The sequence below is a fragment of the Tachypleus tridentatus genome, chromosome 9 (genome assembly GCF_004210375.1).
Source record: "Tachypleus tridentatus isolate NWPU-2018 chromosome 9, ASM421037v1, whole genome shotgun sequence".
In the NCBI taxonomy this organism is placed as follows: domain Eukaryota; kingdom Metazoa; phylum Arthropoda; class Merostomata; order Xiphosura; family Limulidae; genus Tachypleus; species Tachypleus tridentatus.
In genome coordinates this window covers 15904634-15976722 of record NC_134833.1, presented here as the reverse complement: position 1 = coordinate 15976722, position 72089 = coordinate 15904634, and positions in this window count along the sequence as shown.

The following is a 72089-nucleotide window of genomic DNA, read 5'->3' as shown; positions in this document are numbered from 1 at the left end:
TGTATCGATATTAAATTAAATAAGTCTTATTAACTTGGTTATTGTTAACTTCAAAGGACCTAATAGACTACCCGTTCTATGCTCGCCACGGGTATCGAAACCTAAAGTTTAGCGTTGTAAAGCCTGAAGATGGATAGTAATCTTGTTTATTCCACCGTTATTTCCTTTATGGGTGATTATTACTCACATATTTACTCTCATTACGTTGTTGTAAGTTACACGGGATGTTTGGAATTTTACACTCTCAAAAGCATGGACTGAGTTTTAGTTGTTGGAATGAACAAAGGTATAATGATACGACAACTTATATAGAACTATAATTATACGGCAATCTATATAGAAGTATAATGATACGACAACTTATATAGAACTACAGTGATACGACAACTTATATAGAAGTATGTAATATAGATACGACAATCTATATAGAACTATAATTATACGACAATCTATATAGAACTATAATTATACGACAATCTATATAGAACTATAATGATACGACAACTTATATAGAAGTATGTAATATAGATACGACAATCTATATAGAACTATAATGATACGACAATCTATATAGAACTATAATGATACGACAACTTATATAGAACTACAGTGATACGACAACTTATATAGAAGTATGTAATATAGATACGACAATCTATATAGAACTACAATTATACGACAATCTATATAGAAGTATAATGATACGACAATCTATATAGAACTATAATGATACGACAACTTATATAGAACTACAGTGATACGACAACTTATATAGAAGTATGTAATATAGATACGACAATCTATATAGAACTATAATGATACGACAACTTATATAGAACTATAATTATACGACAATCTATATAGAACTATAATGATACGACAACTTATATAGAACTATAATGATACGACAACTTATATAGAACTATAATGATACGACAACTTATACAACAGTTAAACTCTTATCTTTAGTCCTTCATAGTGTTTGTTACTGTTTTTTAGGTTTATACGGTAAGTAAACACAGTAAAATGTGTTTACAAGAGAATTCGATCCATTTTTCAACTACTGGTTCTTTCTTGAGTAGCTATTGTAAATTGCTGATAAAGAAACAAGCGTATTGATATTCAAATCAAAAGCAACCCAGTTTTACGTTAATTTTCGAGTTTTAGCCAGATCTACCTGAAGGAAGAAAATATAGACAAAAGTCAACAGTTTTTACAACAACTTAGTAAGAGATTTCTGACGTTACGAGGAAGAGATAAGATAAGATAGAGATGAGATAAGATAGAGATAAGATAAGATAGAGATGAGATAAGATAGAGATAAGATAAGATAGAGATGAGATAAGATAGAGATAAGATAAGAGAGAGACAAGATAAGATAGAGATGAGAATAAGATAAAGATAGAATAAAATAGAATAGAGATAAAGATAAAGATAAGAATAAAGAGAACAAGAAGACGATAAAATAAGATAGAAGAAGAAAGATAGAATAGAATAAAATAGAATAAAATAAAATATAGATATAAAATAAAATAAAGATAAAAGATAAAATAAAATAAAAATAAAATAAAAATAGAAATAAAATAAAATAAAATATAAAATAAAATAAAATAAAATAAAGATAAATAAAAGATAAAATAAAATAAAATAAAATAAAATGAAATAAAATAAAGATCTAAAATAAAATAAAATAAAATAAAATAAAATAAATAAAAAGAATAAAATAAAATAAAAGAATAAAATAAAATAAAATAAAATAAAATATAGAATAAAATAAAAGAAAATAAAATAAAGAAAATAGAATAAAATAAAATAAGAATAAAATAAAATAGAATAAAATAAAATAAAATAAAATAAAATAAATAAAATAAAGATAAAATAAAATAAAATAAAATAAAATAATAAAATAAAATAAAATAAAATAAAATAAAATAAGATAAAATAAAATAAAATAAAATAAAATAAAATAAGAATAAAGACAATGAATAAAATAAAATAAAATAAAATAAAATAAAATAAAATCGAATAAAATAAAGATAAAGATAAAATAAATATAAAATAAAATATAAGAATAAGATAAATAGTAAGATAAAATATAGAATAAGATAAAATAAAGATAAGATAGAATAAATAAGATAGAGATAAGATAAAATAAGATAGAATATAAGAGAAGACAAGATAAGATAGAAGATGAGATAAGATAGAGATAAGATAAGATAGAGATGAGATAAGATAGAGATGAGATAAGATAGAGATGAGATAAGATAGAGACAAGATAAGATAGAGATGAGATAAGATAGAGATGAGATAAGATAGAGATGAGATAAGATAGAGATGAGATAAGAGAGAGATGAGATAAGAGAGAGATGAGATAAGATAGAGATGAGATAAGATAGAGATGAGATAAGATAGAGATGAGATAAGAGAGAGACAAGATTTGTTATCTAAACACTTATTCTTACCAGTTTCACCGTCTCGGTGTTTTGAACATCTCCATTCTGAGGGTCGCGGGTTCAAACATGCTCGCCCTTTCAGCCGTGGGGGCATTATAATATGACGGTCAATCTGACTATTCGTTGGTAAAAAAGTAGCACAAGAGTTGGCGGTGGGTGGTGATGACTAGCTGCTTTCCCTATAGTTTTACATTGTTAAATTAGGAACGGCTATGGCAGATATTCCTCGTGTAGCTTTGCGCGAATTTTAAAACGCACCAAACCAATCAAAGTTTGCATTTAACAATTCTGAAAACACACACAAAACAAAAAACGGCTAAGTTACTTAGTCACGTGATCACTTGTAGGGCATAGCAGAAAAAAGGAAGTTGAATATAAAAGATTAACAGGTTTCTCCTGAGCAAAGGTGGATCATGGATTTTCATCGATAATGTAAAAGTGAGGGTTTGAAAGAAGGTCTTTACCCACTTTTTTTGCTCTCGTGATATTTGCTTGTTGGATTATTTGCTTGTTGGATTATTTCCTATTCACCTCTTTTGGCTTGCATAATTTTAACTTATACACAACTGAGAAACTACGTTTGAAATACACATTGATTGGTCTTATACGTCAATAACTCAAAGTGTTTGTCCATTTGAAATGAATTTTCATTCTCAGTAATCGCTGTACATGATGGAATCGTTAAACGATTAGATGTTGTATATTCAAACACAGAATCACGGTCATATTATAACATAATTAATTATCGGCAGGGAAAATATTACTCATTTAATTATAAACAACAAGAAATTACTAATTTTGTAAAAGCAATGGTCTTTTCCTTAGAAAGACGAAATGTTTTTTTATAAAACTGAGGATAAAATCTATTTCTGGATATTTGTTGTTGTTTTTTTAAACTACTATACTTGTTCATTACTTTTAGAATTCATTTCAGTATCGAAAATGGCGGATGGATAACAAGTAACTGGATTGTAATAAGGAGTGAATATACTACAATGTAAATACGGGCGGCTAAGAACGTGGAATTATCTGGATAGCCCCCGGAATGTTGAATCTTACTGCGCATATTTGGGATTTCCAAGGGCATTGCATGTTAACGGGCCATGGTGAATGCCGGTTAGAAACCCCAAGTTTGCCACAGCAGGTGCCCGCCAGGGGGAGGTGATGACAGCCTAACGATGACCTCCAACAGGTGATCAGTGTTAAAATACAGGTTCAACACTGCCTTCTTCAGATGCTTTGATAAATGATGCTTATGACTTTCGCAGTTTTTTTTTTCCTCACTGCACAAACAGCAACGACTCTTCTGAAAAAACAAAAAATATATCAAAATAATAATTTCGTGCACGTAAAAGCTTTGGTTTTTTTTTTTATTTTACAGCAAATATCTTGTTTTAAAAATGGTCCTTAATAATATTTTCGAGCACGTAAAAGCTTTGGTATTTTTTTTTATTTTACAGTGAATATTTTGTTTTTAAAATGTCCCTTAATAATTTAACGAACCCATAGATGTACTTAGGATTCTAAAACAGTTTTTGTGTTCATCTATCGTCGTTTTGTTACAACATTGCTTTCAATTTAAAAAAAAAAAATCACTGTTTCGACATTAAATATTTTCGTATGTTGAATCAAGCCTGACTAAGTGGTTATAATTTACGGACAGTGTAACTGGGGGTTCGGGGTTCGCGACTCGTTTTTGGCAAAAATGCGTTACGCGCTTTGGAGTTGTGTTAGCGTTATAACAGCTCGATCAGATCTCGGTATTCAAGTAGAGCAACCTTCGAGTTGGCGGTGTGTGCTTTTGACAACCTGTCTACTTCTTATGCTATCAGTTCAAAATTAGGCACTGCTAATGAAGATAGTCCTTTTGTAGTTTCACACTAACGTCTGAAACAACCGATCAAATGGTTTGTATCTAAAGCTTTTTATTTCCATGGAACATTTTTTTCTGTATATTAAAATTAATTTATTTTTCGTAATATAGTTCATACCCTCTGTTCAACAGTTCTAATTTAAAATGACGATGCTTTAATTTAATTGACCCGAAAGTTTAATTTATGTGCCACATGGGGGGGTTCAGGTTGGAAATATGAAATACTTTCTTTGGTGATAAGTGATTCACACTGCATCAAACACGTGGTTTACAGGAAGTAGTAAAAATAAAAATAAGATAGCAAACAGGTGTGGTAATCACACACGTATTCTTCCAACAGGAAACCGTCAGATACTAGGCTTAGTATATTACGTAACTTTAAATTTTAGAGAAATTATTAAAATTTTCAGTTCTGGAGATGAATGGGCTATTATTTCTTTTAGAATTTTGTCTGATTCTATTCCATTAATCTTTTTATTTGTTTTAACTACAAGGGTACATAACGGTCAATCTGGACTCTGATATCTGGTTTTTAGCGTTTATAAGCACTCGAGCTTACGGTTGACCTACCAGAGGGCTAAATCAGGGTATATGAAACATATTATGAAATATTATTAAATACACAGACGAATAATTATCGGTAAAAATTATGACACTAATTTAATTTCAGTTAAATTATCTACAGTAAAAATATAATAAGACCTGATAAGGAAAACTTTAAACTTGTTAAAGTTATTAACGTCTCCATATAACATCTTACCAAGGGGACCCGGCACGGCAAGGTGGTTAGGAAGCTTGATTCATAATTTGAGGGTTACGGGCTCGAATCTCACTCACACCAAACATGCTCGTCATTTCAACCGTGAAGGCGTTATAATGTTACAGTCAATCCCCACTATTCGTTGGTAAAAGAGTAGTGTTAAAGTTGGCGGTTGATGGTGATGACTAACTGTCTTCCCCCTGATCTCACACCGCTAAATTAGTGTTAACGCAAATAGTTCTCGTATAGCTTTACGCGAAATTCAAAGAAACGAACAAAGAAACGTACCGAGGGTGATGTAGTTTGTTCCATTTTCACAACAATGAAACAGTTAAAATAAAAATGGAGCCTGAGAAACAAGAACTGCTGCTTACTAATATGACTATTGTTGTTCATAATTATAAAACAAAGGGAAAATATGCAACAGCTGTCTGTTTCAGTGTGATGCCACTGGACAAAGTTTTCGATGACCACAGTCCAAGGGTAACAAAGGTAGAAATGACTTTTGTTTATCACGAAGTCCATTTCTAAATTATCTATGAAGAAATAAGTTGTAGTCTAGATGATAAATATTTAATTATTTGAAAATATTAAGTTATTAAAAATATTGTTATCCTTGGGGGCTGCTCCTCTGTAAAGTAATTAATTCGTTTTTAATTTTTCTTTGAAGCAAATAAAATATTTCTAGCCCTAAAAAGTAGAAATCATATTTAATCAGCTCTACTGGTTGCCAGGTTAATTTTTAGCTTGTCCCGCAGTGGGACAGCGGTATACCTGTGGATCTACAACGTTAGAAATTTGGGTTCGATACCCGTGGTGGGGAGATTACTTATAGTAGTCAATTGTGTAGCTTTGTGCTTAACTGCAAACATATATTATTTCTAGTTTCGCTCTAAGTACGTAACTCGTTGTGATCAGAAGTTAGCACACATATTGACCTTAGTTTTTCTTATTTGCATTAATTGTTTATATAGTGCATAAATACATCCAATTAAACGTACGTATTTACTTGTTTCTTTTGTTTGTTTGTTTTTATTTCGCGCAAAGCATACGAGGGCTATCTGCGCTAGCCGTCCCTAATTTAGCAATGTAAGACTAGAGAGAAGGCAGCTAATAATACCACCCACCTGTCAACTCTTGGGCTACTCTTTTAACAACGAAAAGTGGGATTTATCGTCACATATAGCGTCCTTACGGCTGAAAGGGTGAGCATGTTTGGTATGACGGGGATTCGAACCCGCAACCCGCAGATTACGAGTCGAGCGTGCTAACCACTTAGTCATGCCGGTTCATTGTTTGATGAACAAACGGTATTTAAATCAAAGCGAGTTTTACAACAAATTGGTATTTCGTTTCGGTTTTCAAGCCCCTCCACTGGCATAGTGGTGTGTCTGCGGACTTACAAACCCAGAATCCGGGTTTCGATACCCGTGCTGGGTAGAACACAGTTATCTCATTATATTGCTTTGTGCTTAACTTTAAACAAATAAACTCCATTATTATTGTAGATCTCCAGAAGCAATTAGGCTTAGTAGGTAACAACCGCATGCATCCATACAATGGACTTTGGACCTTTTTCAGTACGTACTTTTTCCACCACGAGCGACCTAAAGTCTTTCAAATAACATTTATTTGAAGTATATTGTTACGATGCCGTATTTTTGTAAAAACTTACTTGTTATTGGCTGCAAGTGTATCGCCTAGTCACTGACGTAATTAACGGCTTTTCGCATGCGCACTCTCTGCAACGTTTTTTTTTTTGGTATTCTATGTGAATAGTCTTAAGTTCCCGTTAAAAAACAAAGTTGTTTTTGAGAAGTTTGGTTTAGTTTAATCTCAGGTTTTTGTTATAAGCTTTTATTAACTTTCTCCTCACACTAAACATGTTCGCCCTTTCAGCCGTGTGGGCGTTATAATGTAGGGTTAATCCCACTATTCGTTGGTAAAGTTGTGGGTTGTATGACAGGGTTGTATATAAATCTAGGTCACGCTGATTTATGTTTGATCATTTCAAGTCAGTTATTTTTAAGTTAGGCCTGGCATGGCCAGGTAATTAAGGCACTCAACTCACAATTCCAGCTTTGCAGGTTCGAATCCCCGTCACACTAAACATGCTTGTCCCCTCAGCCGTGGGGGCGTTATAATGTGACAGTGAATCCCATTATTCGTTGGTAAAAGAGTAGCCAAAGCGTTGGCGGTAGGTGGTGATGATTAGCTGCCATCCCTTTAGTCTTACACTGCTAAATTAGGGACGGCTAGCACAGATAGCTCTCCTGTAGCTTTGAGCGAACTTCAAAAACAAACGAAACGAATTTACTATATTTTTGTTTACGACTCCCACGACTTAATAAGTTTAAAATTTAGTCTTAACTTCTGTATACCATGTGCTTTTACACATGGACAAATATCGACAAGCTTTCGTGCAATTAACATTGGAACAGAGAATGTTTGAAACTGTAGATTTATCGTGAATTTCAACCTTACATTTACAACCTGATGCTGAATTTTGACATACGACGTTTAAAGTTATTACTTTGAACTGTAGAGACAGTCCCTACGCGGATCTTTCAAGAAAGTTTGTTTTTTGTTTCTTTTTAAATTTCGCGCAAAGCTACTCGAGGGCTATCTGCGCTAGCCGTCCCTAATTTAGCAGTGTAAGACTAGAGGGTAGGAAGCTAGTCATCACCATCCACCGCCAACACTTGGGCTACTCTTTTACCAACGAATTTTGGGATTGACCGTGACATGATAACGCCCTCACGGCTGAAAGGGGCGAGTATGTTTGGTGCGACCGGGATTCGAACCTGCGACCCTCAGATGACGAGTCGAACGCCTTAACCCACCTGGCCATGTCGGGCCCTTTCAAGAAAGAGTGTTGTTGTTTTTGAATTAAGCACAAAGTTACACAATGGACTATCTGTGCTCTGCTCACCACGGGTATCGAAACCCGGATTTTAGCGTTGTAAGCCCGTAGACATACCGCTGATCCACTGGGGGGGCCAAGAAAGAGTGATTTGATTGTGTTGCACACTTATGTAAATGATCGTATGTAAGCAAATATTTGATATCTGTGTTTTTCTTACGTTATAATATATAACATATCTATAAAACTACAAAACTGCAGAACATTTATAATTTTGGTTTTTACGTGTTATACAGTACGATAGTACGGGATGGCAGTAATATACATATATATAAAACCACAAAGAGTAAAACTTTTAATACACAAAAATAAAACGTATACAAAATAAACAGGCAGTATAAAATGAGTTAATATTATATAGGTTAATAACACAATTTAATAAAAATTACCACATTAAAAACAGGAGGACAGAGGCTATTATTTAGACTTGGGTATTAGTCTGAGACACACAGACACTCTCTGATTAGAATATCGTAGTTTGAATATTCTGATGTTAGAATGTTGATGGTTTAGTTAATAAAGGGTGGTCATTACTTCAAAAGTGTTTGGGGGTTGGAAACACGTGTATTTTTAACTGTCGTTTGTTTTGTTACATGGGTTGCTTCATAGTCATTACATGTGAATTTTTAGAAGAACTCCTAATACAGAAGACTAGGTAAAACGTTAAAAGATATTGAGCTTTGTAAGAAGACCCAAAATCCGACTTGGGAGCATTCTGTTATTACATGCTGAATTTATTTCTAATGACAAAACTCTGTTGTTCTTGTTTTAAATAAAGGAACAGTGATAAGTAGTAGGCCAACAGTAGGCGGAGGGTAATGTTGACTAGCTGCTTTTATTATAGTTTACCATAAAAATTTTAACTAAACAAGCAAATAGTTGCATAGTGCCAGTAAGAGAGTCATTCTAGTTGATCCGTATTTTGATTCGCGAGTTCAATTTGTTTTGGAAAGCTACACGAAGGCCACTGCGCTAGCCATCTCTAATTCAGCAGCGTAAGACTAGAGGGAAGGCAGCTAGCCATCACTACCCACCGCCAACGCTTGGGGTACTCTTTTACCAAGGAATAGTGGGATTACCCGTCACGAGTGCCTCAACAACCTGGTCATGCTGGGGCACGTGAGTTTTATATAGTTCAGATGGCGCATGCAGGTTCGTTGCAGCATAATTTATAAGGAAAGGTAAGGAAGAAGTTTAGTATCGTATAGCAATACAATACACCTTAAGGCGACTGCGTGGTTTAATCTTTGTATCTTCTCTAATTAATTTTACCTTTAACATTCTATACGAAAGGTGGGCGGGCGAGTGTTGTGTCTCTAGTAGAAAACCTGAGTTTCGGATCTGATGAACCAAATTCTAATCCGTACTGTATTATCAGAAGCGATCCTTCTATCACTGAAAGTCACAGTGTTTTCTAGAGAGAATCATAGTGACCATATACTCTGCCCTGATCACAGGTGCTAATCTGATAAACATGCTATTGACAAGAATCCGACAGATTCCTGGTTTAGTTAGTATCTGTAAGTTCCATGCTCTCGGGCAGTTAATAAAAAAGGCTGTTGTCTGCTTTTTTCTAAATAACCACTCTGGATGTTCCCCCAAAGTGACTTATAATATAGTTGCTAAGGCGTTTAGATCACTGCAAAAACACGTGCGTAATTTCACTTTTTTTATGGGTGTGAACTGTTGATACAGTAGCTGATTTGGTACTAAAAATAGACCAATCTTGATCTGTGAGAAGGAGCATTATATTATTGGAATACCCAAAAATATGGCTGATGAAGCATACTTGTTTTATATGTATATACATTGATGTTCAACATAAACCAAATTTACAAAAAGGTCCAACACACATAATACACAATGTAACACATCCCAATGATGTTCAAGATACACCAACTTTACAAGAAACTCCAACACAAATTGAACATAATGCAACACATCTCACTGATGTTCAAGATACACCAACTTTACAAGAAACTTCAACACACATTGAACACAATGCAACACATCCCACTGATGTTCAAGATACACCAACTTTACAAGAAACTTCAACACACATTGAACATAATGCAACACATCCCACTGATGTTCTAGATACACCAACTTTACAAGAAACTTCAACACACATTGAACATAATGCAACACATCCCACTGATGTTCAATATACACCAACTTTACAAGAAACTTCAACACACATTGAACATAATGCAACACATCCCACTGATGTTCTAGATACACCAACTTTACAAGAAACTTCAACACACATTGAACATAATGCAACACATCCCAATGATGTTCAATATACCCCAACTTTACAAGAAACTTCAACACACATTGAACATAATGCAACACATCCCACTGATGTTCTAGATACACCAACTTTACAAGAAACTTCAACACACATTGAACATAATGCAACACATCCCAATGATGTTCAATATACCCCAACTTTACAAGAAACTTCAACACACATTGAACATAATGCAACACATCCCACTGATGTTCTAGATACACCAACTTTACAAGAAACTTCAACACACATTGAACATAATGCAACACATCCCACTGATGTTCAATATACCCCAACTTTACAAGAAACTTCAACACACATTGAACATAATGAAACACATCCCACTGATATTCAATATACAACAACTTTACAAGAAACTTCAACACACATTGAACATAATGCAACACATCCCACTGATGTTCAAGATACCCCAACTTCACAAGAAACTTCAACACACATTGAACATAATGCAACACATCCCACTGATGTTCAAGATACCCCAACTTTACAAGAAACTTCAAGACACATTGAACATAATGCAACACATCCCACTGATGTTCAAGATACCCCAACTTCACAAGAAACTTCAACACACATTGAACATAATGCAACACATCCCACTGATGTTCAAGATACCCCAACTTCACAAGAAACTTCAACACACATTGAACATAATGCAACACATCCCACTGATGTTCAAGATACCCCAACTTTACAAGAAACTTCAAGACACATTGAACATAATGCAACACATCCCACTGATGTTCAAGATACCCCAACTTCAAAAGAAACTTCAACACACATTGAACATAATGCAACACATCCCACTGATGTTCAAGATACCCCAACTTTACAAGAAACTTCAACACACATTGAACATAATGCAACACATCCCACTGATGTTCAAGATACCCCAACTTTACAAGAAACTCCAACACACATTGAACATAATGCAACACATCCCACTGATGTTCAAGATACCCTAACTTTAGAAGAAACTTCAACACACATTGAACATAATGCAACACATCCACTGATGTTCAAGATACCCCAACTTTACAAGAAACTCCAACACACATTGAACATAATGCAACACATCCCACTGATGTTCAATATACCACAACTTTAAAAGAAACTTCAACACACATTGAACATAATGCAACACATCCCACTGATGTTCAAGATACCCCAACTTTACAAGAAACATCAACACACATTGAACACAATGTAACACATCCCACTGATGTTCAAGATACACCAACTTTACAAGAAACTTCAACACACATTGAACATAATGCAAAACATCCCACTGATGTTCTAAATACCTCAACTTTACAAGAAACTTCAACACACATTGAACATAATGCAACACATCCCACTGATGTTCTAGATACACCAACTTTACAAGAAACTTCAACACACATTGAACATAATGCAACACATCCCACTGATGTTCAATATACCCCAACTTTACAAGAAACTTCAACACACATTGAACATAATGAAACACATCCCACTGATATTCAATATACAACAACTTTACAAGAAACTTCAACACACATTGAACATAATGCAACACATCCCACTGATGTTCAAGATACCCCAACTTCACAAGAAACTTCAACACACATTGAACATAATGCAACACATCCCACTGATGTTCAAGATACCCCAACTTTACAAGAAACTTCAAGACACATTGAACATAATGCAACACATCCCACTGATGTTCAAGATACCCCAACTTCACAAGAAACTTCAACACACATTGAACATAATGCAACACATCCCACTGATGTTCAAGATACCCCAACTTCACAAGAAACTTCAACACACATTGAACATAATGCAACACATCCCACTGATGTTCAAGATACCCCAACTTTACAAGAAACTTCAAGACACATTGAACATAATGCAACACATCCCACTGATGTTCAAGATACCCCAACTTCACAAGAAACTTCAACACACATTGAACATAATGCAACACATCCCACTGATGTTCAAGATACCCCAACTTTACAAGAAACTTCAACACACATTGAACATAATGCAACACATCCCACTGATGTTCAAGATACCCCAACTTTACAAGAAACTCCAACACACATTGAACATAATGCAACACATCCCACTGATGTTCAAGATACCCTAACTTTAGAAGAAACTTCAACACACATTGAACATAATGCAACACATCCCACTGATGTTCAAGATACCCCAACTTTACAAGAAACTCCAACACACATTGAACATAATGCAACACATCCCACTGATGTTCAATATACCACAACTTTAAAAGAAACTTCAACACACATTGAACATAATGCAACACATCCCACTGATGTTCAAGATACCCCAACTTTACAAGAAACATCAACACACATTGAACACAATGTAACACATCCCACTGATGTTCAAGATACACCAAATTTACAAGAAACTTCAACACACATTGAACATAATGCAAAACATCCCACTGATGTTCTAAATACCTCAACTTTACAAGAAACTTCAACACACATTGAACATAATGCAACACATCCCACTGATGTTCAAGATACCCCAACTTTACAAGAAAACTCAACACACATTGAACATAATGCAACACATCCCACTGATGTTCAATATACCCCAACTTTACAAGAAACTCTAACACACATTGAACATAATGCAACACATCTCACTGATGTTCAATATACCCCAACTTTAAAAGAAACTTCAACACACATTGAACATAATGCAACACATCCCACTGATGTTCAATATACCCCAACTTTAAAAGAAACTTCAACACACATTGAACATAATGCAACACATCCCACTGATGTTCAATATACCCTAACTTTAGAAGAAACTTCAACACACATTGAACATAATGCAACACATCTCACTGATGTTCAATATACCCCAACTTTAAAAGAAACTTCAACACACATTGAACATAATGCAACACATCCCACTGATGTTCAATATACCCTAACTTTAGAAGAAACTTCAACACACATTGAACATAATGCAACACATCTCACTGATGTTCAATATACCCCAACTTTACAAGAATCTTCAACACACTTTGAACATAATGCAACACATTTCACTGATGTTCAATATACCCCAACTTTACAAGAAACTCCAACACACATTGAACATAATGCAAAACATCCCACTGATGTTCTAAATACCTCAACTTTACAAGAAACTTCAACACACATTGAACATAATGCAACACATCCCACTGATGTTCAAGATACCCCAACTTTACAAGAAACTCCAACACACATTGAACATAATGCAACGCATCCCACTGATGTTCAATATACCCCAACTTTACAAGAAACTCCAACACACATTGAACATAATGCAACACATCCCACTGATGTTCAATATAACCCAACTTTACAAAAATCTCCAACACACATTGAACATAATGCAACACATCTCACTGATGTTCTAGATACACCAACTTTACAAGAAACTCCAACACACATTGAAAATACTGCAACGCATCCCACTGATGTTCAATATACACCAACTTTACAAGAAACTTCAACACACATTGAACATAATGCAACACATCCCACTGATGTTCTAGATACACCAACTTTACAAGGAACTCCAACACACATTGATCATAATGCAACACATCCCACTGATGTTCAATATACCCCAACTTTACAAGAAGCTCCAACACACATTGAACATAATGCAACACATCCCACTGATGTTCAATATACCCCAACTTTACAAGAAACACCAACACACATTGAACATAATGCAACACATCCCACTGATGTTCAATATACCCCAACTTTACAAGAAACACCAACACACATTGAACATAATGCAACACATCCCACTGATGTTCAATATACCCCAACTTTACAAGAAACTTCAACACACATTGAACATAATGCTTATTATAAATTTATTTTAAGCCGAATTTATTACTTAAATTTTTATTTTATTATTAAATATTTTTCTTTGATGAATTTATTAATTCTGTTATTGTTATTGGTTTCCTGAGCTTCGTGTGTTTGTTTTATAGTCAGCACATTTCACAAGTTTAAACTTGTAACTCCTTCCTGAATACTTGACTTCATACTATAGATTATATATCTGATATCTTTGGTTGTGCTGCCTCACAATTATATAGTTACATGGTTCTAATAACATGGGCTCTATCACGTTGTCTTTATATGCTGGATTGTATAAACATGCATGTTTACGTTTTTAAGAACGGAACATATCCCGATTTTTGCAATTTTCCTTGTAGATGCAATTTTCTTATAGCGATTTCTATCTTTGTCGATGTAACTTTCCTTAGAAATTCAGCTAAACTTTATCTTCCCAGTGATGGGTGTAAGAGATTTTGCTGTTACATACATTTATTTTATTACTTGCGTTTGTTTCATTACAGTATTGTTTATGCATGTGGCGTTATTTGTAAAATATTCTCGAGAGCAAGAATAAAAAGAATGTGTGGTTTACGAAAATACAAGCGTGTTTTCGAGCATTATGAGCCTTTCAACTTCGGAGAAATAACTGTGGACGTTATTATTTCTGCGAGGACATTAGATATCTTCCTCGGTGAAAAGTGAGCTCTTAAACCGCCTGAGACCAAACAAGAATAGATCTAGCTGGTATTTCCGTCAAGTTAGTTGTTTAGTTGTTTGTTTTTGATATCGCGCAAAGCTACACGAGGGCTATCTAGTCTTCTGTAATTTAGCAATGTAAGACTAGAGAGAAAGCAGCTAGTCATCACCACCCATTGACAATTCTTGGGCTACTCAAATAATTGGATGAAAGGGTAAGCATATTGAGTGTGACGTGGATTCGAGTACATGACCCTCAGATTGCGAGTGGAGCACTCTAACCAGCTGACCATGCCGGGCTCAAGTGAAGTGTATCTGTGTATTAAAATAAAAATACTTCCTACCACATAGACCTGGACCGTGAAAAGAAAGAAAACTGTGTCTATCAAACGTGTTAGCAACTGTAATAAGTTTGATACATATTGAAATTCATTTAACTTCCAAATTTAAATTTTCGGCTATTAAAATTGTATTACGTAGCATAATAAATCGGAGACTCGTCCAGGATAAACTATAATACTTAACAGGAGTTTTACTCCCACTGACGGCTTTATATGTGCGAAGTCTCCAACTATAATATCGAAGTCCTTATCAGGATATATCCTACAAGATATATCTAGTCATCTTATCATTGTAATAGGGATAACACTTATAATAATGCTGTGATTTCCATACAATATACAAACGTTTTAATAGTAAGACATGTGCCTTCAATTTATTCTTTGTGACAAACTTTTCGTCCAGAAGGTACAGTAAAAAAAGTCTAGTGGAGTCTGAATTTATCCTTTTCCTAAAGCATTTATATTTGCAAACCTATATTAACAAGCGTGAAAAGACTGGCACGCGAGGTTATTTCCTCTGGTTATACAGTTGGGTCTTCAACTCTGGAGCACGCACGTGTCAGAAGCCCGTGTGGTGAATAGTGGAATCTGTAGGAACCTCATGTCAAAATACTTCTGTTAATCTGTCTAAGTTTAAAACCATTCGCAAAAAACAACAACAAAAACAAATAAGAAACGAAATACCAGAAAGTTACCTACGTCTTTTGGGACGTTTCAAGAGGAGAGGCAGTTTCTTTTCAGAAGTTAGTATTTCAAATATTTTGACAAATTAACTGTACACTGTCATAAACAATGTAAACTGTCTCATTTTAAAGCCTAGAAAGAGGCTTTCAGTAGACTAGTCTAAGATCTGCGCTCAGCAATAAAGATAACGGAGCTCTAGAGTTGGCCTGGCATGGCCTAGCGCGTTAAGGCGTGCACTTCGTAATCTGAGGGTCGCGGGTTCGCATCCGAGTCGCGCTAAACATGCTCGCCCTTCCAGCCGTGGGGGCGTTATAATGTGACGGTCAATCCCACTATTCGTGCTACCCGGAGAACCCTAAACTTGAGTCTTCTTTTCTCGGGCATAATATAAGCGTCCAAAGATGTGTTGACGAATGGTTAATTGACGTTAAACAAAATATTAAAGTTTAAAATGCGTTTTATTATCAACAAATATCTGACGTTGTTTTAAAGTGTCAATTATCGTTTCTTAACCTCATATTCAGTGACTTTATTGCAAGATGTAAATAGTATTTTTGAAGGATTTAATAAGTGTGGTTGCAAAACTGTTACGATATAGGGGCTTCTTTGTAGATTAGTTAGTAAGGGCTTAGCCATTTTCCATATAAGATATCATGATTTTTATTATAGCTTGTTGCCTGTGAGAAAGAATATATTAAACATTTGAATGTCGCCTGCGCTATCTATAGTCAGAAACAGATACTAATAAGTAGGCTAGACCATAGTTGAGTAGGCCTAAGAAAATATATTAAATCGCTATCTATAGTCCAAAACAGATACTCACAAGTAGGCTATACTAGAGTTGAGTAGGCCTAAGAAAAATATATTAAATCGGTATCTATAGTCCGAAACAGATACTCATAAGTAGGCTAGACCACAGTTGAGAAGGCCTAAGAAAAATATATTAATTCGTTTCATCCCAGGCCCCTTCGTTCTCTTCTTATAGTATAATCTCTTTCTTAAATGTCACCTACGGTTAATTAAATTATCCTGATAAAACGCTACCAACTTGCCACAGTTATTCTAGTCATGTGTGAATAGATGTTTATCTTTTTGAGGTAATTTTTACTTATATTTATTTATTGGGTAAATGTCTTCTGCTGAAATTCACAGAGAGGCTTACGAGAACTTTATGGTACTGCTGTGCACGTGTGTTTGATTAAGTTTCTCGTTCTGTTGCCCGTTTTGGACCGCATTTTAGATTCGCCATGTTGGCAAAGCATATATTATTGATTATTTGTTTGTTTTTTGAATCTCCCACCAAGCTACTCGGGGGCGATCTGTGCTAGTCGTCTCTAATTTAGCAGGGTAAAACTAGAGGGAAGGCATTACCACCCACCACCAACTCTTGGGCTACTCTTTTACCAACGAATAGTGGGATTGACTGTCACTGTATAACGCTCCCACGGCTAAAAGGGCGAGCATGTTTGGTGCGACTGAGTCAGAAGTATGCACTCAAGTATTAAAGATACAACTCTATGTCTCTGGAACGCATCAGCGCCATCTTCGTTTGAAAAAACACAACACACACAAATGTTTTTACAGGTCTAACTAATTCCACTGTTCAAATACTGGAGGTAAGGTGTCTTTTTCTACAAAATCCATTCTCTACCATTTATGTAGAAGTCACTTTAAAATCCATCACGAGGACTGGCACTCAATCCATACAACACAAAATTTTCGATGAATTAACAGAAAATAATTTCGGGTATTCTTTTATCACTTTTTAATATTCAATACTCATACCATCTTTGTTTTTGTCTGATATAATGTCCAATAAAGGTGTTTGTAAATAACAAATCGTATAGTTGAATGAAAAAGTGAATTTAGGGGAGACTAATGTGTTATTCAAAATGAATCACAGAGTTACACAGAGTCCAGCCACTTGCGAAGATACTTAACGCTAGATATTTAACCTCTGTTGTTATGGACACACCTTCGCAGGTGTCTCCTCCCGCCATAGAGAAATCTGCATTAATTAAGGTGATAGTCCAGAGTTCGATATTATAAGACTTCTATTTTCTTTTTCCTTTACCAAAACTCCAATCAACAGTCAGATTTCTGTGGTCCAAAGTATACAGAAATCTTCACCTGACATGAGTTTCAACAAAGGCAGTCTTTACCCTTCATGTTCGAAGTTCTAATCTCATCAGATACTAGTGTTAATCTAGACTAGTACTACCACACTTCTTCTCAACAGCTGGTTGAAGATAATTATGGTTTAGGATGGTTTTTAAAAGTCAAGGTCACCTGTATGATGCCATAAATTAGGGTTGTCAATGACGGCCATATCCTGTTGAGGTGCACGCCCTATATAAATCACACACACACATATATGCGTGTATATAAATATATATATATATATCTGTTATTTCTTTGTTCTTTATTCTTCTTTATTATACAGATTGGTCATGTACTCTGTTGTTAATGTGTGTTGAATATCTAAGAACGGCGTGTTTCTGCTCTGTTATTAATTTATGTTAATGTCTAAGAACGGTGTGTTTCTGTTCTGTTGTTAATATGTGTTAATATGTAAGAACGGTGTGTTTCTGTTCTGTTGTTAATATGTGTTAATATCGAAAAACGGTGTGTTTCTTCTCTGTGGTTAATATGTAAGAACGGTGTGTTTCTATTCTGTTGTTAATATGTGTTAATATCTAAGAACGGTGTGTTTCTGTTGTGTTATTAATTTATGTTCATGTATAAGAACGGTGTATTTCTACTCTGTTGTTAATGTGTGTTAATATCTAAGAACGGTGTATTTCTACTCTGTTGTTAATGTGTGTTAATATCTAAGAACGGTGTGTTTCTGTTCTGTTATTAATGTGTGTTAATGTCTAAGAACGGTGTGTTTCTGTTCTGTTATTAATGTGTGTTAATGTCTAAGAACGGTGTGTTTCTGTTCTGTTATTAATGTGTGTTAATGTCTAAGAACGGTGTGTTTCTGCTCTGTTCTTAATTTATGTTAATATCTAAGAACGGTGTGTTTCTGTTCTGTTATTAATGTGTGTTAATATCTAAGAACGGTGTGTTTCTGCACTGTTGTTAATATGTGTTAATGTCTAAGAACGGTGTGTTTCTGCTCTGTTGTTAATGTGTGTTAATATCTAAGAACGGTGTGTTTCTGCTCTGTTGTTAATGTGTGTTAATATCTAAGAACGGTGTGTTTCTGCTCTGTTGTTAATGTGTGTTAATATCTAAGAACGGTGTGTTTCTGTTCTGTTATTAATGTGTGTTAATATCTAAGAACGGTGTGTTTCTGTTCTATTGTTAATGCGTGTTAATATCTAAGAACGGTGTGTTTCTGCTCTGTTGTTAATGTGTGTTAATATCTAAGAACGGTCTGTTTCTGCTCTGTTGTTAATGTGTGTTAATATGTTAGAAGGTGTGTTTCTGCTCTGTTGTTAATGTGTGTTAAGATGTAAGAAGGTGTGTTTCTGTTCTGTTGTTAATGTGTGTTAATATCTAAGAACGGTGTGTTTCTGCTCTGTTATTAATTTATGTTCATGTATAAGAACGGTGTATTTCTACTGTGTTGTTAATGTGTGTTAATATCTAAGAACGGTGTGTTTCTGCTCTGTTATTAATTTATGTTCATGTATAAGAACGGTGTATTTCTACTCTGTTGTTAATGTGTGTTAATATCTAAGAATGGTGTGTTTCTGCTCTGTTCTTAATTTATGTTAATATCTAAGAACGGTGTGTTTCTGTTCTGTTATTAATGTGTGTTAATATCTAAGAACGGTGTGTTTCTGCTCTGTTGTTAATGTGTGTTAATGTCTAAGAACGGTGTGTTTCTGCTGTTGTTAATGTGTGTTAATATCTAAGAACGGTGTGTTTCTGCTCTGTTGTTAATGTGTGTTAATATCTAAGAACGGTGTGTTTCTGCTCTGTTATTAATTTATGGTAATATCTAAGAACGGTGTGTTTCTGCTCTGTTGTTAATGTGTGTTGATATCTAAGAACGGTGTGTTTCTGTTCTGTTGTTAATTTATGTTAATATCTAAGAACGGTGTGTTTCTGCTCTGTTGTTAATGTGTGTTAATATCTAAGAACGGTGTGTTTCTGTTCTGTTGTTAATGTGTGTTAATATCTAAGAACGGTGTGTTTCTGCTCTGTTGTTAATGTGTGTTAATATGTAAGAACGGTGTGTTTCTGTTCTGTTGTTAATATGTGTTAATATCGAAAAACGGTGTGTTTCTTCTCTGTGGTTAATATGTAAGAACGGTGTATTTCTACTCTGTTGTTAATGTGTGTTAATATCTAAGAATGGTGTGTTTCTGCTCTGTTCTTAATTTATGTTAATATCTAAGAACGGTGTGTTTCTGTTTTGTTATTAATGTGTGTTAATATCTAAGAACGGTGTGTTTCTGCTCTGTTGTTAATGTGTGTTAATGTCTAAGAACGGTGTGTTTCTGCTCTGTTGTTAATGTGTGTTAATATCTAAGAACGGTGTGTTTCTGCTCTGTTGTTAATGTGTGTTAATATGTAAGAAGGTGTGTTTCTGTTCTGTTGTTAATGTATGTTAATATCTAAGAACGGTGTGTTTCTGCTCTGTTGTTAATGTGTGTTAATATCTAAGAACGGTGTGTTTCTGCTCTGTTGTTAATGTGTGTTAAGATGTAAGAAGGTGAGTTTCTGTTCTGTTGTTAATGTGTGTTAATATCTAAGAACGGTGTGTTTCTGCTCTATTGTTAATGTGTGTTAATATCTAAGAACGGTGTGTTTCTGCTCTGTTGTTAATGTGTGTTAATATGTAAGAAGGTGTGTTTCTGCTCTGTTGTTAATGTGTGTTAATATGTAAGAAGGTGTGTTTGTGTTCTGTTGTTAATGTGTGTTAATATCTAAGAACGGTGTGTTTCTGCTCTGTTGTTAATGTGTGTTAATATGTAAGAAGGTGTGTTTCTTCTCTGTTGTTAATGTGTGTAAATATCTAAGAACGGTGTGTTTCTGCTCTGTTGTTAATGTGTGTTAATATGTAAGAAGGTGTGTTTCTGCTCTGTTGTTAATGTGTGTTAATATGTAAGAAGGTGTGTTTCTGCTCTGTTGTTAATGTGTGTTAATATGTAAGAAGGTGTGTTTCTGCTCTGTTGTTTATGTGTGTTAATATGTAGGAAGGTGTGTTTCTGCTCTGTTGTTAATATGTGTTAATATCTAAGAACGGTGTGTTTATGCTCTGTTGTTAATGTTTGTTAATATCTAAGAACGGTGTGTTTCTGCTCTGTTGTTAATGTGTGTTAATATGTTAGAAGGTGTGTTTCTGTTCTGTTGTTAATGTGTGTTAATATCTAAGAACGGTGTATTTCTACTCTGTTGTTAATGTGTGTTAATATGTAAGAAGGCGTACTTTATTTACAAATTTCGTATTCTGAAGATACATTATTCTTCTGGTTCGCGAACATTCACACGATGCACAACTAGTGTGACATCTGTTATTACTTTAATGAATGAAACCATTGCTCTAAAACTTCAACCACGACATTATCGAGAGAAAATCTGTTACGTTTGTCCTGTATTATTTATCAAAGTCACTTAAAACAATAATATAGGACCATATTCGTTTTTTCAACTTTCCTGCAAAGCCATAATAATCCCTAATTTTGAACTAAAGAATAAAAATAAAACAAAATGCAGCTGCTAAACGGTAACCATTGTCAGATTTTGGTTTACTCTTGTCGGACGGAATAGCGCAATGTCACTGTCATTTCTATTAGCGCATCCACGGCCTCAAAGAGCGGACCACGTTTTATACACCATGAGCTGTTAGATTAATAGTCCGGTCATGCTAACTACTGAGATACGCCCCGTAGAGACCAGAGGAGATAACTAAAATAATATTCTAACCGTCAACGCTACCACCGCATTCTAATCTTTCAATGACGTGATTAAACCCCATAAGTGCACCGCTAGTGCTCGAATGGTTCATACTTTTCGTGTAAAGATACACAAGGGGCTATCTGCATATAGCAGTCCCTGGATTTTATCTGACAGTTTACTGTGCCCTGATTGAAGGCAGTTCTTGTCTGGTCGAATATCAGAATTGTTTCCCGTCACAGTTAACAATCGCACATTCAACCCCAGATGGCAAAGTGTGTTTTAGCAGCAACAGGCCGCGAACCACGAACCCACGAGTTCACAGTCGGGAGCATGCTAATCCTTTAGTTATTTCCGGTATAAAACTGCAAGTGAAATCATCTAAGGTTATTTTAAAGTTAATTGCAATTGTGCGGCAAGGTGTGCTTATAATTTTGCTGAGTTTGTATTCAGCACGCATGTGTAGTTTCATTAATTTGTTTTATTCGTCGAGTTTCATTCAAAGTTTTCACCCTAATACACATCGTCTACCGACGAGAATAATAATGACATATTTGTTTTTACCATTTTTCCTTCAAAACTACACATTGTCCGGTGGCTCCCAGTATGAAATGATAGACCAGAGGGAAGCCAACACCATTTCTTGTACTCTTATTTTATTAACGAAAAGTGGGTTTGAACGTCACGTCATAACGTCTAGATGATCGAGTATGTTCGATGGCGAGATTCAAACCTACAACTCGCAGACTTCTAGTAGAATGATCTAAACACTAGGCCTTCATCGTCACACACAGAATATTACAACACAGTCTGATTTACAATTTATGTAGCCGAAGAGGAATATAAAATGGTTTTATGTTTAATCCAGGAAGGCCTGAAGACAAATTCGAAGGAATAAATATGTTATTTGTATATTTAAACGAACAAAAGAGAAATGCAAAAACTCATAAACAAATAAAATAAGAACATATTGATTAAACTGATTAGAAACTGCACTTATGTAATTATCACTTTTCATAAACGAGGGCCATTAAATCATTTAAATGTGCTGTCATATTTAACGTTTAACGACCTCAGTGGTCAGATGCCGAAGATGAGCCATAGGTCAGTGTCCGAACTGCGAGTCCAAGGGTTCAAGGTTTGCAACGCATTCGCCACAAAAGTGCGCTAGGCATTTTGGGTGGACCCATGTGAGTAGCGATCATATCTTGCTACACAATCAAACAAGAACAGCTAAAGAGTTGGTAGCGAGTGCTGTTGACCAGCAACGTTCTCTTTAGCCTATCAGTTCTAACTTTCAGTCCTTTTATAGCTATGCGCGAAATCCTTAAACAAACAGGTTTTCGTAAGGACAGTATAAGAAGATACTCAGAGGAATACTTGTATTTTTCTATAAAAGTGGAATTTGACAGTGAAGAAGAGCTGCCAGGGTATGTTAGAGGCGGTTTTTGACCACTTCAGAAGTCCATAAAAGGTCCACTATCTTCCGAAATTTCTCTCTTAAGTTTTGAATATTTTCCTTTTAAAATTTTCGTTTAGGCTAAGAAAAATCATAGCTTTATTCGTGGAGAAAAATATATAAATAAACGTCCATATTTCTGTAGCGCTGGATACTCCACAGTGGACTAAGTTTCTATGGACTTCTATCTATTTCAGATCCGATGAAGAACTGTGTAAGAAGATCTAAACATCTTCTCGAAAACAGAAGTAGAGCACCTAAATATTGATTAAGTTAAAGGCTTAACAGTCTGGTAGATGTAAATGTATAACGCCGCAAAAACGTGTTAAATTTCGCGCGAAGCTACACGAGGGCTATCTGCGCTAGCCGTCCCTAATTTAGCAGTGTAAGACAAGAGGAAAGACAGCTAGCCATCATTACCCATCGCCAACTCTTGGGATACTCTTTTATCAACGAATAGTAGGATTGACGGTAACATTGTAACGCCCCCATGGCTGAAAGGGCAAGCATGTTTGGTATGAGGGGAATTCGAACCCCCGACCCTCGGATTACGAGTTGAGTGCCATGACCATGTGGCCATGCCGGGTCTACCATAAATACCTATTAATAATAATAATTAACAATGAAATGAAATTGATGAAAACAATTAGGAATAGGGCATGGCCTGGTCTGGTGGTTACCTGTTCGAACTGTGACTCTGAGCGTTCATTATTTGCAGTCCTTTGTCGAATGTCGCGAAAATGCTATTTGCATTTTGAAGCCGTTGTCAAATTGTCCAATCCCACTAATTTTTCGGACAAGAGTAGCCTGAGATTTTGGTTCGAATGCTGTTAATTATCTGATTCCTCTCTAGTCTGTCAGGGCATCACTGAGGAGACTTTTGCGTGACTTTGCGTGAAAGAAAGCCACGAGTAGACTAATAAACATGGATTCATTGAAAAGTTACAATAACGTGTTTAATAAAGACAAGGCAATGCATCCATAGTGTTATTAACCAGTTCAAATTATAAGTCAACGGACGTGCTGTTACTACCTAACATCGTTTGTATACTTAAATTTCTTCGTTTAAAATGACGTCACGTGTTCCTTAGTTACTTCCCATGTTTGCGTGAGTGAATTAATCTCTTTGATGGAGTATGTTTAACATAAATATACAGTCCCCCCTCCCCGCAGTGGCACGGCGGTATGTTTGCGGACTTACAACGCTATAAACTGGAATTCGATACCAGTGGTTGACTGAGCTCAAATAGCCTATTGTGTAGCTTCGTGGTTAACTTAAAATAAACATAAATTTACAATAAGAGGTGAAATACGAAGTTCAGAGTGTCTTTCATCTACAATAAACTCTAAACCAAGGAAGGAAGGCGCATTGAAGGGACCAAAGAGATTTTGAAATTTATCTGACAAAGAGGACTTTGGTTGGTTTTTTTTTGTGAATTTCGCGCAAGGGCTACCTGTGTCAACCGTCCACCAGTTTTAACAGTGACAGACTCGAGGAAGGGCAGGTAATTAACATAACTAATCGCTAACTCTTGGCCTACTCTTTTAATAACGAACAGTGGTACTGACCGTCACATTATGACGCCCACGTAGCTTGAAAAAGCGAGCATGTTCAGCGACAGGATTTGAGCTCGTGATTCCCAGATTGTGAATGGAAGGCCCTAACCACCATGCCAGGCCTTCGCAAAGAAGGAAAATATGCTTAAGGGTTTTGATATTTCAGAATTAAAAAAAAAGGTCCTAATAATCTAATAATGAATTATTTCATACAACTATAAATTAATTGCAAATTACACACGTAGAATGAAAACGCTAGTTTTAGCATAGTCTAATGCAGGGGTTCTTAACCAGGGGTGCCTGCACCCCTAGGGGGTGCGAAGATGATTCCCAAGGGGTGCGAGGATGCCCATGAATAATTAAAACAAATCTATATTTTTTACATAAGAGTATGCTTTATATTTTTAGCTTTTTTTATATTTAAGTTTCCACGGGGTGCGAGAAATGATTACTGATTTGAAAGGGGTGCAAACACTGAAAAAGGTTAAGAACCACTGGTCTAATGGATCCCATAATTACGAATTCAGGTATATTTCACACCGTAGTGGTACGCATGGTCGGCACATTAGAGTATATGTTTGTGTGTTTACCTGCTGTAATATCTATTACGGTGATCAATGTTTGAACGAAAAAAGATAAAAGAATATTACACAGTAATGTATTTAATTACAATACGTATGTAAATTCATGAATGTCATGTTTGTCGGTTGTATATGGTTTTTCATTGGAATCCTTCTATAGAAGTGTAAACTCTCAACCTTTGACAACTAATGTGTATTCTCAACTATTTTCTCTTAAAGTTATTCTAAACAGAATATCTCACGATGTATTATTACATTCTAAAACTTTCACAAGTAAGATTTCTTTTCAGAACAGGTACGACGTTTCGACCATTGTAGCGATCATTTTGAAGTACCAGTGATCGAAACGTCGCACCTGTTCTGAAAACAAATCTTACTTGTGAAAGTCTTAAATTGTAAGAAAATTTATTAACCAGTAAGTAGACTCAAAATGAAAATATTTCAGTATTGTCCGTTTTTGAGGCCCATAAAATTAGCACTGTTCCGACCTTAAAAGGCTCTCCTTTTGACTTCTTCGTATATAAAGTAGGACTTTTGTTTATACGTTTTAATTAAATAACTGTGTAAACGTTTCGGTTTCTGAGGTTCGTAGAATCAGATAAGAAATTAATTCAATTTCCAGGGTTCTTTGATTTTGACATGATTGAGTCTTTGGATGTGAAACGCGTAGTGGATCGCATTTAATACACTCCGCTATAAAATGTGAAGTGAAAATTAACATTTTGAATTAACATTCGATCACTTTTGTTATATTTCAAGTTGTTACTAATTCTGATTAAGTTCCAATATTCTAGGTGAAACAAATATGACTTTATAAACAGTCAGTGTTCTTTCTTCTAGACGTCTTTGCTCACAGTGGCTCAGCAATAAGTCAGCGGACTTACAACGCGAGATACGGGTTTTGATATTTCGTGGTCGGCACGTATTGCACAGCTTTGAGCTTAAGTATAAAAACGAATAATAAACTGGAGGTCTTTAATAATATAACAAGGAGATTATTGTATTCCTCGTCTAGTTAAAAGAAAAGTGTAATTTCAACTTACAAAATCCTTTTCTGTTGTTAACAAAGTGACAATTAACATCAAATGACAGTGCGCGCTGTTTACCGCAGGGAATCGAACCCAGGATTTCACAGAAAATCCGTGAACTTACTGCTTACTTAGTGGCAGAAAGTAAGCGACACATGAAAAGGAATAAATAGCTGTTAATGAGATATCTTTCATTAAGATAATTTCATTAAGACCCTAAAGTTTTATTAACATGTTATCGAAGACAGTGACAGTGCCTTACAATTATACTTAATTGTATAGTGTGTGTCTTCCTGAAATATTAATATTTAACAATTCTGCCACGAGTGTAAAATCACTTATTATAAGGAAGGTTATTAATTCAACACTTTTTGGGATGTTGCTCTGCTTATCAGTAAACTTTCAACTCGGGAAAAAGTGAGAAACCTTATAGTTTTTGCCGCGGCATAATAGCTCATAAAATGGCTGTGAGTTTTGTTGCGTTCTTTTTTTCAATTACAAACTTTTAGCTCCATATCTTTTCCGATTTGAGATCCCATAAAAGCCTCGATTTTTGAGGATTGTCTCTTGTTTTAGGGCGTACAGACATCTGGAGGTTAAATGACCGTTACTATCCAGGACGTAACAAGTTAGATAGGCTAGGCATCTTCATTGTTGTTCCCATTCGCTTTGGAGTAATATTACACGAAGAACCCATTGAAAATGTATTCTTTAGAGAAACAGAAATGCGAAATAAGAATCCGCTATGTCATTCTTGACTTTACTGAAGATGGAAACACGCAGTGCTTGGGACTTAGCAGGCCAGTAGACATGCCAACATGACTGAGGCCCACTGTACCACTAAGGCCCGGGCGCTACGCATCATATTCTTTTTTGAATTCATTACGGGCTGTTGTACCACTATCGACTTGGACAACATGCTCAGAGGTTCAGATGAAGTGATTGTTTTATTAAAGTCCAGGCATTTCGTATATAATTCTTCCGTAGGTTCAGAAGTCCGTTTACTTATTGTCTACTTATGATAATTCATCAATAACTGTCAACAAAATATATTTTCTATTCCTCTTTCAACACTTTCTAACTTACGAAACACTTAACTGTTTTCTATTAAGATTTTATTCTCTTTGCTTCTGGCTCAGATATTATGTTTGGACACTTTTTAACCATTCCCCAGACTCTCATAAAGAAGATTTTGATGACTTCTGATCCTGATGAGACGAATTATAGTTTCTCGATGTTTTCTCGTCCATCCGACAAAGATTAATTGAGACAACGTTAAAAATGCTCAAGATGTCCCACCACCAATCTCAATCTTCTGAGTAACAGAACGACGGTTGAAAGAGGAAATGGTTTCTCAATAATGACAGTGTACAAACATGGATTGTGAAAAGAGGGTAAATTTGAAGTTAACTCATAATAAGAGGAGAGAAACTTTAAACTCTATGAGGAGAAAGCGAAAACATTATCCCGAAAATAAATCAAAGGGAAGAATGGATCAACAATGAAAGTACTATTTCTTGGAGGTAGGTTACGGATTTGGGGTTGTGATGGAAGTTGGGTTTTAGAAAATAAAATACAGTTACGGTAGTTTGTTTGTTTCTTTCTTTCTTAAATTTCGTGTAAAGCCACACGACGGCTATCTGCACTGAGAGTCCCTAATTTAACAGTGTAAGATTAGAAGGAAGGTAGATGGTCGTCATCATTCACCGCAAACTCTTGGGCTACTCTTTCACCAATGAATAATGGGATTAACCGTCACATTATAATGTTTCCACGGCTGAGAGAGTGAGCATGTTTCGTGCGACGGGGATTCGAATTCGCGACCCTGAGATTATAAGTTGAGTGTCCCAACCACTTGGCCATGCCAGTTCTAGATTACAATAGAGAGCGAAATTCAAAACGATAAGATCTAAGTGCTTGTATAGGTCCACAAGGATCATACTAAGTTCACGAGGTGAGCTGAAACTGACAGTGACCAAAGGATCAGTTCGAAACAATTTATGGTGTCCTGGAAGAGATAAAGTTGTTGGGGTTAAGGTCTCGGAAAAAAATAGCACCTAAAAAAGAAAAATCGTTGATTAGAATCAGAAAATTAAATCAGCTTGATGAGTTTACAATCCTGAGACTGTCTGAATAACGTTCACAAGTCTAAAAACGTTGATTGGAGTACCACAAACAGAAAGGCTTGTGTGAACGGGTATTCTCATCTGTCTCAAAGTTTTCACGTTTTAAAATGAAACAACTGATTATTCAATGAGCGATATTCATGCCTGTAAACCATTTGTTTTTTACTAGGAAACCTCCTACGTTACAGCACAGAGAAAATAGACTGAAACAAAGATATTTTCATCAAGTCGTCATGCTCGAGGGTAGGTAGTTATTATGGCACTCTGCGGCGATAATCATGTGTCATTATCATGCGAGCCTGTCTTGGATTGTCGGCGGTTTATTCTTGTTAACCATCGTAATGTCTTTTATATGGCGACAATGTAGGAGTTTTCTTGAAATTGTATATCATATTCAGTTTATAAAATTACTCAAACAGCGTTCGCTGTGGCAAACCGCCAAAGTGAGCGTATTAATGATATAGAGATCTACGTAAGTTTTATGTGACTAAAATTTATGAAATAGGGTTTTAAACGGAAGAAGCTACAAACAAAATAACATACCTGAGGATAATGATAGAACAGTTAAGATGGCTGTTGGTGATATATGATCAGAAGAAAAGCTACGCATTGAGCCACCAGAGCATCGAACACCCGATTTTACTGTTGTAACTACGTAAACTTACTGTTGACCCAACTGGATGAGCATCTGGGGTCAGGTGAGAGCGTATACGTACACTTTTCTTTCGAATTGTTTAAAGAGACAGGAATACAGTGAGTCCAGCAAACGTTCATTTTCTCAAAGTAGAAAACTCTAGACCGACTGACGGTTTACGATATGACAATTACAAAGCAGATAACTCTAGACCGACTGACGGTTTACGATATGACAATTACAAAGCAGATAACTCTAGACAGACCTTTTAGTTTAAGATATGACAATTACAAAGCAGATAACTCTAGACTGACTGACAGTTTAAGATATGACAATTACAAAGCAGATAACTCTAGACTGACTGACAGTTTAACCCCCCCAGTAGCACAGCGGTATGTTTGTAGACTCACATCGCTAGAAACCAGGTTTCGACACCTGTGGTGGGTAAAACATAGATAGCCCATTGTGTAGCTTTGTACTTCATTAAAAATCTGATAAAGTTCTGATTTTTGAACTGACATCAACTGTACTTAAGGCTGAAACTAAATGATTTTCTGTTATCAACTAAAAAAAAAGAAATAACATCACTTACCTTTACATCACAACTCCAACATCTGCATATTCAAAATCGATTATAAAGCAATAAGCGATTAACTAAACTGGACTGCAAATCGATTAAAAAAACACAACTGGCATTTCCTGCCGCATTTTAAACTCAGAACTGTATTTAACAGATGAAGTAGATATGTAAGGTTATTGACCTCAAAGTATTGCCACAAAAAAAACCGTCAGCTATTGTTCCTCCCTGTAAGTCCAGCTTTGATACCAAGTTCTTTGGAGCTCCAGAAACCACACTCCTACTCACCTGTCTTGAAAGAACTTCTCAATTCTCCACACAGATTAATATACCAGAAGATACCATTTCGACTGGCGTCACGTCCTGGCCGCGCCCTTGTCGGTCTCTTACCCCTCCCTCCGTTTTCCCAGGTTTCACTCTCAGCGGTCAGTGGCACTCGTGGCTGTGAACTTACTGGTGGATGTAAGGTAGAAGAACAGGCCTTGAAGTTTACGGTTGCCATCTACCGGTTGATTTAACAAAGAATAGCAGGAGACATAAAAGGATATCACTGGTCGGTGACTTCACATGAAACTGGTCATGTGCTCCACCTGCATGTAAGTTGAACTGAAAAGTCACACTCTAAAAAAATTAAAATAAAAAGGGATTTTAAAAAATCTTCCTTTTTTATTCGTGGAACTAGCCGTTCATCATTTCTTCTGCTGAACATTTAAGTAAAGTCCTAAAATATAAAACTACGAAGTTCTTGGAGTTTTCTACTTAGTTTAAAGTTAGGTAAGAATCGAAATAATTAAGATAAATGAACTTAAGTTGCTGATGAACATATATTGACTTTTGTGAAACATAACGCGACTATTATTCCAAAGTATGAATTGTTCACAATGTGGTAAACTTTATATTGTAAGGATAGTAAAGTCACTAAAATCACTGTCGAGTTCCCAATAATCGTGTCTTAGTACAACATAGCAGAAGCAAAGAAATGTCTTTCTAAGTATGATGTGCTCAGACTTGCATTCGCCCTAAACACTACAAACTTACGTCGCTGAGATTTCTGTCCCGGATCGGTGCAGCACGGCTGTAGTTTACCGAAATCTCCGCAGGTTCTGAGCGAATCCCGAAAGCGCTGACGAACAACCCGAAGTCTCTAATTACGGGCGGCAGGTAGAGGGGTGGATATTGTCTCGGCTGACTCAAGCCCAGCCCTCCCCACGTATCGTGCCACTTTGCTTACTCGAATAGAATTACATTTCGGGTCAAGACAGGTAGCTCCGAAATGTCAGCTACTCCCCAAAACATGGCCGAAACTTTTGATTCTGCGTATAGAACAATCCGATCAAAAGTTAGTTAAAACAGCCTTATTTATTACCTTTATGACTCAGATCTGACGACCTTGGAACGTACGTACAGCGAAGCATTTATGCGTTGGTATGAATCTTTTCTAGAAGCAAGACTGCAAAACCAATACGAAGCACAGAACGCGTTAATACAACTCCTTCATCGTTCTGTAACAATACGCCCTTTCATATTGATTTCTGTACTACGCTGACGATATACCAATAATAAAAAGATAATTTATAGAAACTCGTTGCCTGATGTTTCTGAAAAGAGACAGGAAACTTGTGACATTTCACGCAATACCAAATTCGCTTCTGGTTTCGTGAGGTCCATGTAGAGAAACCGATCGATACAGCTGAATTTACACGTGGCTGTATATCTCTCCACACTTCTAAGTCTTCACTCAATAGGTCAGTCAGTAAAATCAACACACAGTGCCTTTTTTCTGATTAACGCCTAAACAAAAATATAAATTTACACCATCTGGTTATTTGACTTTTTCCTACCTTTTCGAAAGGCAGTGTTGACTACTCAAAGCTGTGCAAATACTGACAGACTTATTTATTTCTTGTTTATTTCTTTATTTAATTACATGGTTTACAGACCCTGGCCATATGTCTTACTAGGTATAACAATTTCAACAGTTTGATACTTCCCTTCCGAAAAATGCCCCCCGCTAGTACAGCGGTATGTCTCCGGATTTACAACGCTAAAATCAAGGGTTCGATTCCCCTCGGTGGGCTGAGCAGATAATCCTATGTGGCTTTGCTATAAGAAAAACACACAAACACACCCTTCTGAAATAAGCCTTCACTGAAAAACATTATCTCAGCCACCAGGGAACGTTTTTAACACTTTTAACGTATTACTAGATTACGTAATAAATAAATTCATACTTATTTTGTTTTATATACATGGAAAAAGGAAACTGAAAATGTGTTACGTATGCTGCAAAAAAAGAATATAACACATTGTTCGATCAAATATGATTTAATTTTGTTTTCTAGTATTATAATGAATTAATTGTATCTGATTTTTAACTCCTAGTTTCTCGTATGGATAATTTTCTCTTTAACTTGATATATCATGATTTATGTGATTTTATCTTTAAAATTCAAATTCAAACTTCACAATCCCATTTTTTTGAACTTGTAATTAATCTTTTTTTTTCAACGAATGAGTTTTCTAAACTTTAAAATAATCGAACAATATTTCTAATCATACAACACGAAGCAAACGAAACAAAACAAAATGTATTTGTAGTTTATACAAGTGTTATTTCTCTATTATTTGAAACACAGTTACCTTTACATTACTGATTGCATATATTTCTCTTAGCTCCTGCTACGATATATATAATCCAACAACAATACGTACTGGAACAGATGTAACCCAACAATAATACATGGTCATGGAACACACGTAATCCAACAACGGTGTTTGTTGAGACACATGTGTCGTACTTAAATTTCAGAAACTGTGTGCAAAAAAAATTTTTCAGAAATGTAGAAAAATCCATGACGTATCCTGTGTCTCTGATGCGTTCTTACATCAAAATACAAATGTCATATTAGAAAGACTAAGTTTCCATAGAAATCTTCTGTTTTTCAACTGATATAAAAAATATTTCACCTCTAGGAAACAATCATTTTTCGAAGGTAAGTCAGCGGACTTATAACGCTAAACATCGAGTTTCGATACTCGTAACGATCAGGGTATAAAAAACCCCATTGGGTAGCTGTGCACTTCACAACAAAACCCAAAACAAATATATTAACACACTACTTGATTTGTCTATTAATGTGTAAAATTTGGAGGCAAATGTTTTATGGGACAAGAAAGTTACTCTAAACTGTCACTAGCAGAATAAAAACTGTAACCTGTCACTAGCAGAATAAAAACTGTAACCTGTCACTAGCAGAATATAAACTGTAACCTGTCACTAGCAGAATATAAACTGTAACCTGTCACTAGCAGAATATAAACTGTAACCTGTCACTAGCAGAATAAAAACTGTAACCTGTCACTAGAAGAATATAAACTCTAAACTGTCACTAGCAGAATAAAAACTGTAACCTGTCACTAGCAGAATAAAAACTGTAACCTGTCACTAGAAGAATATAAACTGTAACCTGTCACTAGCAGAATATAAACTGTAACCTGTCACTAGCAGAATATAAACTGTAACCTGTCACTAGCAGAATATAAACTGTAACCTGTCACTAGCAGAATATAAACTCTAAACTGTCACTAGCAGAATATAAACTGTAACCTGTCACTAGCAGAATATAAACTGTAACCTGTCACTAGCAGAATATAAACTCTAAACTGTCACTAGCAGAATAAAAACTGTAACCTGTCACTAGCAGAATATAAACTGTAACCTGTCACTAGCAGAATATAAACTCTAAACTGTCACTAGCAGAATATAAACTGTAACCTGTCACTAGCAGAATATAAACTTTTAACTGTCACTAACAGAATAAAAACTGTAACTTGTCACTAGCAGAATATAAACTGTAACCTGTCACTAGCAGAATAAAAACTGTAACTTGTCACTAGCAGAATATAAACTGTAACCTGTCACTAGCAGAATATAAACTGTAACCTGTCACTAGCAGAATATAAACTCTAAACTGTCACTAGCAGAATATAAACTGTAACCTGTCACTAACAGAATAAAAACTGTAACCTGTCACTAGCAGAATAAAAACTGTAACCTGTCACTAGCAGAATATAAACTCTAAACTGTCACTAGCAGAATATAAACTGTAAACTGTCACTAGCAGAATATAAACTGTAACCTGTCACTAGCAGAATATAAACTGTAACCTGTCACTAGCAGAATAAAAACTGTAACCTGTCACTAGCAGAATATAAACTCTAAACTGTCACTAGCAGAATATAAACTGTAAACTGTCACTAGCAGAATATAAACTGTAAACTGTCACTAGCAGAATATAAACTGTAACCTGTCACTAGCAGAATATAAACTCTAAACTGTCACTAACAGAATAAAAACTGTAACCTGTCACTAGCAGAATATAAACTGTAACCTGTCACTAGCAGAATAAAAACTGTAACTTGTCACTAGCAGAATATAAACTGTAACCTGTCACTAGCAGAATATAAACTCTAAACTGTCACTAGCAGAATATAAACTGTAACCTGTCACTAGCAGAATATAAACTGTAAACTGTCACTAGCAGAATATAAACTGTAACCTGTCACCAGCAGAATAAAAACTGTAACTTGTCACTAGCAGAATAAAAACTGTAACCTGTCACTAGCAGAATATAAACTCTAAACTGTCACTAGCAGAATAAAAACTGTAACTTGTCACTAGCAGAATATAAACTGTAACCTGTCACTAGCAGAATAAAAACTGTAACTTGTCACTAGCAGAATAAAAACTGTAACCTGTCACTAGCAGAATATAAACTCTAAACTGTCACTAGCAGAATAAAAACTGTAACTTGTCACTAACAGAATAAAAACTGTAGCCTGTCACTAGCAGAATATAAACTGTAACCTGTCACTAGCAGAATATAAACTGTAACCTGTCACTAGCAGAATATAAACTCTAAACTGTCACTAGCAGAATATAAACTGTAACCTGTCACTAGCAGAATATAAACTGTAACCTGTCACTAGCAGAATATAAACTCTAAACTGTCACTACCAGAATATAAACTGTAAACTGTCACTAGCAGAATAAAAACTGTAACCTGTCACTAGCAGAATAAAAACTGTAAACTGTCACTAACAGAATAAAAACTGTAACCTGTCACTAGCAGAATATAAACTGTAACCTGTCACTAGCAGAATATAAACTGTAACCTGTCACTAGCAGAATACAAACTGTAAACTGTCACTAGCAGAATATAAACTGTAAACTGTCACTAGCAGAATAAAAACTGTAACCTGTCACTAGCAGAATATAAACTCTAAACTGTCACTAGCAGAATAAAAACTGTAACCTGTCACTAGCAGAATAAAAACTGTAACCTGTCACTAGCAGAATAAAAACTGTAACCTGTCACTAGCAGAATAAAAACTGTAACCTGTCACTAGCAGAATAAAAACTGTAACCTGTCACTAGCAGAATATAAACTCTAAACTGTCACTAGCAGAATATAAACTGTAACCTGTCACTAGCAGAATATAAACTGTAAACTGTCACTAGCAGAATAAAAACTGTAACCTGTCACTAGCAGAATATAAACTCTAAACTGTCACTAGCAGAATAAAAACTGTAACCTGTCACTAGCAGAATAAAACTGTAACCTGTCACTAGCAGAATAAAAAACTGTAACCTGTCACTAGCAGAATAAAAACTGTAACCTGTCACTAGCAGAATAAAAACTGTAACTTGTCACTAGCAGAATAAAAACTGTAACCTGTCACTAGCAGAATAAAAACTGTAACCTGTCACTAGCAGAATATAAACTGTAACCTGTCACTAGCAGAATATAAACTGTAAACTGTCACTAGCAGAATATAAACTCTAAACTGTCACTAGCAGAATATAAACTGTAACCTGTCACTAGCAGAATAAAAACTGTAACTTGTCACTAGCAGAATATAAACTGTAACCTGTCACTAGCAGAATAAAAACTGTAACTTGTCACTAGCAGAATATAAACTGTAACCTGTCACTAGCAGAATATAAACTGTAACCTGTCACTAGCAGAATATAAACTCTAAACTGTCACTAGCAGAATATAAACTGTAACCTGTCACTAGCAGAATATAAACTGTAACCTGTCACTAGCAGAATATAAACTGTAACCTGTCACTAGCAGAATATAAACTGTAACCTGTCACTAGCAGAATATAAACTCTAAACTGTCACTAGCAGAATATAAACTGTAACCTGTCACTAGCAGAATAAAAACTGTAACTTGTCACTAGCAGAATAAAAACTGTAACCTGTCACTAGCAGAATAAAAACTGTAACCTGTCACTAGCAGAATATAAACTGTAACCTGTCACTAGCAGAATATAAACTCTAAACTGTCACTAGCAGAATATAAACTGTAACCTGTCACTAGCAGAATATAAACTGTAACCTGTCACTAGCAGAATATAAACTCTAAACTGTCACTAGCAGAATATAAACTCTAAACTGTCACTAGCAGAATATAAACTGTAACCTGTCACTAGCAGAATATAAACTCTAAACTGTCACTAGCAGAATATAAACTGTAACCTGTCACTAGCAGAATATAAACTGTAACCTGTCACTAGCAGAATATAAACTGTAAACTGTCACTAGCAGAATATAAACTGTAAACTGTCACTAGCAGAATATAAACTGTAACCTGTCACTAGCAGAATATAAACTCTAAACTGTCACTAGCAGAATATAAACTGTAACCTGTCACTAGCAGAATATAAACTGTAACCTGTCACTAGCAGAATATAAACTGTAACCTGTCACTAGCAGAATATAAACTGTAACCTGTCACTAGCAGAATAAAAACTGTAACCTGTCACTAGCAGAATATAAACTGTAAACTGTCACTAGCAGAATATAAACTGTAACCTGTCACTAGCAGAATATAAACTGTAATCTGTCACTAGCAGAATATAAACTCTAAACTGTCACTACCAGAATATAAACTGTAACCTGTCACTAGCAGAATAAAAACTGTAACCTGTCACTAGCAGAATAAAAACTGTAATCTGTCACTAACAGAATATAAACTGTAAACTGTCACTAGCAGAATATAAACTGTAAACTGTCACTAGCAGAATATAAACTGTAAACTGTCACTAGCAGAATAAAAACTGTAACCTGTCACTAACAGAATAAAAACTGTAACCTGTCACTAGCAGAATAAAAACTGTAACCTGTCACTAGCAGAATATAAACTGTAACCTGTCACTAGCAGAATATAAACTGTAACCTGTCACTAACAGAATATAAACTGTAAACTGTCACTAGCAGAATATAAACTGTAAACTGTCACTAGCAGAATATAAACTGTAAACTGTCACTAACAGAATATAAACTGTAAACTGTCACTAGCAGAATATAAACTGTAACCTGTCACTAGCAGAATATAAACTGTAACCTGTCACTAGAAGAATAAAAACTGTAATCTGTCACTAGCAGAATAAAAACTGTAACCTGTCACTAGCAGAATAAAAACTGTAACCTGTCACTAGCAGAATAAAAACTGTAACCTGTCACTAGCAGAATAAAAACTGTAACCTGTCACTAGCAGAATATAAACTGTAAACTGTCACTAGCAGAATATAAACTGTAAACTGTCACTAGCAGAATATAAACTGTAAACTGTCACTAGCAGAATATAAACTGTAACCTGTCACTAGCAGAATATAAACTGTAAACTGTCACTAACAGAATAAAAACTGTAACCTGTCACTAGCAGAATATAAACTGTAACCTGTCACTAGCAGAATAAAAACTGTAACCTGTCACTAGCAGAATATAAACTGTAACCTGTCACTAGCAGAATATAAACTCTAAACTGTCACTAGCAGAATATAAACTGTAACCTGTCACTAGCAGAATATAAACTGTAAACTGTCACTAGCAGAATATAAACTGTAACCTGTCACCAGCAGAATAAAAACTGTAACTTGTCACTAGCAGAATAAAACTGTAACCTGTCACTAGCAGAATATAAACTCTAAACTGTCACTAGCAGAATAAAAACTGTAACTTGTCACTAGCAGAATATAAACTGTAACCTGTCACTAGCAGAATAAAAACTGTAACTTGTCACTAGCAGAATAAAAACTGTAACCTGTCACTAGCAGAATATAAACTGTAAACTGTCACTAGCAGAATAAAAACTGTAACTTGTCACTAACAGAATAAAAACTGTAACCTGTCACTAGCAGAATATAAACTGTAACCTGTCACTAGCAGAATATAAACTGTAACCTGTCACTAGCAGAATATAAACTCTAAACTGTCACTAGCAGAATATAAACTGTAACCTGTCACTAGCAGAATATAAACTGTAACCTGTCACTAGCAGAATATAAACTCTAAACTGTCACTACCAGAATATAAACTGTAAACTGTCACTAGCAGAATAAAAACTGTAACCTGTCACTAGCAGAATAAAAACTGTAAACTGTCACTAACAGAATAAAAACTGTAACCTGTCACTAGCAGAATATAAACTGTAACCTGTCACTAGCAGAATATAAACTGTAACCTGTCACTAGCAGAATACAAACTGTAAACTGTCACTAGCAGAATATAAACTGTAAACTGTCACTAGCAGAATAAAACTGTAACCTGTCACTAGCAGAATATAAACTCTAAACTGTCACTAGCAGAATAAAAACTGTAACCTGTCACTAGCAGAATAAAACTGTAACCTGTCACTAGCAGAATAAAACTGTAACTTGTCACTAGCAGAATAAAAACTGTAACCTGTCACTAGCAGAATAAAAACTGTAACCTGTCACTAGCAGAATATAAACTGTAAACTGTCACTAGCAGAATATAAACTGTAACCTGTCACTAGCAGAATATAAACTGTAAACTGTCACTAGCAGAATAAAAACTGTAACCTGTCACTAGCAGAATATAAACTGTAAACTGTCACTAGCAGAATAAAAACTGTAACCTGTCACTAGCAGAATAAAAACTGTAACCTGTCACTAGCAGAATAAAAACTGTAACTTGTCACTAGCAGAATAAAAACTGTAACCTGTCACTAGCAGAATAAAAACTGTAACCTGTCACTAGCAGAATAAAAACTGTAACCTGTCACTAGCAGAATAAAAACTGTAACCTGTCACTAGCAGAATATAAACTGTAACCTGTCACTAGCAGAATATAAACTGTAACCTGTCACTAGCAGAATATAAACTCTAAACTGTCACTAGCAGAATATAAACTGTAACCTGTCACTAGCAGAATATAAACTGTAACCTGTCACTAGCAGAATATAAACTGTAACCTGTCACTAGCAGAATATAAACTGTAACCTGTCACTAGCAGAATATAAACTGTAACCTGTCACTAGCAGAATATAAACTGTAAACTGTCACTAGCAGAATATAAACTGTAACCTGTCACTAGCAGAATAAAAACTGTAACTTGTCACTAGCAGAATATAAACTGTAACCTGTCACTAGCAGAATATAAACTGTAAACTGTCACTAGCAGAATAAAAACTGTAACCTGTCACTAGCAGAATATAAACTCTAAACTGTCACTAGCAGAATAAAAACTGTAACCTGTCACTAGCAGAATATAAACTCTAAACTGTCACTAGCAGAATATAAACTCTAAACTGTCACTAGCAGAATATAAACTGTAACCTGTCACTAGCAGAATAAAAACTGTAACTTGTCACTAGCAGAATATAAACTGTAACCTGTCACTAGCAGAATAAAAACTGTAACTTGTCACTAGCAGAATATAAACTGTAACCTGTCACTAGCAGAATATAAACTGTAACCTGTCACTAGCAGAATATAAACTCTAAACTGTCACTAGCAGAATATAAACTGTAACCTGTCACTAGCAGAATATAAACTGTAACCTGTCACTAGCAGAATATAAACTGTAACCTGTCACTAGCAGAATATAAACTGTAACCTGTCACTAGCAGAATATAAACTGTAACCTGTCACTAGCAGAATATAAACTGTAAACTGTCACTAGCAGAATATAAACTGTAACCTGTCACTAGCAGAATAAAAACTGTAACTTGTCACTAGCAGAATAAAAACTGTAACCTGTCACTAGTAGAATAAAAACTGTAACCTGTCACTAGCAGAATATAAACTGTAACCTGTCACTAGCAGAATATAAACTGTAAACTGTCACTAGCAGAATATAAACTGTAACCTGTCACTAGCAGAATATAAACTGTAACCTGTCACTAGCAGAATATAAACTGTAAACTGTCACTAGCAGAATATAAACTCTAAACTGTCACTAGCAGAATATAAACTCTAAACTGTCACTAGCAGAATATAAACTGTAACCTGTCACTAGCAGAATATAAACTGTAAACTGTCACTAGCAGAATATAAACTGTAACCTGTCACTAGCAGAATATAAACTGTAACCTGTCACTAGCAGAATATAAACTCTAAACTGTCACTAGCAGAATATAAACTGTAAACTGTCACTAGCAGAATATAAACTGTAACCTGTCACTAGCAGAATATAAACTCTAAACTGTCACTAGCAGAATATAAACTGTAACCTGTCACTAGCAGAATATAAACTGTAACCTGTCACTAGCAGAATATAAACTGTAACCTGTCACTAGCAGAATATAAACTGTAACCTGTCACTAGCAGAATATAAACTGTAACCTGTCACTAGCAGAATAAAAACTGTAACCTGTCACTAGCAGAATATAAACTGTAAACTGTCACTAGCAGAATATAAACTGTAACCTGTCACTAGCAGAATATAAACTGTAACCTGTCACTAGCAGAATATAAACTGTAAACTGTCACTAGCAGAATATAAACTGTAACCTGTCACTAGCAGAATAAAAACTGTAACCTGTCACTAGCAGAATAAAAACTGTAATCTGTCACTAGCAGAATATAAACTCTAAACTGTCACTACCAGAATATAAACTGTAACCTGTCACTAGCAGAATAAAAACTGTAACCTGTCACTAGCAGAATATAAACTGTAAACTGTCACTAGCAGAATATAAACTGTAACCTGTCACTAGCAGAATATAAACTGTAACCTGTCACTAACAGAATATAAACTGTAAACTGTCACTAGCAGAATGTAAACTGTAAACTATCACTAGCAAAATAAAAACTGTAACCTGTCACTAGCAGAATATAAACTGTAACCTGTCACTAGCAGAATAAAAACTGTAACCTGTCACTAACAGAATAAAAACTGTAACCTGTCACTAGCAGAATAAAAACTGTAACCTGTCACTAGCAGAATATAAACTGTAACCTGTCACTAGCAGAATATAAACTGTAACCTGTCACTAACAGAATATAAACTGTAAACTGTCACTAGCAGAATATAAACTGTAAACTGTCACTAGCAGAATATAAACTGTAAACTGTCACTAACAGAATATAAACTGTAAACTGTCACTAGCAGAATATAAACTGTAACCTGTCACTAGCAGAATATAAACTGTAATCTGTCACTAGCAGAATAAAAACTGTAACCTGTCACTAGCAGAATAAAAACTGTAACCTGTCACTAGCAGAATAAAAACTGTAACCTGTCACTAGCAGAATATAAACTGTAACCTGTCACTAGCAGAATATAAACTGTAACCTGTCACTAGAAGAATAAAAACTGTAAACTGTCACTAGCAGAATATAAACTGTAACCTGTCACTAGCAGAATATAAACTGTAACCTGTCACTAGCAGAATATAAACTGTAACCTGTCACTAGCAGAATATAAACTGTAACCTGTCACTAGCAGAATATAAACTGTAACCTGTCACTAGCAGAATAAAAACTGTAACCTGTCACTAGCAGAATAAAAACTGTAACCTGTCACTATCAGAATAAAAACTGTAATCTGTCACTAGCAGAATAAAAACTGTAACCTGTCACTAGCAGAATATAAACTGTAACCTGTCACTAGCAGAATATAAACTGTAACCTGTCACTAGCAGAATATAAACTGTAACCTGTCACTAGTAGAATATAAACTGTAACCTGTCACTAACAGAATATAAACTGTAAACTGTCACTAGCAGAATATAAACTGTAAACTGTCACTAGCAGAATAAAAACTGTAACCTGTCACTAGCAGAATATAAACTGTAACCTGTCACTAGCAGAATATAAACTGTAACCTGTCACTAGTAGAATATAAACTGTAACCTGTCACTAACAGAATATAAACTGTAAACTGTCACTAGCAGAATATAAACTGTAAACTGTCACTAGCAGAATAAAACTGTAACCTGTCACTAGCAGAATATAAACTGTAACCTGTCACTAGCAGAATATAAACTGTAACCTGTCACTAACAGAATAAAAACTGTAACCTGTCACTAACAGAATAAAAACTGTAACCTGTCACTAGCAGAATAAAAACTGTAACCTGTCACTAGCAGAATATAAACTGTAAACTGTCACTAGCAGAATGAAAACTGTAACCTGTCACAAGCAGAATATAAACTGTAACCTGTCACTAGCAGAATATAAACTGTAAGCTGTCACTAGCAGAATAAAAACTGTAAACTGTCACTAGCAGAATATAAACTGTAACCTGTCACTAGCAGAATAAAAACTGTAACCTGTCACTAGCAGAATATAAACTGTAACCTGTCACTAGCAGAATGAAAACTGTAACCTGTCACTAGCAGAATATAAACTGTAACCTGTCACTAGCAGAATAAAAACTGTAACCTGTCACTAGCAGAATATAAACTGTAACCTGTCACTAGCAGAATAAAAACTGTAACCTGTCACTAGCAGAATATAAACTGTAACCTGTCACTAGCAGAATAAAAACTGTAATCTGTCACTAGCAGAATAAAAACTGTAACCTGTCACTAGCAGAATATAAACTGTAACCTGTCACTAGCAGAATAAAAACTGTAATCTGTCACTAGCAGAATATAAACTGTAATCTGTCACTAGCAGAATAAAAACTGTAATCTGTCACTAGCAGAATAAAAACTGTAACCTGTCACTAGCAGAATATAAACTGTACCCAGTCACTAGCAGAATAAAAACTGTAACCTGTCACTAGCAGAATAAAAACTGTAACCTGTCACTAGCAGAATAAAAACTGTAATCTGTCACTAGCAGAATAAAAACTGTAACCTGTCACTAGCAGAATATAAACTGTAACCTGTCACTAGCAGAATAAAAACTGTAATCTGTCACTAACAGAATATAAACTGTAACCTGTCACTAGCAGAATAAAAACTGTAACCTGTCACTAGCAGAATATAAACTGTAAACTGTCACTAGCAGAATATAAACTGTAACCTGTCACTAGCAGAATATAAACTGTAACCTGTCACTAGCGGAATACAAACTGTAAACTGTCACTAGCAGAATAAAAACTGTAACCTGTCACTAGCAGAATATAAGGTGTAAACTGTCACTAGCAAAATATAAACTGTAACCTGTCACTGGCAGAATAAAAACTGTAACCTGTCACTAGCAGAATAAAAACTGTAATCTGTCACTAGCAGAATAAAAACTGTAACCTGTCACTAGCAGAATATAAACTGTAACCTGTCACTAGCAGAATAAAAACTGTAATCTGTCACTAGCAGAATATAAACTGTAACCTGTCACTAGCAGAATATAAACTGTAACCTGTCACTAGCAGAATAAAAACTGTAACCTGTCACTAGCAGAATATAAACTGTAAACTGTCACTAGCAGAATATAAACTGTAACCTGTCACTAGCAGAATATAAACTGTAACCTGTCACTAGCAGAATACAAACTGTAAACTGTCACTAGCAAAATAAAAACTGTAACCTGTCACTAGCAGAATATAAGCTGTAAACTGTCACTAGCAAAATATAAACTGTAACCTGTCACTAGCAGAATGAAAACTGTAACCTGTCACTAGCAGAATATAAACTGTAACCTGTCACTAGCAGAATATAAACTGTAACCTGTCACTAGCAGAATATAAACTGTAACCTGTCACTAGCAGAATATAAACTGTAACCTGTCACTAGCAGAATGAAAACTGTAACTTGTCACTAGCAGAATATAAAATGTAACCTGTCACTAGCAGAATAAAAACTGTAACCTGTCACTAGCAGAATAAAAACTGTAATCTGTCACTAGCAGAATAAAAACTGTAACCTGTCACTAGCAGAATATAAACTGTAACCTGTCACTAGCAGAATAAAAACTGTAATCTGTCACTAACAGAATATAAACTGTAACCTGTCACTAGCAGAATAAAAACTGTAACCTGTCACTAGCAGAATATAAACTGTAAACTGTCACTAGCAGAATATAAACTGTAACCTGTCACTAGCAGAATATAAACTGTAACCTGTCACTAGCGGAATACAAACTGTAAACTGTCACTAGCAGAATAAAACTGTAACCTGTCACTAGCAGAATATAAGGTGTAAACTGTCACTAGCAAAATATAAACTGTAACCTGTCACTGGCAGAATAAAAACTGTAACCTGTCACTAGCAGAATAAAAACTGTAATCTGTCACTAGCAGAATAAAAACTGTAACCTGTCACTAGCAGAATATAAACTGTAACCTGTCACTAGCAGAATAAAAACTGTAATCTGTCACTAGCAGAATATAAACTGTAACCTGTCACTAGCAGAATATAAACTGTAACCTGTCACTAGCAGAATAAAAACTGTAACCTGTCACTAGCAGAATATAAACTGTAAACTGTCACTAGCAGAATATAAACTGTAACCTGTCACTAGCAGAATATAAACTGTAACCTGTCACTAGCAGAATACAAACTGTAAACTGTCACTAGCAAAATAAAAACTGTAACCTGTCACTAGCAGAATATAAGCTGTAAACTGTCACTAGCAAAATATAAACTGTAACCTGTCACTAGCAGAATGAAAACTGTAACCTGTCACTAGCAGAATATAAACTGTAACCTGTCACTAGCAGAATATAAACTGTAACCTGTCACTAGCAGAATATAAACTGTAACCTGTCACTAGCAGAATATAAACTGTAACCTGTCACTAGCAGAATGAAAACTGTAACTTGTCACTAGCAGAATATAAAATGTAACCTGTCACTAGCAGAATAAAAACTGTAACCTGTCACTAGCAGAATAAAAACTGTAACCTGTCACTAGCAGAATAAAAACTGTAACCTGTCACTAGCAGAATATAAACTGTAACCTGTCACTAGCAGAATAAAAACTGTAACCTGTCACTAGCAGAATAAAAACTGTAACCTGTCACTAGCAGAATAAAAACTGTAACCTGTCACTAGCAGAATAAAACTGTAACCAGTCACTAGCAGAATAAAAACTGTAACCTGTCACTAGCAGAATAAAAACTGTAACCTGTCACTAGCAGAATAAAAACTGTAATCTGTCACTAGCAGAATAAAAACTGTAATCTGTCACTAGCAGAATAAAAACTGTAACCTGTCACTAGCAGAATATAAACTGTAACCTGTCACTAGCAGAATAAAAACTGTAATCTGTCACTAGCAGAATATAAACTGTAATCTGTCACTAACAGAATATAAACTGTAACCTGTCACTAGCAGAATAAAAACTGTAACCTGTCACTAGCAGAATATAAACTGTAAACTGTCACTAGCAGAATATAAACTGTAACCTGTCACTAGCAGAATATAAACTGTAACCTGTCACTAGCAGAATACAAACTGTAAACTGTCACTAGCAGAATAAAAACTGTAACCTGCCACTAGCAGAATATAAGCTGTAAACTGTCACTAGCAAAATATAAACTGTAACCTGTCACTAGCAGAATAAAACTGTAACCTGTCACTAGCAGAATAAAAACTGTAATCTGTCACTAGCAGAATAAAAACTGTAACCTGTCACTAGCAGAATATAAACTGTAACCTGTCACTAGCAGAATAAAAACTGTAATCTGTCACTAGCAGAATATAAACTGTAACCTGTCACTAGCAGAATATAAACTGTAACCTGTCACTAGCAGAATAAAAACTGTAACCTGTCACTAGCAGAATATAAACTGTAAACTGTCACTAGCAGAATATAAACTGTAACCTGTCACTAGCAGAATATAAACTGTAACCTGTCACTAGCAGAATACAAACTGTAAACTGTTACTAGCAGAATAAAAACTGTAACCTGTCACTATCAGAATATAAGCTGTAAACTGTCACTAGCAAAATATAAACTGTAACCTGTCACTAGCAGAATGAAAACTGTAACCTGTCACTAGCAGAATATAAACTGTAACCTGTCACTAGCAGAATATAAACTGTAACCTGTCACTAGCAGAATATAAACTGTAACCTGTCACTAGCAGAATAAAAACTGTAACCTGTCACTAGCAGAATAAAAACTGTAATCTGTCACTAGCAGAATAAAAACTGTAACCTGTCACTAGCAGAATATAAACTGTAACCTGTCACTAGCAGAATAAAAACTGTAATCTGTCACTAGCAGAATATAAACTGTAATCTGTCACTAACAGAATATAAACTGTAACCTGTCACTAGCAGAATAAAAACTGTAACCTGTCACTAGCAGAATATAAACTGTAAACTGTCACTAGCAGAATATAAACTGTAACCTGTCACTAGCAGAATATAAACTGTAACCTGTCACTAGCAGAATACAAACTGTAAACTGTCACTAGCAGAATAAAAACTGTAACCTGTCACTAGCAGAATATAAGCTGTAAACTGTCACTAGCAAAATATAAACTGTAACCTGTCACTAGCAGAATAAAAACTGTAACCTGTCACTAGCAGAATAAAAACTGTAATCTGTCACTAGCAGAATAAAAACTGTAACCTGTCACTAGCAGAATATAAACTGTAACCTGTCACTAGCAGAATAAAAACTGTAATCTGTCACTAGCAGAATATAAACTGTAACCTGTCACTAGCAGAATATAAACTGTAACCTGTCACTAGCAGAATAAAAACTGTAACCTGTCACTAGTAGAATATAAACTGTAAACTGTCACTAGCAGAATATAAACTGTAACCTGTCACTAGCAGAATATAAACTGTAACCTGTCACTAGCAGAATACAAACTGTAAACTGTCACTAGCAGAATAAAAACTGTAACCTGTCACTAGCAGAATATAAGCTGTAAACTGTCACTAGCAAAATATAAACTGTAACCTGTCACTAGCAGAATGAAAACTGTAACCTGTCACTAGCAGAATATAAACTGTAACCTGTCACTAGCAGAATATAAACTGTAACCTGTCACTAGCAGAATATAAACTGTAACCTGTCACTAGCAGAATATAAACTGTAACTTGTCACTAACAGAATAAAAACGAACTTTCGTTGTGCTTACAGTCTTTTAATTAACTTCTTATTCCGGGCCCGGCATGGCCAAGCGTGTTAAGGTGTGCGACTCGTAAGCTGAGGGTCGCGGGTTCGAATCCCGGTCGCACCAAACATGCTCGCCCTTTCAGCCATGGGGGCGTTATAATGTGACGGTCAATCTCACTATTCGTTGGTAAAAGAGTAGCCCAAGAGTTGGCGGTGGGTGGTGATGACTAGCTGCCTTCCCTCTAGTCTTGAACTGCTAAATTAGGGACGGCTAGCGCAGATAGCCCTCGAGTAGCTTCGTGCGAAATTCAAAAACAAACAAACTTCTTATTCCCTCTCTCTGTGAATGATCCAAGTACCTGAATCTAGCTGATCTACGTGCTCTATGTTTTACGTGTTTGTAAGAAATAAGTCACACGGAAGGGGGAGGACTTAATGCAAAGCCAATAGGCTATCTGTATTCTGTTTGCCACCAGGAATTGAGCTACGGATTTTAAGGCTGCAAGTCTTTAATTTATCGCTGATTAACCGGTGGGCCACAGAAACCTGTGATGTTAAATACCTAAAGAAGACCAGCAAACTCTAATTACTGTTTCGTGTTTATGAATAAAATGTATAAATATTAGATATCGACGTCACACCTCGCGCGACCTAGTTTTCTGATTAAGGTTTACGAATTTAGATAGTTATGATATATTCCATAGATTGTCGTGTTTTTATTTTATTTTAAAATAATTATGTAAGAATGAGTAACCCTGTGGAACAACGGTAAGTTTAGGACCTTACAGCGGTAAAATCCGAGGTTTTATTCCCGCCGCTTACAGGGTAGATAGTCCACGTGGCTTTGTGCTAAAAGGAACATAATTAGAGTGAAGACACAACTATCCAACTTGACTCTATTCTGGAATGCTATTCTTATTTATCGTTGTAGAAGACCACAGGAATTTTCTGAAACTTGTTTGTTCTTCTGAGAAACACTGGGTAGAACCATCGTTACAGAGACAAAGAGTGAAAGCGAACAGGGTTTATAAGGAGTTATCAAAAGAACGATCTGATTTACTGGGTTAATATACTTTAACTCCTTGTGTTCATGACAACGGATAATAATAAAACAAACAAGATTGACACATATTCTCCACTTTTTACAGGTGAGAGTGTATACAAAGAGAACGTAACTATTTAAACTTTATGATGGTAATCTCACATAAGGATAACAAATACAGTTTTATTCTCCTTTCGAACACATTTATAGAGTAAGAATTAATAAGTAACAACATTATGCTTGCTATAATAATTATGAGTTTGATCTATAAAAGAAAAGAATGATGTAAATTACTAGATGGCCCCGGCATGGCCAAGTGGTTAAGGACTATCGACTTGCAATCCATCAAACATGCTCGCACTGTCAGCCATATTGGCGTTATTATGTTACATCAATCCTACTATTAATGGGTAAAATAGAAGGCCCAGGGTTGTCAGTGGGTAATGGTGATTCTAGTGTTTAACTGCTAAATTAGGGAAGGCTAGTGAAGATAGCTCTCACGTAGCTTTGCTCGCAATCCAAACCAAACAAACCAAATTACCAAATATGGCTGGTTTCCCTCTAGATTACCCCTATTCTATTCGTCATGCATGTAAATAATGTGGGACTAGACGACCTAAATTATAAACACGTATCACAATTCACAAATGATGTTGTCATTTGGAGGACTGCACCGACCACAACAATAAATACCAAAAGTATACAACCACAGTTGAATAGTACGATACTATCAAAAATACTGCATCAAAATATATGTCCCTAAAATTCAACAGGTAATTTTTTTGTTTTTGTTTTTACAAAACTAGAAACATTCAATAAAAGCCCGGCTGAACATTACATAAATGGTACACTTATCCAACCGACAACATCAGCTAAATTCTTTGGCAACGTGCGAACTATGTAAACGTCTTGTTGTTTGTTGTTGGTTTTGAATTTCGCACAAAGCTACTCGAGGGCTATCTGTGCTATCCGTCCCTAATTTAGCAGTGTAAGACTAGAGGGAAGGCAGCTAGCTAGTCATCACCATCCACCGCCAACTCTTGGGCTACTCTTTCACCAACGAATAGTGGGATTGACCGTCACATTACAACGCCCCCACGGCTGACATGGCGAGCATGTTTAGAGCGACTGGGATTCGAACCCGCGACCCTCAGATTACGAGTTGCACGCTTTAACACGCTTGGCCATGCCGAGCCACTATGTGAAGTGTCTAACGGTCAAAATCCATTAAACATCACTCAGCAACACAAATCCACCCTGGTCACAGAAAATACAAGGACTGACGTAAAACTGTCATTCGTAAGACAAGAATAAATAATACAGAATGCGTTACCTAAACGACATCTTTCGATTGTCAAGATCTGCACTTTCAACTTTTTTATACAAATATGCAACCTTACAAATATTGGCTGACAGACCCACTGATCGTACGTTAAATTATTTTGCAAATAGTGGCATAAAAATTATCTATTTTGTAAATTAGATCGATTTTGCATACACGATAAAATTAGCCCGAAGCAGCTCTTACCGATTAACTAACCTCTACGTTAAAAATAAATTAAGGACACCCTTGCTAAGACAATGCCTCATCCTTAGTTTATTTAACTAGGAAAACATTGAAAACGGTATTTCACGTACAAACCCCTCACAGTATTTAAACTAATGAAAACTATGCGAATTACAACTTGAACTGTTTTCTCAAAGCATCAGAATTTTGCGGGATAAGGAACAGTGAAAAAGTGTATTATTTATATTGTATATTTTCTTGAGTACACTATCTAAGAGTGCATGAAATTGCATGACCTCTGATCCTCGTGATAAATAGCGGAAAAAAATCTACGGTTGCAAAGAAAACACAAGAGAAATAAAGGAAACACAGAGGTCCAGGTAAGTCTAACCATCCCGGGTATACCAAAAGGCCTGGACAATGGGATAAAACTAGAAGAAAAGTGTAGAAGATACGACTTCCGCACAGTCGTTTCCACTTTGTAAAGAATAAACGAGAAGTGACCATAATTAACATAAAACAAAGCTATATTTGTTGTTTAGTATACAAACAAGTATTTCAGTTATATAGTTCTTACTTCCAGGTAACAGTCTAACATCAAACATTCAACACTGTTTAAATGAACAGAAAGTGTAGAAGAGAGAAAATGAAATACAAATATGAAACATTTAACACTGTTTTAAGTGACCAGAAACTGCAGAAGAGAGAAAATCAAATACAAATATGAAACATTTAACACTGTTTTAAGTGACCAGAAACTGTAGAAGAGAGAAATACAAATACAAATATGTAACATTTAACATTGTTTTAAGTGACCAGAAACTGTAGAAGAGAGAAAATGAAATACAAATATGAAACATTTAACACTGTTTTAAGTGACCAGAAACTGTAGAAGGGAGAAAATGAAATACAAATATGAAACATTTAACACTGTTTTAAGTGACCAGAAACTGTAGAAGAGAAAAAATCAAATACAAATATGAAATATTTAACACTGTTTTAAGTGACAAGAAACTGTAGAAGAGAGAAAATCAAATACAAATATGAAACATTTAACACTTTTTAAGTGACCAGAAACTGTAGAAGAGAGAAAATGAAATACAAATATCAAACATTTAACACTGTTTTAAGTGACTAGAAACTGTAGAAGAGAGAAAATCAAATACAAATATGAAACATTTAACACTGTTTTAAGTGACCAGAAACTGTAGAAGAGAGAAAATGAAATACAAATATCAAACATTTAACACTGTTTTAAGTAACCAGAAATTGTAGAAGAGAGAAAATCAAATGCAATTATGAAACATTTAAGTGACCAGAAACTGTAGAAGAGAGAAAATGAAATACAAATATGAAACATTTAACACTGTTTTAAGTGACCAGAAACTGTAGAAGAGAGAAAATGAAATACAACTATGAAACATTTAACACTGTTTTAAGTGATCAGAAACTGTAGAAGAGAGAAAATCGAATACAAATATGAAACATTTAACACTGTTTTAAGTGACCAGAAACTGTAGAAGAGAGAAAATGAAATACAACTATGAAACATTTAACACTGTTTTAAGTGATCAGAAACTGTAGAAGAGAGAAAATCGAATACAAATATGAAACATTTAACACTGTTTTAAGTGACCAGAAACTGTAGAAGAGAGAAAATCAAATACAAATATGAAATATTTAACACCGTTTTAAGTGACCAGAAACTGTAGAAGAGAGAAAATCAAATACAAATATGAAACATTTAACACTGTTTTAAGTGACCAGAAACTGTAGAAGAGAGAAATACAAATACAAATATGTAACATTTAACACTGTTTTAAGTGACCAGAAACTGTAGAACAGAGAAAATCAAATACAAATATGAAACATTTAACACTGTTTTAAGTGACCAGAAACTGTAGAACAGAGAAAATCAAATGCAATTATGAAACATTTAAGTGACCAGAAACTGTAGAAGAGAGAAAATGAAATACAAATATGAAACATTTAACACTGTTTTAAGTGACTAGAAACTGTAGAAGAGAGAAAATCGAATACAAATATGAAACATTTAACACTGTTTTAAGTGACTAGAAACTGTAGAAGAGAGAAAATCAAATACAAATATGAAACATTTAACACTGTTTTAAGTGACCAGAAACTGTAGAAGAGAGAAAATGAAATACAAATATCAAACATTTAAAACTGTTTTAAGTGACCAGAAACTGTAGAAGGGAGAAAATGAAATACAAATATGAAACATTTAACACTGTTTTAAGTGACCAGAAACTGTAGAAGAGAAAAAATCAAATACAAATATGAAACATTTAACACTTTTTAAGTGACCAGAAACTGCAGAAGAGAGAAAATGAAATACAAATATCAAACATTTAACACTGTTTTAAGTGACTAGAAACTGTAGAAGAGAGAAAATCAAATACAAATATGAAACATTTAACACTGTTTTAAGTGACCAGAAACTGTAGAAGAGAGAAAATGAAATACAAATATCAAACATTTAACACTGTTTTAAGTGACCAGAAATTGTAGAAGAGAGAAAATCAAATACAAATATGAAACATTTAACACTGTTTTAAGTGACCAGAAACTGTAGAAGAGAGAAATACAAATACAAATATGTAACATTTAACACTGTTTTAAGTGACCAGAAACTGTAGAACAGAGAAAATCAAATACAAATATGAAACATTTAACACTGTTTTAAGTGACCAGAAACTGTAGAACAGAGAAAATCAAATGCAATTATGAAACATTTAAGTGACCAGAAACTGTAGAAGAGAGAAAATGAAATACAAATATGAAACATTTAACACTGTTTTAAGTGACTAGAAACTGTAGAAGAGAGAAAATCGAATACAAATATGAAACATTTAACACTGTTTTAAGTGACTAGAAACTGTAGAAGAGAGAAAATCAAATACAAATATGAAACATTTAACACCGTTTTAAGTGACCAGAAACTGTAGAAGAGAGAAAATGAAATACAAATATGAAACATTTAACACTGTTTTAAGTGACTAGAAACTGTAGAAGAGAGAAAATCAAATACAAGTATGACACATTTAACACTGTTTTAAGTGACCAGAAACTGTAGAAGAGAGAAAATCAAATACAAATATGAAACATTTAACACTGTTTTAAGTGACCAGAAACTGTAGAAGAGAGAAACCAATTTTATCTACGGTCGTTATAAATATGTGTGAATGTGTGTATAGTAATATCAAAACATTATTACATCAGCATAAATAGGTGTAGGTTTCTCATAACTTATACATTCATATTTTAAGTATTTAGAAATCAATAACTCACACGATATTTATATATATATATATTTTCCTGATAAGAGAAAACAAGTTGAAATGAGTTTCCAAGATTAATACGAATGTTTTTGTTCTATTAATGCAAAGCCATTATCTGGCTATCTGCTGCGTCCACTGACGGGATACGAGCCCCCTGATTTTAACGTTGTAAATCCGGAGACAGTTTCATACGAGAGCATTATTCTTTGAATAATTTGAACAATAAATTTGTTTTTCTTTGCGTAGATGTGTGTTTTGTATATGAAGACAGTTGTCTGTTTGTTTGTTTTTACATTTCGCGCAAAGCTACTCGAGGGCTATCTGCGCTAGCCGTCCCTAATTTAGCAGTGTAAGACTAAAGGGAAGGCAGCTAGGCATCACCACCCACCGCCAACTCTTGGGCTACTCTTTTGCCAACAAATAGTGGGATTGACCGTCACATTATAACGCCCCTACGATTGAAAAGGCGAGTTTGTTTGGTACAACCGGGATTCGAACCCGCGACCCTCAGATTATGAGTCGAACGCCTTAACCCGCATGGCCATGCCTGGACATGAAGAGAATTGAAAGCCACTTGAAAGTTAGGAAGATATAGTTACTTGTTACAGGAAAAACATGTGACAATAGGGTGGGCAGCAAGACAGTCGCCGTAGAGGCCATGCCATGTTTGTAATTATTACATGTTTGTAATTATTACATGTTTGAGTAATATCTCAAAGTCAATAATGAATGTTAAATATCTCGCTAATCCGTGATCTTGTTTAGAAGTGTATTGTTTTCCTGTGTACCTGTATTTGTGTTTAAGTCCCGTTTCTCATCACAATTTTACATTTAAACCGATGGTAGTATTAATACTTCGTATGGTAAATTGAAAACAACATGTCGTTGAATTATATTACTACAGTATCAATTATTAAAAAGAAAACACTGTAAATCAGGGAAGAATCAGTTATTAACTCGAATACACTGCAAATCAGGGAAGAATCAGTTATTAACTAGAATACACTGCAATACAGGGAAGAATCAGTTATTAACTAGAATACACTGTAAATCAGGGAAGAATCAGTTATTAACTAGAATACACTGTAAATCAGGGAAGAATCAGTTATTAAACAGAATACATTGTAAATCAAGGAAGAATCAGTTATTAACTAGAATACACTGTAAATCAAGGAAGAATCAGTTATTAAACAGAATACATTGTAAATCAAGGAAGAATGCCTACCTGGGGTGAAAGACTAAAATAATGAACCTAAAACAATACACAAAACAATATCAATATATTCCAGATTTACCAGTGTAACCACGTTCACTGATTCTTTCGTGCCGATGATTCGTCGTTTTGTAACCCAACAATAGGTTCGGATAGATACTAGATAGATATAATTTTCGCAGAACCGCTCGCTATTCGTGGAAGACAAGGCCTTATATTTCATTCTATTTTCATATTGTAGCCGAACAGAATACCGAATGTTCTTGGAACGCAAATCTCCAACGTTATGCGTAACACATATAAGCTTCTATGCTACGCCTGGTTACTTTAACGCTTCCCTGCGTTATTAAAGGTAGTTCACGTACTAGGCTTTCCAATCTCCGCCGGACAGATACGTGATGATATAACAAACCAAGGAAATTAAAACGTCCGCAGTTCACCCAACCATATCAAAACCTTATTTCGAGAGAAATAAAGCTATTCATTACGACCCAAGGCTCTTCCACTACACGTCTCTCTCTTCAGGTGCACACGTAAAAATATTTATGCATAATTTACTGAGGACTAAAGTTGGTATGTAAACGTGTTACAGCGCCACATCAAAACGGTTTAACACAGCAAACGTATTCGGAAATAATTGACGTTTCACAATAAATCGGATAATGACACTTAGATACTGTTTATATACAACCGAGTGGACACAGATAAACGTTTCGGAGTCTACGGATTTAGATACCGAAAACGTATTTTTTTGGTTTATAACACGTTTAGATACCTACAAATGTATTTATCTTAATTTCTTACACTTTAAATATAGTTAATAATATATAACATTTATGTAGGCGTAATAAATTATGTAACCAAATTAATTCGATCTTTAAAACACAGTTGGGTGCGACAGCTTACGTTAAGCTGTAACTTTCATTGCCACGAAAAGTGTCTTATATTAAGTACTTTAGTTAGATATAATGAAGTAGCTTCAAGTGCACGCAACTCTAGAGATCGATGCTATATTGTGAATCAATGCTGCGTTTGGGCACAAAATTACACAATGAGCTATTTGTGCTCTGCCATCTATGGGTATCGAAATTCCGTTTGTAACAGTGCGACTCCGCAGACATACCGCTGTGCCACTGGTGAGCTGATTCAATGTAACAACTTAAACACACTTGAATATCATAACTACTGTTATTTTAAGGGCCAATTATAACAACTTAAATACACACAAATCTCATGACAGCTCTATATAACACTTAACTCTTCTAACAGCTCTTAATGCGAGGATCACTGTTAAAACTGTAAAGTGTTACTTTTAAGCTCAATGTAACAATTTGAAGTGCTCCTAGCTCTTAATACGACTGTTACATTCAGGTAGCTATTGTAAGTACGGTCATGTTTAATAAGAAACTGTTATGCTCCAGAGTAGTGAATTTTAAGTCACCGAACCAAACGTACGTTCGTCAAGACCGACCAATCATTTTTGAATAAAGTCACTTTTGTAAGAAAACAAAAAGCCAATAACAACAGATTTTTACGTCATCAAGGGCAATATCCAATCACATATGCCAGAAACTTAAAAATATCCAATCACATATGCCTGAAACTTAACAATATCCAATCACAAATGCCTGAAACTTAACAATATCCAATCACAAATGCATGAAACTTAATCAGTTGAATATTTCAATTTACTTTCTTTCTTTGTTTCTTGTGTCTCGTCAGAACCTGGTTCGAGATTACAATAACTTGGATTATTTCTAATACTTTTTTTTTTCATTTAAAATTTCAGAAACAATGCATAAAAATGCAATGTTCTTAACAAACGTATTATATAGTTTCGTGTGTACAAGGATAAGGCATCTGAAAAGTTTGGAAGTTGTCCAGGTTACTTCTGTAGAAAGGAAATACACTCGAAGCGTCAGTGCTTTGCCCTATAAGCTCCGGTCTTCCCCTGAACTTAATAGGTGTGATCAAACTGTGCATCAGTTATTATTTATAAGTCAAGGTTAAACACTCGCTGAAATCTTTCTTTTTTTTCTGTGGGATTTTGTTTCACGCTCTAGATTATCATAAAATACACTGTACAAAGGTAGACGTTCGAATTCCTAAGATGCGTCCTGTGTGCTTCCGATTTCTTCCACCAAGATTTAGCGAAAACGACATCTAAGAAGAAAGTTGATATTCCATTCAATTTTGTAGCTAAGCCAGGCGTGACCGAAAGGTTACCGTACCCGGACTGTGAATCTAAAAGCTCACGATTCTCTCACTCCGTTGCCTTTGCTTAAGGAAAAACAACAACAAAGAACCGCGCTTACCAAGTTGAGGGTATGGGTACACTACAAGAGTAACAGTCAAATCCTACTATTCACTCAGACTGGAATAATCCACGAATTAGTGGCGGATGCTATTGACCAGCAGGTTTCCTTCTGATCTGTCGGTTCAAAAGCTAAAGGACCGAGCGCGGACTATAGATTTGAGGTTCCGTGGCTCATCTCCGCTACCTCCCCCTCAATAGACAAAAATAAATCTTCTATACTAGATCTAGTCGTGGGGGAGTTGATAAAGGTAAGTCAAGACTCACTGTTCATTGTTTTTGTTTTTGTTTTCCATGTATCACTTCCAAATTAGGAATGATTAGAGCAGATGGTTGCTACGTTCAGAATCCAACAGACAAATAAACAAAACCCTGGGCTGCTATGGAAAGGTATCTCTCGTGTAGCTTTCCATGTAAATAAACAAATAAACATAAACGAACACACAAGTTTACGAATAATTTCCCGCTTGTTTGTATGGAGCAAAAGTACACAAAGGGCAGTCTGTGCTCTACCTACCACGGGAATCGAAACACGGTTTCTAGCGGTGTGGGCCCGCAGACATACCGCTGTGCCACTGGTGGGACATAAAAACGGAAAAAAATTACCAGTTTGTTGTAAACTCGCTTTGGTGTAAATACCGTTTACGTTTAAGATATACAAATATCCAATGAATCGAAAAATACTAAATGAACTGACTTTAACTACACGTATTTTTCTGGTTGTTATAACAGTCTGTAATAAGTGGTGATAAGTGATAAGGCATGGCCAGGTGGGTTAAGGCGTTCGACTCATAATCTGAGGGTCGCGGGTTCGAATTCCCGTCGCACCAACCATGCTCGCCCTTTCAGCCGTGAGTTCGTTATAATATGACAGTCAATCCCACTATTCGTTGGTAAAAGAGTAGCCCAAGAGTTAGCGGTGGGTGGTGATGAATAGTTGCCTTCCCTCTAGTCTTATACTGCTAAATTACGGACGGCTAGCGCAGATAGCCCTCGTGTAGATTTGCACAAATTTCAAAAGAATTAAACTCTCAAGAAACATTATTATTTTTTATTAACGTTATCATTTATCTTTATCTTTCAATCACATTAACGACTTCATTGAATAAGATAAGTTTTCAGCCGTGATCATCTCAGGGTCACTGGTAATCGAATTTTTTGTACGTATAATACATTCTACACTGTTCACATTTTAATAGGATAAATAGGATAAAAAAACGTAACAACGATGTCTTTGTGTATTTTTTATAACAAAGACAATGCCACCTATTAACAATCAAAAATATTACTAATAAAATATTTTTTTTCAGCTCAGTCTTTTGGAAATAATGGATAAAGCTCTTAAAAAAAACTTAATACGAAAAAAGAACATCTAAATACCCATCTTATTTTAAAATAAATTAAAATTAAAATTTTAAAAGACTTAAATCTTAAAATAATGTGTGTAGTAATTAAACGAGAAGATTTAGTTTTCAACCTGATGGTGTGTACGTTCAGAATATTTAGAGAACTATTCACATCCTGTTGCCATGGTTTTACAGGCAATAACAATCTATGTTGCCATAGTTACAAGAGTAATAAAAATTATGTCGTCAGTGTTACAATGACAAATTACGTTTCTAATATTAATGGATTTTTCTAATCAAAATTTTAATTTTATAAGTAAATATACATGTTAAAATGTTAGTTTTTACTAGAGAGTAATTTTTAACACGACTATTAAAGCCTTTTCGTTATTAGTACAAATTAAAATAATTGTTTTAATAACGTTATTACAACGTTTAATTACTTGAATTCTGTAAGATCTCACATAATGAATAATTTTGCTTTAGCACGTCGCACCAAACATGCTCGCCCTCTTAGCCGTGAGAGCATTATAATATGACGGTCAGTCCCACTATTCGTTGGTAAAAGAGTAGTCCAAGAGTTGGCGGTGGGTGGTGATGACTAGTTTCCTTCCCTCTAGTCTTACTGCTAAATTAGGGACGGCTAGCGCAGATAGCCCTCGAGTAGCTTTGCGCGAAATTCACGACAAACCAAACCAATCACATTACATCTTCCTTTATTTTTATCCAATTAACATGTTATAAAGCATTCTGCACATTATTTCTTTTACAGCCGCCATCACTTCAACGTGTTAATAGAGTTAAATAAAGACACCTTTTAAAGAGGTCGTGACGCATTAGATGTGTCGTTATGACACATTAGATGTTTCGTTATAACACATTAGACGTTTCGTTAATAAAATTCTTGATGACGAGAAACCCACTTGAAACAATACTTTATCTCAGAACGGCTGGTATGGGTATCAACACTTTTACTAATAAGGAGAGGACAACGTTTCGACCTTCATTGGTCATCTTCAGGTTCATCTATTTGTTAATCTGAAGATAACCTAGGAAGGTAGAAACGTTGTTCTCTGCTTATCTATAAAAGTGTTAACCCCAATACTATCTGTTCTGAGATACATTTTCGTTAATAAACTAATTTTGTGGTCTTGGTTGGCTTTAAGCACAAAGATAGACAATGGGTAGTCTTTGTTCTGCCCACTACCTGGTATCGAAACACGAATTTAGAGTCGTAAACCTGCAGGCTTACCTGTAAGCTACTGCAAAGTTAGGGCATTCATTATGTGTTGTATATTCAATACATAAATAGCTTTATATATACATAATATAATTATATATTATTATATTTAATTATTTATAAAAACCAACAAAAGTAAAGTTGTTTCTTTTCCATTTGTTCGTTTGTTTTGAATTTCGCGCAAAGCTACTCGAGGGGTATCTGCGTTAGTTGTCCCTAATTTACCAGTGTAAGACTAGAAGGAAGGCAGCTAGTCATCACCACCCACCACAAACTTTGGGCTACTTCTTTTACTAATGAACAGTGGGATTGACCGTCACATTATAATGGCCCCACGGCTGAAAGAGCAAGCATGTTTGGTTCGAACCTCCGCCCCTCAACTTACGAACGCCTTAACCTACTTGACCATGCCGGGCATTCTTTTGTTGTTAAGTACAATGTTAAAATATGGGCTAGCTGTGCTGTTCCCACCAGGGGTATAAAAATCCTGGGGTTGTTTTAGCATTATGAGTCTTCAAACTAAACGTTGAGTGAAAGGGAAGCCAATTAAGTTCTACACGCATAAAAATTTGAAAACAAGTGTATGTGGATACAGAACAAACAGGTAATGGACCTATTTAACGCAGATACATCATAGTTTTTTGTTCAAACAATGAACAGCTTTCCTATTTTATGTTGCTTAAATTCAGACTAACAGCCAATTGTTTTTGATACATTATATCATAAACTGCAATATATAACGCGATGATTGTTTGTTTGTTTTGGAAGTTCGCACAAAGCTACTCGAGGGCTATCTGTGCTAGCCGTCCCTAATTTAGCAGTGTAACACTAGAGGGAAGGCAGCTAGTCATCACCACCCACCGCCAACTTTTGGGCTACTCTTTTACCAACGAATAGTGGGATTTACCGTAACAATATACGCCCCCACGGCTGTGAGGGCGAGCATGTTTAGCGCGACGCGGGCGCGAATCCGCGACCCTCGGATTACGAGTCGCACGCCTTACGCGCTTGGCCATGCCGGGTCCCATAACGCGATGATGTGGAAATGTTTCGTCAACTGTAGGCTGTAACGAAATGTTTCGTCAGTGTAGGCTGTGACGAAATGTTTCGTCAAATGTAAGTTGTGACGAAATGTTTCGTCAAATATAGGTTGTGACGAAATGTTTCGTCAAGTGTAGGTTGTGACAAAATATTTCGTCAGATGTAGGTTAGTGCATAGATGTGTCCGAATGTCTGCACATTTCAACTTCACGTCGCAATTTGTACTTTCAAAGAAACTTTATATTAGTTTTAAAGCATTGTAAAAATAGGAAATTGACTTACAACTCTTTGGAAATTATTGATAAATATAATTATTCTACGATCTGATAATTTAGCTTTGGGCATAAACAATCACAAACTTCCTTGTTTTTAAATAAGAAATGAGGGTCGCTGTTGTTATCAGAAATATTTTATGAAATGAAAATAATTTTATTAAATTTCGTAAAAGGACGAAGGAAATTAAAGACAAAATGTGTCTTTAAAAGACAGCACGTGTGTGTGCAAATTGACACATACACCACTAGAAAAAAATTGGCTTTGTTTAATGGAGCACCGCTTGCAAATTTATGAAGCGCAGAGAACTATAATTAGTAAGAAGTTCGTGTTATAACTAACAAAACACAAGTTAGCCAGTTTCGATGCATAAACGGAATGACTCGGGAGTGGTTTGGCATGATAAATGCTGTGTGTTATCAAAACTTCATGTTGAATTACCTCGTTTTTAAACGTGATTGCATAACGTATTGACGTGCTTGTCATTTCAGGAAATTGTAAATACGAGTGACAAATATCAGCGTCCCGCAGCGTGGTCCAAAAACCCTCTCAAGTTACATGTTTTTAATTACTACTTTTATAGCTATCTCGAGGGATGGGTGGGTTCGTACCCGAAAAACACAACCCTTTATCGCACCCGCCCGTGGTACCTCTGCATGTTTAATCGCGCTGGCTTGTGGGAAGGGACGTAATAACGCATTTTCCAAAATGGCGTCTCTGGGATCCCTCAAAGGGCCCAGGAGCACAAACTCTGATGCCATATCCGGCCTTCCAGGCCCACATTATCATGCCTAGGGGATCTTACGAGGGCCGTCTCAGCTCCCTTTTGTTTGTTTGTTTTGAGTTTCGCGCAAAGTTACACGAGGACTATCCGAGGCAACTGTTCCTAATTTAGCAGTGTAAGACTAAAGGGAAGGTAGTTAGTCATCACCACCGACTCTTGGGCTATTATTTTATCAATGAATAGTGGGATTGACCCACACTATATAACGCCACAACAGCTGAAAGGGCAAAAATGTTTAGTGTAACGAGGATTCGAACGCACGATCTGCAGCTTACGAGACGAGTACCTTAACCACTTGGCCATGTCGAGTCTGTGGGTCCAACCTGTTCAAGTAGAACCTAAATCTATTTTTGTATGGACTGTTAACTAATTTCAGATAAAACAGTATCAAACATGTTGGTCTTATTCATCTATTTCAGCGAAAAATAAAACAATGATATTCTTATGATTGTGTATTAAATACGTTCACAAATGTATTTATTTGGCATCTTTTTATGGTTAAATAATAAAGTTTTATTTTTTACAGGGACTATTTTTGCAAAACGTTTTGCTCAAAAGCTCTCAAGAGGAGAGAGAGATGACGTCATAAGAATTTGTTTGTTTGTTTTGAATTTCGCGCAAAGCTACTCGAGGGCTATCTGCGATAGCCGTCCCTAATTAGCAGTGTAAGACAAGAGGGAAAGCAGCTAGTCATTAACACCTACTGCTAACTCGTGGGCTACTCTTTTACCAACGAATAGTGGGATTGCCCGTTACATTATAACGCCCCCACGTCTGAAAGGGCGAGCATGTTTAATGCGACCGGGATTCGAATCCGCGACCCTCGAATTACGAGTCGAATGCCTTAACACACTTGGCCATGCCGGGCCATTTCATAAGAATGTGACAGCGTCATTAACAATCGCTGATAAACAAAATAGCCCTCCGCTAGTACAGCGGTAGGTCTACGGATTTACAAGGCTAAAATCAGGGGTTCGATTCCCCTCGGTTGGCTCAGCAGATAGCCTAATGTGGTTTTGCTGGAAGAAAACACACACATAAACAAAATAATATGTAAATTTAAAGCCATCTTATTAATATTACCTGAAATAAAATATTCGTTGGAGACGACTCATACCCACAGTACGAAGTTAAAACCAACTTATTACAGTTCTTGAATGTGTTGGTGTAAGGCAGAATTTCGTTTATTATTAATAAACCCTAAAGTATGGCTCACCGAAGTAGAAACAAACAGTAGGTACATTATTTACCTGGCCCGGTATGGTCAAGGGTGTTAAGGCGTGCGACTCGTAATCTGAGGATCGCGGGTTCGCATCCCCGTCGCGCCAAACATGCGCGTCCTTTCAGCCGTGGGAGGCGTTATAATGTAACAATCAATCCCACTATTCGTTGGTAAAAGAGTAGCTCAAGATTTGACGGTGAGTGGTGATGACTAGCAGTATTACACTGCTAAATTAGGGACGACTAGCGCAGGTAGCCCTCGTGTAGCTTTGCGCGAAATTAAAAAAAAGTTTGTTGTTCTTATGCTAGTGCTCAGTTAACTGACATCAATAACAACGTGAGCTATCATCAACATTTTCATGGAGAGCAGGAAATGCAATCTCTTAATATTTGCATTTACCGTACTACTGCTGGGAATAGTATGACTGCTTGTACTTTTCTTGTTGTTATGCTAGCGCTCAGTTAACTGACATCAATAACAACGTGAGCTGCCATCGACATTTTCATGGAGAACAGAGGAGCAATCTATTGTTCACAATAGTTGTTTTATTGTCCATAAAATTCGTTTTATTATCTTTAATATCTGTTCTATTGTCTATGGCCAGGTGGGTTAAGGCGTTCGACCCGTAATCCGAGGGTCGCGGGTTCGCATCCCCGTCGCGCCAAACGCGCTCGCCCTTTCAGCCGTGGGTGCGTTATAATGTGGCAATCAATCCCACTATTCGTTGGTAAATAGTAGCCCAAGAGTTGGCGGTGGGTGGTGATGACTAGCTGTCTTACACTGCTAAATTAGGGACGGCTAGCATAGATAGCCCTCGAGTAGCTTTGTGCGAAATTCAAAAACAAACATTATTTACCATCAAAACTAATTAATGATTTCGTTAAAACAGGAAATATGAAAAATGTAAACGCATTTGAGGAGTCTTTTATAAACAGGTTTGTTTGTTTTTTCATTTTTAATATTTTGACTTCAAACTGAATCAGTGACAGTTAACCGAAGGCTTTCTTAACAGGTTTTTCAGAAACGTATCACTCAAAATCTAATAACTGATCTCATGCTCTGAACCAAAAGGATTTTTTGTTTTTACTACTGATAAGGAAAGACATATCGAAGTTTATAGGAACTGCCTGGATTGGAGGAGACACCATTAGACAAGGTCAAATAAGGCCTTCCACGTGTATTTGGACTGAAAGAATTTGATAGAGGTAAAACTTGAACATAGAGGGCAACTGTGTATATATATATATATATATGTATATGTCTATAATTCAATAAATCATACAACATCAGGTATTTATTTAAAGTAAACAGATGAGATAATTATGAAATATTAGTTAAAACTGTAATGGTAACACTCTGAAAACTACGAGACTTAAAACGAATAAGACGAAACATGAGCAAAAATATTTTTATTACAATTTCAGATTTAAAATGTTCTTTCTGAATTGAAATATATTGAAGATTGTTGTAAAAACAATTGTTTAGTTGTGTTTAGGATAGCCTGTAGAAAACTTATATTATTTGTAAAAACAATTGTTTAGTTGTGTTTAGGATAGCCTGTAGAAAACTTATATTATTTGTAAAAAATTCAAATAATTTGTTTGCTTGTTTAGAATTAAGCACAAAGCTACACAATGGGTGGTTAACTCTACTCTGTCCACCTCGGGTATCGAAACACGGTTTATAGCGGTGTCAGTTCGCAGACATGACGCTATGCCACCTGGGGGAATTTCTAAGGAAACTATAAATATCGGTAGAATGTTCTGTGGTTGAAAAGTGTTTATTTATATTAGAAACATGAACAATTATATGAAGCATAAATATGTTAAGTGTAGAGAAGTGTGTTTGGTTCAGACAAAATGTGTCATACGGTAACCAATGACTACTTTTAAATTAAACGTGTTTTATTTTTAACATAGCATATAATATACAATAAGTTATATTCTCTTTTCTTCAATTAATATTGCAATGAGTTTATAATATTTAAAGTTATTAAAATTTGAAAAATGAAAACGTTTTCTTAAGTGAAAGTTTGATTCCTTTAAACAACAGTAGCGCGCACTTATTTGAAAAGTAATTTTTAATGTGATATTAAGTACACTAATCTTTCATTATGGACTTCACACTCAAAAGAGCATATTAAACTGAAAGATACAAAAACTACTTACTAGTAGACTGGACTGATTCCGGTAGCTTAATGGACTTCACACTCAAAAGAGCATATTAAACTGAAAGATACAAAAAACTACTTACTAGTAGACTGGACTGATTCCCATAGCTTAATGGACTTCACACTCAAAAGAGCATATTAAACTGAAAGATACAAAAAACTACTTACTAGTAGACTGGACTGATTCCGGTAGCTTAATGGACTTCACACTCAAAAGAGCATATTAAACTGAAAGATACAAAAACTACTTACTAGTAGACTGGACTGATTCCGGTAGCTTAATGGACTTCACACTCAAAAGAGCATATTAAACTGAAAGATACAAAAAACTACTTACTAGTAGACTGGACTGATTCCCATAGCTTAATGGACTTCACACTCAAAAGAGCATATTAAACTGAAAGATACAAAAAACTACTTACTAGTAGACTGGACTGATTCCGGTAGCTTAATGGACTTCACACTCAAAAGAGCATATTAAACTGAAAGATACAAAAAACTACTTACTAGTAGACTGGACTGATTCCGGTAGCTTAATGGACTTCACACTCAAAAGAGCATATTAAACTGAAAGATACAAAAAACTACTTACTAGTAGACTGGACTGATTCCGGTAGCTTAATGGACTTCACACTCAAAAGAGCATATTAAACTGAAAGATACAAAAACTACTTACTAGTAGACTGGACTGATTCCGGTAGTTTAATGGACTTCACACTCAAAAGAGCATATTAAACTGAAAGATACAAAAACTACTTACTAGTAGACTGGACTGATTCCGGTAGCTTAATGGACTTCACACTCAAAAGAGCATATTAAACTGAAAGATACAAAAACTACTTACTAGTAGACTGGACTGATTCCCATAGCTTAAACATTTTTTTCGCCACTTCTAATAAGTGAACAAAAACCGATGATAAAAGGTAACGTATTTGTATGTAAAGCCGGCATCTCAGAGGAACCACAGATACTGATTGTGAGAGGTAACCGGATATATTTTGACTGTACAGTGTTTATTCTAAAGTAATTCTGAAGCGCATGTTTAAAAACTTTTTTTCGAATTTGTGCTTCCCATCTATGGGGAAATCCCAATTGTTAGCCGTATTTGTAACAAAAGCTTCAACAAACTGTCATGGGTTGTTATGGGATAAGTTTGAAAAGATCAGGAATAACATTGAAGGTTAAGGTTTTTCGTACAATAGCACATTATTTGTTATTCACGCATAACCTCAATATATCATGTAAACGTCACATTGTGTTGTTGTTTTTTTTAACTGTAAGGAAATTCTAAGAAAAACAAAAACAAAATAAACCAGGGACATACGTTTAGAATTTTTATCATTTATAAAACACATTTTTTATACATATACTCGAAATGTAATTCATTAGACAAGAACTGCTATTTTAAATGTTGTGGTTCGGGTGTTGCCTAGTGTTCAGTCTTCCGAAGGTCCCTGGTTCGTGCCTCATTTTCGCTTGATATTACCCCCCACTTTGGTTCGGGGTGCGTTATAAAAGTGTTGGTCAAGTCTCACTATTTGATAATGGAGCTCAAGTGTTGGTGACGGGTGCTGTTTGCAGGCTGTTCTTCTCCTAAATCTACCAGTCCGAAATTACGAACGACTAACGCAACCTCTCTCCCCCAGTGGCACAGCGGGATGTCTGCGGACTTGTACTGCTAGGAAAGGTCTTCAATATCCGTGGTTGGATCAGAGAACAGATAGCCCAATGTGTTGCTTTGTGCTTAATTTTAAACAATCAAACAAACGACTAGTGCGTGCCTCTCCCTGTGGCACCAGCAGATAGCCCGGTGTGGCTTTGCTATAAGAAAACACACACCCCTGTGGCATAGCGGTGTGCTCGCGGACTAAAACGATTAGAAACCGGGTTTTCAAAACTCGCGGTGGGTAGAGCACAGATAGAACTTTGTGTTTAATAAGAAACAATGACTAGTGCAAACAACACCGTGCAAACATTGCACAAATATACGAAAGGTAAACAAACTGAAAGTTTACGTTTTTGAAATAACTAGTCTGTTATCATTCTCAAGTGACACCAGATGGCTTTCTCCTAATTTGAAAGCCCACATAAGCTACCGGAATTGAAAAAAAAACAAACATTAACTTCGCCTACGTGTGATAATTGGACATTCTTGCCATGTACCATTTCGAACAGTGACTGGGCTAGGACTTAGCCCTCTTTACTTGAAAGGTAAGAGATAATTATTCATACTACCTTCTCTTATTCACTCATTGTCTTCTCTCGTTGTTACCTTAAAGTATTATACAATGGTGTCTCTATTGATAACAGGTCGCTTTCGCATTTCCTCCCCGGTCCTCCCCTTCTACCGGTTTAAATTCGGACTGAAATACCAGTCAGTGTCTGTAATTATGACGCGGTAACTACGTGTCTTTTGTCCAGGTGCAAAGAATCATAAACGTGAAGAAACACAATGTCAGATAATCTTAAAATTATTAGACAGGCGCCGACAACGTATCTGGCTTATGATCAGTGATCTCAGGTTATAATCCGGCCATTGACCTTGAATGCTTTACGTCCCTTATGACCTTCAGCCTTTGTTTCTGCCTTACGTGGAGTGTTTGTCCATTAATAATATGACTGCAGATCCGATAACTTCCCCCTATATATAAGACTATGAACATCTTGGACAAAGGGTCCAAAATCAAATACTTGATATCAGCGTATTTGCAAACAGAAGTTTGTTGGTTTCCTTACTTAGTCAAATCAGAGACCACTAATAATGGTTGGGAAAGTTTCAATGACATGTCAGTTAAGGGCTTTCGTTACATCCTTAACAATTTGTTTGTAATTAAACACAAAGCTATCTGTATTCTGCTCACCGCGGGTATCGAAACCCTGTTTCTAGCGTTGTAAATTTGTGATCTTCTATGGGATAGTTTATAGTCAAACATTTGTAACTCGGTGACCATCTATAGCAGTGGTGCTCAACAAGGGGTGCTCGCTCCCCTTGGGAGTGCGAGATAACATTTGTTTTGGCCAAACAAATGTGAGGGGTGCGAGAACCTATTAAATTTTTTTAGGGGTGCGGGGCATAAAAAAAGGTTAGAAACCACTGATGCATAGGATTAGTTATACTCCAACATTTCTATATAGATGAATACTGGAGCCAGAAATGTAGAATAAGAGACAAAAGTAACACATTATTACAATAATGAAAAACTGTAAACCGTATCTACAGACTCACTGACTGTGTATGAAAGTCTAGCTAAAGCTTAATGCATAAGTAACAAAGTAATTTACTGTTTGAGAAGTTAGCACACAGGATCACAAAGAGAAGTTAGCACACAGGATCACTTAAAGAAGTAAGCACACAGGATCACATAAAGAAGTAAGGACACATGATCACATAAAGAAGTTAGCACACATGATCACATAAAGAAGTTAGCACACAGGATCACTTGAAGAAGTTACCACACAGGATCACATAAAGAAGTTAGCACACAGGATCACATAAAGAAGTTAGCACACGGGATCACTTAAAGAAGTTAGCACACGGGAGTACTTAAAGAAGTTAGCACACAGGATCACATAAAGAAGTTAGCGCACAGGATCACAAAGAGAACTTAGCACACGGAATCACGTAAAGAAGTTAGCACACAAGATCACAAAGAGAAGTTAGCACACATGATCACAAAGAGAAGTTAGCGCACAAGATCACATAAAGACGTTAGAACACGGGATCACATAAAGAAATTAGCACACAAGATCACATACAAAAGCTATAATGTTTCGAAACAAGGCCTAAAACTTTCTAATTGTTGACCATTGAAGAATAGTCAAGTATTAGAAAGCTTCGGAGTTTAAGGTCTCGTTTGGAAATATTACAAAGCACTTCACTTGGTTTTTCAGACTTGCTGGCTTCTTTTGATCTGAAATTAAACACAAAGCTACACAATGCTCTGCTCACCACGGGTACAGAGACCAGGTTTCTCGCGTTGTAAGTTCTCTGACATGCCGCTGTGCATGAAAGCGGGCTTTCTGACCTTATTAATAAAATAATATAATTTAATACAAACAACAGGATGACAGGAGCAACAATGATCATTTGACATCACCTGTTTATCCAGTAACAAACATTTAATTATTGGACATTTCGGAATATACATACTTCATCTTTAGTGTCCCTCCCCCACGCTAGGACAGCAGTAAGTCTACGGATTTATAACGCTAAAATCAGGAGTTTGATTCCTCTCGGTGAACACAGAAAATAGCCCAGTGTGGCTGCCTATAAGAAACCACACATACATGTACTATCTTCAGTAAGCTATATTGAACATGGTGCATTTCTAGGTATAAAGTTTCATTACTTCATCAAAAATTAACAAAAACAGAAACGTATGAAACAAATTAAAAAGCAATAAGTAAACAGATAAACAGATAACAGAACGATATTGTACAGGTATTTAGAACGACTTAATTGTAGTGAAATTGTGCTACAATTTAAATTTGGGAGTTCATTTAATTAAACGTTCAATATTTAATGATCCAGATGAGATGACTTTGAAACTACTAATTAAGATTGGTGTTTTCATTGTGGAGTCTTGTAGATTTGATAGTTTTTACCAGTTCTGATTGGTTCTCCGATATGTTCCCAGGTGTAATTGACATATAGTTTTGTCAATGTAAGTCGCATCACAGCTGTCACACGTGTATTTATATACAGGATGTTCGGAGAGTCACTGTGCACTTATATATTTATTAACAGACAAATCTGCACAGTGACTTTCCGAATACCCTGTACTATCCTTGGATGCATGGGGATAAGCAATTAGTTCTTAAATCGGACTAGATTTTGTACTTTGAATGGTGATTTAAATATTAATTGTGATTTCAGTGTGAAACTTTGCTAATCTAATAAAAGCAACAATCAATCTTTTTGGGTATTTATCAATGGTGTATGTTGTTGTTTTATCTGGGTGAATTCAAACTTGTGAGAAAGGAACTTACCTGTTAGGTCTTGGATAAAATCCATGGGATAGCCGTTGTTCGTCATTAAACTACAATTTAATATGACTTACGAGTACCATACAAAACATAAGGATTCGATGCCTTGTCACTAAAATACTACAATGTAATATCAATTATTGACACCAAATAAAACGTAAAAGTTCAATGTCTTGTCACTAAAATAATACATATTAAACTGCTAAATCTTGTTAAATTCATACTAAAGACGCTCAAACTTTACGCTAATAACATTTAGTTAACTTGTATACTTTAGCTCTAAAAGTTGTCGATAGAGGGTTCCATATCCTTTCGTTTATTTATTTTAAGGTTACGTACACGCGCTACTTGTTTCTTTGTCTAACCTGGATTTTAGCGCCGGAAGATCTTTGTGCAAAATTTGCTTATGTTTTTGTTGGTTACGTCGTTTATAACTTATGAGTTTCATAAAAATTTAAATAAAAATATAATCAGTATTGTAGTTGACATACAAGATAAACGATTTGATCAAATTGTGCTGAAACAGGCAAGGCTTAGTCAATATGACACAATATGTCCACCTCCTTGGCCTAATTTGAGTAGATAATTTGAGGATTAAAATGACGAGAAAATTTATTAACAGCCTGATTTTGACCACCAGATGGTGCTATAGGTTAAAAACGATTATAAAGACAACTTTACATGATAAGTTAATTCTGGGCCTAAATTTTACGCCTATTTCATTTTTGGCTTTCAAGATTTAATTTTGACACCGTTAATTATCAGAAACTCAAAGAACAGTACAAAAACCTGTTACCAAAATTAGTTTCGTTTTCTGGTATTTGATTTGTGTGCAGTGGCCTAGTTAATTATAGCTGGTTATAAATATTTGAATTTTAGAGTTTCTTTATTTTGAATTTTTGCGCAGAGCTACACGAGAACTATCTGCGCTAGCCGTCAATAATTTAACAGTGTGAGACTAGAGGGAAGGCAACTAGTAATTATTACTCACTGCTAACTCTTGGACTACTCTTTTACCAATGAATAGTGGGATTGGACGTGACATAATAACGCTTCCAAAACTGAAAATACAAGCATGTTTGGTGTGACGGGGATTCGAACCCGCGAGCGTCAGATTACAAATTTTGGAGTCTAATTAGAGATATTGTTTGTTTGTTTTTGAATTTCGCGTAAAGCCACACGAGGACTAACTGCACTAGCCGTCCCCAATTTAGCAGTGTAAGACTAGAGGGAAGGCAGCTAGTCATCACCACCCACCGCCAAATCTTAGGTTACTCTTTTTCCAACGAATAGTGGGATTGGCCGTAACATAATATAAAGCTACTACGGCTGAAAGAACAAGGATGACTAGTGCGACGAGGATTCGAACCCGCGATCCTCATATTAGGAGTCGAGTGCCTTAACCACTTACCTGTCCATGCCGGGATAAATAGAGATTTTAGAAAGCAAATTAGTATAACTTATTTCAAGAATTATTTTATTATTCAATTTTGTTTCATAGCTGTTTAATTTGAACAATTTATCACAGATATTTTGTTCGAACAAACAATGTATTTTTAATTGTTATTAATATTTTTAAACCTTTGCTTATGTTATGCATTATCTCAACTCCTGTATGAAAATATTCCATTGAAATTGTTTTAACAGAACACAGAACACTTTCGTTGCAATTAATATTAAATAAAACGAATCTGTTTCTGGCCCGGCATGGCCAGATGGGTTAAAAAGTTCGACTCCTAATATGAGGGTCGAGGGTTCGAATCCCCGTCGCACTAAACATGCTCCCCCCTTTCAGCTGTGGGGGCGTTATAATATTCGACCATTCCCACTATTCGTTGGTAAAAGAGTAGCCCAAGAGTTGGCGGTGAGTAGTGATGACTAGCTGCCTTCCCTCTAGCCTTACACTGCTATATTAGGGGCAGCTAGAGCAGATAGCCTTCGTGTAGCTTTGCGTAAAATTCAACAACAAACAAAGAAACAAAACCAAAACCAAACTGTTTTATGGTTGTTCTAACCCTGAAACATTTGCCTTATCTATGACAATTTTGAAATTAAGATTTACAAAATTATCGTATATATATCATAGGTGGAACAATGTAAGGTAAATCACGGTTGAAACAATGTAAGGTAAATCATAGGTGAAACAATGGAAAGTAAATCACTAGTGAAACAATGTAAGGTAAATCACTAGTGAAACAATGTAAGGTAAATCACCAGTAAAACAATGTAAGGTAAATCACAGGTGAAACAATGTAAGGTAAATCACGGGTGAAAGAATGTAAGGTAAATCACCAGTAAAACAATGTAAGGTAAATCACAGGTGAAACAATGTAAGGTAAATCACTAGTGAAACAATGTAAGGTAAATCACAGGTGAAACAATGGAAAGTAAATCACTAGTGAAACAATGTAAGGTAAATCACTAGTGAAACAATGTATGGTAAATCACGGGTTAAACATCAAGCATATATTAATCTTCATATTTAGTAGAACAAAAACTCAGTGCAAATGCCTGAGTTCAGTAAACAGTTAATATATTGTGGTCCTTTTTTCTTTAATAACTACAAACAGTCTTTCAGGTATTGTTACAACATGTATAATACAAGTGTTATTTGTGATTTTATTCCA